General features: G+C 34.8%; 4 protein-coding genes across 4 annotated transcripts in view; 3 read left to right on the top strand and 1 right to left on the bottom strand.

Moving 5' to 3' along the window:
• The first annotated feature begins 2,939 nt into the window (after positions 1 to 2,939).
• LOC141289264 (tumor necrosis factor ligand superfamily member 10-like) lies at positions 2,940 to 16,938 on the top strand. The gene is made up of 5 exons (XM_073821358.1): positions 2,940 to 3,406; positions 10,042 to 10,191; positions 11,608 to 11,644; positions 11,837 to 11,929; positions 13,915 to 16,938. Exons 1-5 carry the CDS (start codon positions 3,152 to 3,154, stop codon positions 14,370 to 14,372), a joined length of 993 nt encoding a protein of 330 aa, XP_073677459.1. The 5' UTR covers positions 2,940 to 3,151; the 3' UTR covers positions 14,373 to 16,938.
• Positions 16,939 to 17,527: 589 nt separating this feature from the next.
• On the bottom strand, positions 17,528 to 35,169 carry LOC141289263 (H(+)/Cl(-) exchange transporter 5-like). Its single transcript, XM_073821357.1, has 11 exons — positions 34,994 to 35,169; positions 32,409 to 32,560; positions 32,203 to 32,302; positions 29,202 to 29,512; positions 28,905 to 29,111; positions 27,919 to 27,999; positions 25,315 to 25,860; positions 22,978 to 23,164; positions 22,489 to 22,887; positions 21,847 to 22,063; positions 17,528 to 19,333 (listed from the first exon to the last, which is right to left on the bottom strand). Exons 1-11 carry the CDS (start codon positions 35,136 to 35,138, stop codon positions 19,243 to 19,245), a joined length of 2,436 nt encoding a protein of 811 aa, XP_073677458.1. The 5' UTR covers positions 35,139 to 35,169; the 3' UTR covers positions 17,528 to 19,242.
• A 9,417-nt stretch (positions 35,170 to 44,586) lies between these two features.
• LOC141290117 (liver-expressed antimicrobial peptide 2-like) lies at positions 44,587 to 46,480 on the top strand. The gene is made up of 3 exons (XM_073822310.1): positions 44,587 to 44,740; positions 45,451 to 45,614; positions 45,702 to 46,480. Exons 1-3 carry the CDS (start codon positions 44,669 to 44,671, stop codon positions 45,739 to 45,741), a joined length of 276 nt encoding a protein of 91 aa, XP_073678411.1. The 5' UTR covers positions 44,587 to 44,668; the 3' UTR covers positions 45,742 to 46,480.
• Positions 46,481 to 48,785: 2,305 nt separating this feature from the next.
• The window catches only part of LOC141289378 (phosphorylase b kinase regulatory subunit alpha, skeletal muscle isoform-like), a 24,862-nt gene continuing 6,931 nt past the window's right edge, over positions 48,786 to 66,716 (top strand). Inside the window, exons 1-14 of the mRNA XM_073821484.1 lie at positions 48,786 to 48,930; positions 52,737 to 52,895; positions 53,161 to 53,208; positions 58,952 to 59,120; positions 59,238 to 59,320; positions 59,400 to 59,480; positions 59,610 to 59,708; positions 59,825 to 59,971; positions 63,436 to 63,489; positions 63,600 to 63,722; positions 63,803 to 63,898; positions 64,064 to 64,171; positions 64,464 to 64,542; positions 64,676 to 64,810. Coding sequence (XP_073677585.1) covers positions 48,853 to 48,930; positions 52,737 to 52,895; positions 53,161 to 53,208; positions 58,952 to 59,120; positions 59,238 to 59,320; positions 59,400 to 59,480; positions 59,610 to 59,708; positions 59,825 to 59,971; positions 63,436 to 63,489; positions 63,600 to 63,722; positions 63,803 to 63,898; positions 64,064 to 64,171; positions 64,464 to 64,542; positions 64,676 to 64,810 — 1,459 coding nt within the window. The 5' untranslated portion in view covers positions 48,786 to 48,852. The remainder of the gene's footprint in view (positions 48,931 to 52,736; positions 52,896 to 53,160; positions 53,209 to 58,951; positions 59,121 to 59,237; positions 59,321 to 59,399; positions 59,481 to 59,609; positions 59,709 to 59,824; positions 59,972 to 63,435; positions 63,490 to 63,599; positions 63,723 to 63,802; positions 63,899 to 64,063; positions 64,172 to 64,463; positions 64,543 to 64,675; positions 64,811 to 66,716) is intronic.

The raw sequence follows: 66,716 nt of genomic DNA on the forward strand, positions 1-66,716 counted from the left end.
CCTCGTGGTCTTTATAATCAGTAAAAATAATAACAACTTATTTATTACACAGATGCATATTATTTATCAACTACACTTACAATAGTAGTAACAAATCCCAATTTATAATCAACAATTCGTAACAATTGTTACGAACATTTTAAAACGCACATTTACATTGACAAAAAGCAGTTAAAGCATCTTGCTAAATAAAAATATCAAATAATTTATATATATATATATATATATATATATATATATATATATATATATATATATATATATAATTGTATTTTATATGGCAGATGAAAGTAACAGCTGTTATTGCAAAGCTATCTCAAATCTGCTTTTTAATAACAAATTTGCTTTTTAAACATGTGGTTAGTCTGTGTTTTGTCTTATCTGTTTTAAAAGGAACATTCTACTGTTTTAACTTCTAGGAAAAATGTATTCATATTTATTAAACGGATTATGTTTAACTAAATAAGAAATAAATCCTCAGCGCAGTCATTTGGTCTGACAGGAAAGCATAAAGACTGGAAATTATACATTCACCAACTGTTTGTTTATCAGTAGTTTCCTGCCTCAGTATCAGTGAGTTTATAGTCCTAACATCACTCTTTATAGACAATATTTCTGAATCAGAGCTACAAACAATAGAACTAAAGGGAGAATTCATGCATAGATTGTGTTTATTTGATTTCCTGTTCATGTAGGATGTTGGTATGTCTCTGAAGTTTAGAAGACGACGGGGATGGGAGACAGATGTTTTGATTATTGGAGTGGAGCCAGTGGGTTACGGCGGCCCCCTGATTCCCCACACCCACATACAACAGATTCACAGGAGGGGCCCGAGAACAGCTGGAGAAGAGAAAGTAACAATAACAACTTTTGCAAAGGGTTCGAAAATATCAATTTGATTTCCTCAGTGCAATAGTTAAATAAAGCGCAGACATTTTTCTTGTTTTCAGTTTGGTTTCACTCTGGCGATGCATGGAAGATAAGGTAAATAATAATTTTAATAGTCAGGTTATGGTTTCTTCTGCTCTAGTGTTTAAGAATTTTTAAACATGCACCAAGCACAGTATAATCCCCTCTTTAAGGGGCAGATATATGTCTGCAGCTGTCTTCAGCTTTTCCACAGGACAGCTAGGGGAATTCTGTTCGCTAGATTACAGAACAGCTGGCATTAAAGCCAGGATGATTTTCCTGGACTGGAGCAAGAACTGGAAAAATGAACTACTGTAGTGGAAAAACACATTGAATGTAATGTTATGAGTTCATACACCCTTATTATCTCTGAATATGATACAGAATATGTATAATCTTTTTTACGTTACTTTTTTGCGTTACTTTTTTAATCTGGGCAGGGCTTGCTTGTTTGTTTTTAATATAAAAACGTCTATTTTTGGTAAATGTAAAAGCCTTTTCACACCAAAAGCCTCAGGCTTAGAGAAAAGTAAATTCACGTCTGTACCGCAGAAGAAAAAATGTCAACTCTTCAGCAATAAAAAAGGAAAACAAATGTTAGATTATCTTGAGTAATTTTTTCTTATTAGTATGGATGAACTGGATCGTCGAAGGTCGGCAGCAAAGACATTGGTTAATAAAATGGGATTAAAGGAGTAGTTCACTTTCAGTAAAAAAATGTACAGATAATGTACTCACCCCCTTGTCATACAAGATGTTCATGTCTTTCTTTCATAAGTCATAAAGAAATTATGTTTTTTGAGGAAAACATTTCAGGATTTCTCTCCATATAATGACTTCTGGTGCCCCCGAGTTTCAACTTCCAAAATGCAGCTTCAAAGGGCTCTAAATGATCACAGCCGAGGAAGAAGGGTCTTATAGCAAAACAATCAGTTATTTTCTAAAAACATTTACAATTTATATACTTTTTAATCTCAACACAGAGTACACACAGAGCTAGACAAGATGAGCATTTGAGGTTAAAAAGTATATAAATTGTCTTTTTTTTTTTTTTTTAGAAAATAACCCATCGTTTTGCTAGATAAGACCCTTCTTTCCTCAGCTGTGACCGTTTAGAGCCCTTTGAAGCTGCATTTTGGAAGTTCAAACTCGGGGGCACCATAGAAGTCCATTATATGGAAAGAAATCCTGAAATGCTTTCCTCAAAAAACATAATTTCATTACGACTAAAGAAAGAAAGAAATGAACATCTTGGATGACAAGGTGGTGAGTACATTATCAGAATTTTTGGTTTTGAAAGTGAACTACTCCTTTAAATACATAAAGGATATTTGTATTTAACATTAATTATTGCAGGTTTGCGTTGAATTTCACTATTTTTATTCATTTTAAGAGAGACTCTATACTTTTTAGTGAGTGAGATTATTTTTTTGCATGTTTACATTTATTCTAGAACTAAACATCTTACGTTTTTACTTGTTTACAATTTTTCTCAACATGGGGACAGGAGAGCTTTTAATCAATAGGCTAAATGGGGGGAAAAGTAACTGGCGTTACTAATTTGAAAAAGTAACTCAGATATTTTCTTGTCAATTAAAAAGTAACACGTTTCTTTACTAGTTACTTGGAAAAAAGTATTATTACGTAACTTGCGTTACTTGTAATGCGTTACCCCCAACAGTTGACTCTAGCGCTTGACATCCATAGTATGGCAAGAAATACTATGGAGGTCAATGGCCACCATTAACTATTTGGGTACCAACTTTCTTCAAAACATCTTCTGTTGTGTATAAAAGAAGAAAGAAACAAGGTTTGAAATAAGTGGGTGACTAAATGAACCATATTTAGGTGGATTGTCTCTCACTCTGCGATGTTTTGTAATTTATGAGTGATAAAGCCTAATTATTTTATTATTTTACTACAGCCCCCACAGCAGGTGAAAATATGTATTGCACATGTTAACAGGTAACACGGGAGGCATGAGGCGGTGTCAAATGAAAACCGAGACGGCAGGATGGAGAGCGGATGATAGTGTATTGCGTCTATCGCCAAACTCTTTTCAGCTGTTATTCCGCGCAGCTGCTTGTTTTTACAGCTACATCGCTAACCTATTGTCGCTAAAACTCGAAGGACTGGAACCTCAATTTGCCATTAAGATGATATTCTTGTCATTCAAACCTATTTATCACCTCGGACTTCTTGTGTGTGGTGGTAGGTAACTTATCAAACTTATTTAGTTGAGATGGACATGGATTCTGCAGCCCCTCCTCAGTGCGTGCTGGAGTCATTCGACAGGAATGCCGCCGCATCCGAAGGCAACTCCGAATATTTACAGTCTGTTAGTAGCGAATCGAGCTCATTCATCATGGTTCAGCCTAAAAATCGTCTGGAAGTGCCATCTAGGTTGTGGGTGACAGCGGTGGTGGTCATCGTGATTGTCCTTCAAGTTGCCTCGACCACAGGACTCTTCATATACTTGAACATGTCAATGGCACAGGTAAACTTCTTGCAACGGAGTTGTAATGCTTACAGTATATTGTTGTTATTATGAACAATGATTTAAAGACATTTTATGCATTGTCTATATCACTTTAAACTTCATACTATAAAACTCTTCCACATGTATATAGCCTAATTTTCCCATAACATCCTGCAGAACTGAAGCTCTTACATTGTATAATCATAATGGAGATCATATGGAAATGGCATTAAAGCTTTTTCTAACCCTGCAGGCTGACATGCTGTCATCTTGGTATCAGTTTACAAGTTTTCATTGTGTCAGCACTGCTTTTTCTCTGAGTATAGTCTTGAGATGGTGATTTCTGCTTTTATTTAGCTGCCAGAAGAATTAGGTCATGGATCTTTGTCATAAAGTTTTGATGTGAATAAATTTTGCACATAGAATTGCGAAATTCTTAACCAAAGCTTGCTTTGTATTAATCTAATCTCTGCTAAGAGCGTTTGTATGGTTTCCTTTGTATTCTGACACCTTATTTATGTTTCGTGTGGGAAAGTTGTCAAACTCTTGAAAGAAAATATCCCATGAGGCAAGCTGCATAATGGACTGAATGGTAATGATTTTATGTGTTATTGGTTATATTGTTTCAGCAAATCTTTGTCATTTACATAAAATTCATTTATTAATCTCATAATAAAATGATTGGTTAAGGACTTTTCAGAAGGCTAAAATGGTTTTGGAAACTCCCCTCAAAGATAAACAAAGAATTAGGGCTCTCTACCAGCATAAATACAAACTTTAATTAAATCTGAGGAAGGCTGTCAGGTTTAATTAGCATATTAATTACTTTCCAATCCTCTCCTTTATGAGAGCTCTAGGTCAGTGGTTTTGAAGAGGGGGGTTTTGCAGTTTGCTTTGTGAGGAGCACAGTAGTCACAATACACAAGGGGTCCTGAAAACAATAAACTGTGCCAAAATGTTAACCGCAGAAGCCTTAGTTTCGATATCTGTACCAACATAGTCTGTTTTTTTCTAGAAGATTTAGGCATTAGGCATTTAGAAGATTTTCTTCTTCTTATATATTTTTGTGTTCTCTGTCAGAATAGTTGTCCATTGTGGGAATTTGTTTGTTTAGCCCCCAAAGGCCTTTTTTTAGTGTGTGGCTATAGTAGAACATGCAGAGCAGAGCGTGATAGTGACTGGAAAAGGCTGTTTTCTGATATTATTTTGATATTTTTAACCCTTCTAAGCTTTTCAAAAAAGGGTCACACTTTTGTTTAAATACTGTAGCTAATTCCCAGCTAAGAACGTTTTGCTAACATTACACTAACTGAAATGAAAACGTTCTGGAAGGTTTTTAATTGTTTGAACCAAGTTTTTTAATGTTTAAGGAATATTTTTTCTTGGTTATATGAATGTTACAGGAACATCCCAATCTATTATTGTCAAAATGTTATGAGAACCTTATATTTAAATGTTCTCTCTGCATTTAAACTCCCATATTTTATATTATGAGAACATTTTTTGCTGATTAGACAAACACTCCCTTTAATCTTTTATACCTGTTATTACAGTGTTATTTCTTAATGTTATGTAAACGTTTGAAACGTCCAGTTTTTTAATGTTTGAGGAACATTTTTTTGTTTTATGTGAACATTACAGGAACATCCCAAACTACCATTGTCATAATGTTATGAGCGTATAAAACCTTTTCTATCATTATTATGAGAATGTTTCTTAAACACAAATGCTGTAAGAAGGTTTTTTCTTTAACTATTATGACAACCTCAATCGTGTACAAATAGCATCAAAAGACCATTCCAAGAATGTTGTTCTAAGACCGTTTTCTCTTACCATTAGGAGAACCCAGGGGCGTAGATTTAGGGTGGACGGAGGGGATGTGTCACCAATATCCTCCGACCATTGAAATGTCCCCACCAATAATTTAATCCACTTAAAAAAAAATTGCGCTGTCAACATTAACCTAGACAAATGCAGTGGATTTTTTTTCCTGTGCAAGAAGGTGTGTTGGGTGACATATATGTGAGGATGGCGGCAGCAAAAAAAAAAAAAAAAAAAAAAGAAGCTGGACATGAGGAGCTTTTTTCAAAGAAAAGTAAGTCACTTCAAGTTCGCTAGTGAATCCATCAAAGTCCATCAAAGTAACGACAACAGTTAACGTTAATGCTAGTGGGTTTTTTTTTTTTACCGCTTTGACGCATATTCATTATAGCAGGGCAGGCTATAGTCTGCGAATACGGACTTAAAACTAACAGCAGATTAAACAGCTAAATGTAAAAGTATAAATAATGATCCCTGCCAGTACTCCTAATCTAATGACGACTATTTGTCAGAAATCAGTCTTGTGAAAGAAATTGATATGCTACATACTAATATTGCCATTGTTGTACAAATAACATTCAAAGAACATTCCGAAAATTTTGTTCTGAGACTGTTTTCTCTTACTATTACGAGACCCTCAATCGTGTAACAGCAAAAAGAACGTTCCGAAAATGTTATAAGAATGTTTTCTCTTAACATTACGAGGACCTCAATCGTGTACAAATAACAGCAAAAAGAACGTTCCGAAAATGTTGTTCTGAGACTGTTTTCTCTTACTATTACGAGACCCTCAATCGTGTAAAAATAACATCCAAAGAACGTTGCGAAAATGTTGTTCTGAGATTGTTTTCTCTTACTATTACAAGACCCTCAATCGTGTAAAAATAACATAAAAAAGAACGTTCCGAAAATGTTATAAGAATGTTTTCTCTTAACATTACGAGGACCTCAATCGTGTACAAATAACATTCAAAGAACGTTCCGAAAATGTTGTTCTGAGACTGTTTTCTCTTACTATTACGAGACCCTCAATCGTGTAAAAATAACATCCAAAGAACGTTCCGAAAATGTTGTTCTGAGACTGTTTTCTCTTACTATTACGAGACCCTCAATCGTGTAAAAATAACATCCAAAGAACGTTCCGAAAATGTTGTTCTGAGACTGTTTTCTCTTACTATTACGAGACCCTCAATCGGTAAAAATAACATCCAAAGAACGTTCCGAAAATGTTGTTCTGAGACTGTTTTCTCTTACTATTACGAGACCCTCAATCGTGTAAAAATAACATCCAAAGAACGTTCCGAAAATGTTGTTCTGAGACTGTTTTCTCTTACTATTACGAGACCCTCAATCGTGTAAAAATAACATCCAAAGAACGTTCCGAAAATGTTGTTCTGAGACCGTTTTCTCTTACTATTACAAGACCCTCAATCGTGTACAAATAACATCAAAAAGAAGGTTCCGAAAATGTTATAAGAATGTTTTCTCTTAACATTACGAAGACCTCAAACGTGTAAAAATAATATCCAAAGAACGTTCCGAAAATGTTGTTCTGAGACTGTTTTCTCTTATTATTACAAGACCCTCAATCATGTAAAAATAATATCAAAAGAACGTTCCGAAAATGTTGTTCTGAGACTGTTTTCTCTTACTATTACGAGACCCTCAATCGTGTAAAAATAACATCCAAAGAACGTTCCGAAAATGTTGTTCTGAGACTGTTTTCTCTTACTATTACGAGACCCTCAATCGTGTAAAAATAACATCCAAAGAACGTTCCGAAAATGTTGTTCTGAGACTGTTTTCTCTTACTATTACGAGACCCTCAATCGTGTAAAAATAACATCCAAAGAACGTTCCGAAAATGTTGTTCTGAGACTGTTTTCTCTTACTATTACGAGACCCTCAATCGTGTAAAAATAACATCCAAAGAACGTTCCGAAAATGTTGTTCTGAGACCGTTTTCTCTTACTATTACAAGACCCTCAATCGTGTACAAATAACATCAAAAAGAAGGTTCCGAAAATGTTATAAGAATGTTTTCTCTTAACATTACGAAGACCTCAAACGTGTAAAAATAATATCCAAAGAACGTTCCGAAAATGTTGTTCTGAGACTGTTTTCTCTTATTATTACAAGACCCTCAATCATGTAAAAATAATATCCAAAGAACGTTCCGAAAATGTTGTTCTGAGACTGTTTTCTCTTACTATTACGAGACCCTCAATCGTGTAAAAATAACATCCAAAGAACGTTCCGAAAATGTTGTTCTGAGACTGTTTTCTCTTACTATTACGAGACCCTCAATCATGTAAAAATAACATCCAAAGAACGTTCCGAAAATGTTGTTCTGAGACTGTTTTCTCTTACTATTACGAGACCCTCAATCGTGTAAAAATAACATCCAAAGAACGTTCCGAAAATGTTGTTCTGAGACTGTTTTCTCTTACTATTACAAGACCCTCAATCGTGTACAAATAACATCAAAAAGAAGGTTCCGAAAATGTTATAAGAATGTTTTCTCTTAACATTACGAAGACCTCAAACGTGTAAAAATAATATCCAAAGAACGTTCCGAAAATGTTGTTCTGAGACTGTTTTCTCTTATTATTACAAGACCCTCAATCATGTAAAAATAATATCCAAAGAACGTTCCGAAAATGTTGTTCTGAGACTGTTTTCTCTTACTATTACGAGACCCTCAATCGTGTACAAATAACATCAAAAAGAATGTTCCGAAAATGTTATAAGAAAGTTTTCTCTTAACATTACGAAAACCTGAATCGTGTACAAATAACATTCAAAGAACATTCCGAAAATGTTGTTCTGAGACTGTTTTCTCTTACTGTTACGAGGCCCTCAATCGTGTACAAATAACATCCAAAGAACATTCCGAAAATGTTGTTCTGAGACCGTTTTCCCTCAGACAATGTTGTTATAAGAATGTTTTCTCCTATAGAGAACCCAAATCACGTACAAATAACATCAAAAGAGCGCTCCATTCTGTAAATGTCGTTCTAAGACTGCTCGCTTCCAGGAACTTTGAGCTGCATCAAAACGCTAGGGAAACACCTTCAGCATGACGCTCTGAATAACGTGTAATCAGTCCAGTGAAAGTTCTAGACGTCATGGCAGGATGATGTAGTGACTAGGAAGCATAAAAGCATGTGCGTTGTCATTCAGCAAGCGCTCTGTGTTGTGTGTGGTTACTGTCCTTTTCCCGTGCCAGTTTGCACACCTTTATTTTTGAGAGTATGTCTAAAGTTGAAAGTTGAAAAGGGTGAACATAAGCAGCAGCATTTTAGATAGTGTGTTCCTCCCTACCCGCATTTTGTTATGCGAGGCAGAGCAGAGCGGCGGCTGCACTCGTGGGGTTCGTAATTAGGTCTGGTGGAGGAAATGGAGATGGGCGAATCCCTGTCTTCTTCCTCACCTGCCAGATCTACTGCCTGCTCTCGGGAATTAAAAATCGGCTCTGCAGTTTCTTTGCCTCTATCCCCTCAGTACGAGGAGCTTTTGGAGGTGGTAACTCTTGACGTCGCCAAGTTCTTTCTTTCTGTTCTTTCTGTGGTCAAGGCCACCACGTCCACGCTGTGAAGCCTGACGTTCTTTCCCAACCTTCACACTGAGGCTACAAGTGAATGCCTCGGGTGGAGCAGATGCTTGCAGGCTATCTGTCCTCTGGCACGGCATCTTCCTTGAAGGCTCTGGTGTTGCCCTCCAAGCCGCTGCGGACCACCTCAGCACTGGTGGGCAAAGGTTATAGAGCGGCAGGCTGGCACTTGCCAGAACTCAATGAAATTTGTCTCTCAGCGCCACAAAATAGACCGTCCACGCCATCGGCGTACAGACACCTGTGGTTGACCTCGTCTGAGATTAAAGAGAAAGACAGGGTCTTTCTCATGGACGCCCCGCTTGCGCCTTCTGGCCTGTTCAGTGACACCGTCAACAGTGTTGTCGACAGGAACCAGGAGGCTCATAAACAAGTGCCAGGGTTTCAGCGGTTCCTCCCTTGCCACTCTTCAGCTCGTGGTGCTGCTGGACAGGAGCAGCTAGAACAGCTAGGTCCCTAGAACAGCTAGTTTGGTCATCCTCTGCTGACTCGCTGCTTCAGGGCACCAAGCTAGCTGCTCTGGTTACACCAGGGGTCAGTCTCCAGAGACTCCCTTAGTAGACTATTTGGCAGCGTGGAAGCTTCTGCCAAATGTGTCTCAGTGTCTCTCTTACCATTACGAGAACCTCAATTGTGTACAAATAACATCAAAAGAACATTCCGAAAAAATTGTTCTGAGATTGCTGCTATCTTGTAAAAAAAAAAAAAAAAAAGGATTGTCAAAAATAACATTTTGTGATACTAAAGGCCAGTAAATGCATCTAGCATTTTATGCAGCTGCCTGCTATGAAATGGTGGGGGCTTTCGTACTTTGGACGTTTTATGTTATGGATGAATTATGTCTTAATTCATCATTTTTGTGTTTGTTCAGCATTGTGGCTGGTTTATAGATTTTATTTAACACATATTTTTGAAAATGCTTAGCCGTAGGGTCTTTTCCATTCATTTCCTATGGTCAGGCAGTTTCAACCACAGACAGCCAAGGTTTGACTTTTTTTTAAGACCACTTACACTTAGTGGGTCCAGTTTTTTTATTTTTTTGGATTTAGAGATCACAAATCTAAAAAAGTACATAAATATGCATTATACAACTATACATCTACTATTTATTTTTGAGTTATGAAATTTCTGTCATCTATTCCTAAAAAAAGAGAGATGTTTCATCACATGAGGATACGTCAAACATTTTTAAGTGGACTTGTGAATGTGTAATCGACAGGCTCGGACGCAAGGTGTTGTGGAGGAGCTGAGATGTCTTGGCCTTCTAAATGCTCTGGAGAAAGAACAGGATGTACCTGATGACCTGGTTCAGCTCTTTGGCGAGCCATGCATTAAACTGGCTGAAGGACTCAAAGCCTACATCTCCAAGGTAAAGAAATGCTGTATATTTAACAAACATGCAAGTACATCAAAAGCATGTGCTTTTAACACACAAGCCTTTACTTTAGTGATGGGAATTCAGTATGTTTATTGCATTTCTCAAGGCATTTGGACATAGAGCCCTTTAAACATGCACGTGACCAGTGGGAGACTAGCTGAAATAAACCCACTGGAAACCTTCAACACACAAAAACATTCAGCATTGATCTGTTTCTTCCTCTGGAAACTAGGTTACTTAAAGATTTCTGGTCTCTCATTAGTCATTTTTAGTCAACTATGGGTTTGCACTCAAATCAGTGAACCTTTGAACTTTATGTTATAGTTGCATATGAGTCCCTCAGTTGTCCTCAGTGTGAAAAGATGGATCTCAATATCATACAGTCATTGTTGGAAAAGGTTGAAATACACAAAAATGCAAAAAACAAAGAATTTGTGGCTTTGTTTCCAGCCAAAATATCTAAAAATTCTTAAATCAAGAAGGATTTTCTAGACGAGTAAAAATTATTGTCTTGTTTTCAGAAAAAAAGTCAAAATTAACTACATTTTTGCTTGAAACAAGCAAAATTATCTGCCAATGGGGTAAGAAAAATAATCTTGTTTTCTGTTTGAAATAAGATTTTTTTCTTACCCCATTGGCAGATTTTTTGGCTTGTTCTAAGCAAAAACTCACTTAATTTTGAGTTGTTTTTTCTGAAAACAAGAAAATATTTTTACTTGTCTACAAAATCCTTCTTGATTTAAGAATTTTTAGATACTTTGGCTGGAATCAAGACAAAAAAATCTAAGCTAGAAAAGCATTTTTTGCAGTGTGGGGAACAGCGGTCAGTTTAACTGTTCAGGACAAACATGGACTCATGAACAACTATCACTAAACAAAACAAACACCCCTTCAGATAATTCAGGTAACAACACAGAATTAAGAATCAAGGGTATGTAAAGTTTTGATCAGGGTCATTTGAATAAATGTAACTATTTTCTCTTGTGGACCATACGTTAACGTCTTTTATGTGAAATATTTTAAGTTATACAAAAACTCTTATTTTTGTATAATGATACATCCTCACCACTAGGTGTGTAAATCCAAGGAGACTGCCATATCGGCAGACTGAAGGATATAGTAAATATTTGATTTGGCCTGTTGCGCTAAAAAATGCTCCAGATAAATCAAATGTAAAATGAAGCCTATTCTTTCTCATTTGTGGCTTTAATGTTTTTGTTTCACTCTGGTGTTCCAGAAAATAGCTTGGGTTGTCTTTCTGACATGGACTTGAATGTGGAAAATGGCTTTTCCAACCATATCAGGAGGGTGCACTTCAGCAGCACCCTGTAATTTGCAGAAATTTATGTATAAACATGTCTTTTGTTTTCTGTATTTTCTCACAAAATCTTTTTTGCTCTCTTTTAGGTCACAGAAAACATAATCTCCAAACACACCTTTCAAGGTAACATGAAACCACAGGAATTCAAGTGTTTCTTCCTTTTTCGATTGAAGAAACTCTTTCTGCTGTTACCTGAACTAACCTACAGTCTCTTTTTTTATTTACTACGTCAATATTTTTAAATGACTTAAAATATATTTTCTTTTTTGCTTTGTTGATTTGTTCACCCCCTTTCTTCTTTACTGTGTTTCTCAGAAAGAGTTGCTATTCCTCCACGTACAAAAATACTCACCACTGGCAGCCCACGGCCATCAGCTCATCTTACTCTCAGAGACAGTGGACTGCAGGGTGAGTTTGCCAGCATGTTTTATGTAGTACAGAAGCCTTTACTTATGTCAGCAAAAAAAGTCCTTTGAGCTTCTACAGCTCTCTTGTCCTTCTGGAAACAATCTTAACAAACCGCTTCATTAGGAATTCAGTAACATAACAAAACATTTCTGACTTGATACAGAACTGATATCTCAAAGGAAAACAGAAACAAAATCAGTTCAACAAATGCTTTGTGATCACAAACAACTCTCAGTAGATCCCCCCGCATTCCTAAAAAGAGCCACTTGGAAGAATTATTGGGCCATGATTTGTCAAGAAAAAACGAGCTTTGCATAGTTTAGTTGAAAAAATGAAAAAAAAATTAAAGTTGAAGAACTTCACTGACATGTCGTTCCAAACGTAAGACCTTCATTCTTCTGAACACAAATTAAGATATTTTTATGAAATCCGAGAGCTTTCTGACCCTGCATAGACAGCAACATAATCAACACATTAAAGACCCAGAAAGGTTGTAAGGACATCATTAAAATAGTCCATGTGACATCAGTGGTTCAACCACTGAATGTGTCAGTTGTGTTGCTGTCAATGTCTAGATCAGAAAGCTCAAAAATACAATGTTTTGAGAAATTATTCATACCCCTCTCATTTTTTGACGTTTTTTATGTTGTTGGCTTATGTTAAACTGCTTTAAATTATTTTCCCACATCAATCTACACTCCATACACCATAACGGCAAAGCAAAAAACTTGTTTTTAACATCTTCAAATTTATTAAAAATAAAAAAAAACTTTATTGATTCCATTGCATAAGTATTCAAACCCTAATCTGGGACAGTTGAAATTTTGCTCAGGAGCATTCATATTGCTTGTAGATGTTACTACACTTCAAATGAAGTTAACCTGTCTTAACAAAAGGTCTAACAGCTAAAAACTGCATATAGAGCTCAGAAACAGGATTGCATCAAGCCATACATCTAGAGGTAAGTTCAGAACAAAGTTCTGCTGCATTGAAGGTTCACAAAGGCATGGAGTCTCTAATACCCTTAATGAATAAAGAAGTCTGAAACAATCATGACTCTTCCTAGAGCTGGCAATTTATGGACAAGGGCTTTGGTTAGATGTGTTTGGAGGTGTGGCAAGACTCAGTCCTCTCCTCAGTAAAACACACGAAAAAACACTTGGAATTTGCAAAAAAGCACCTAAAGAACTCTCAAACTATTAGAAACAAGACTCTCTTGTCTCATGAACCTCAATTCCAAGCATCATGTTTGAAGTAAACCAGGCACTGCTCTTCACTTGCAGAGTATCATCCCAAAAGTAAAGTGTGGCAGTAGCAGCCTCAAGCTGTGGAGCTGTTTTTCAGCAGCAGGGACTGAGACTTGTCAGAGTAGAAGAAAAGCTCAGTGCACCAAAATATTGAGATAGCCTAAACAAAAACCCAGTCCAGAGCATTCAGAACCTCAGACTGGGCCGAAGGTTCACCTTCCAACAGGACAATGGCCCTAAGCACACAGCAAGAGTTGCTCATAGATAACTTTGTCAATGTCACAACATGGGGTTGAACCCGATCAAACATTTCTTGACAAACCTGAAAATGCATCCGTCCCCATCCAACCTGAGCTTGAGAGGTGAAGAGTGCAAAGCTTATCACATCATAACCAAAAGACTTGAGGCTGTAAAGGTGCTTCAACTAAGTACTGAGTTAAGGGTATGAATACTTATACAATGTACTTATTTTAGTTTCTTTGATCTTTAATATATTTTCAAAGTTGAGACATTATGGTGTCAAAGCAAAAACTTTTGCAAGGCACTGTATCTTAATTTGCGTTCTGATGATGAACAAATGTCTTATAGGTCTGAAACGACATGAGGGTGAGTAATTAATGAGTGATTAATGACAGAATTTTTATTTTTAGGTGAACTGTTCTTTTAAGTAGGATTGATCAATGCTTATATACACTGAGGTGATCAAGTTTTCTTGCATCTTCTTCCTTGCTATACCAGGTACAACCTCCTTAACCCCTCAGACCGACCTTCACCAGTCTTGTCGCCATCCGGTTCGTTCCTGGGGGAACCAGAGTTTTGGTTCCCACCTGCACAACATGACCGTGTCCAACGGACGCTTGCGTATCCCTCGCACAGGCCGCTACTACCTGTACGCTCAAGTCTACTTCCGCTATCTCACCCTCTCTGTCGACGATTACCACTCAGGCTCAGTCAGCCACCAGGTGGTGCAGTGCGTCTACAAGAAGACCGCCTACGCCCGCCCTATTCAGCTCCTGAAAGGTGTGGGCACCAAATGTTGGTCTCCAGACAGCGAGAACGCCCTTCACTCTATTTACCAAGGGGGCCTGTTTGAACTTCGTGCGGGCGATGAGATCTTCATCTCCGTGTCTTCTCCCACAGCTGTGTATGCAGAAGACTCCTCCAGCTACTTCGGGGCCTTCCTGTTTGACCTCTGAGGAACGCAGTTGGGGCTTGTGGTCTCACTCTAAGGGAAAGGAAATTGTTCCTGTCGGAAACCCCATGTGGGAACCGTGAAGCACAAATAGTTTACCGTCTGATGGGTTCGAAAGACCAAACCACTCGGAAAACCAGTTCGTTATTGTGGTCTGAAGACTTAGCTGAATTTTAAGATTCAGTAGAGTGATAAACTCTGGACTCGCCTCTGAATGGGCAGATCGTGCGCATATCCGTAATGGCTTTGCGAAGACGTTTTTTGCAAAGAAGGAAAAGCTGAAAATGAGGATTATGACCATCACTATTTAAAGGATTAGTTCACCCAAAAATGAAAATTCTGTCATTAATTACTCACCCTCATGTTGTTCCAAACCTGTAAGACCCTTGATCGTCTTTGGAACACAAATTAAGGTATTTCTGAGGAAATCCGAAAGCTCTCTGACCCTCGTTCACAGGAAGGGTCCTACCAAGTTCAAGGTCCAGAGAAGGTACCAAGAACATTGGCAAAACAGTCCATGTGACATCAGTGGTTCAACCTTAATTTTATAAAGCTATGAGAACACTTTTTGCGCGTAACCAAAAAATAACTTAATTCAATAATTCTTCTCCTTTTCGGACCTTGATTGGGTAGGACCCTTGCCATCTATGGAGTGCAAAGCTCTCGGATTTCATCAAAAATATCTCAATTTGTGTTTTAAAGATGAACAGAAGTCTTACAGGTTTGGAACGACATAAGGGTGAGTAATTAATGACAGAATTTTCATTTTTATTGCTTTAACCACATGAAAAGCCTAAATATCTTGTTCAAATTAAGACTTTTACTTTCAACAAATGCACAGAACATGGTGCAAGCTGCTACTTGTGCACACAAACCATGCCATCTTTTTTTTTTTTTTAATGTTATACTGTTTATGCTGTTCATTCTTTTCTAAAGAGACGGTCTGGGGCAGTGTGAGCAATCATGGACCAGAAGTCTCCAGCTAATTAAAGGAAATTGTTTTGTGGGAAAGCGCTATGCCACACATACAGCTTTATGAGTCAAACCTATGTCATTCGCTGATGTCTGAAGTCCAATAGTTTAGAGCCAAAAACAGGATAAGATGACGAGTAAGACTCCGCATGACTCAAATTTGACCCAGATTTATCAAAACAATCCGAAGTTAAACTAACATTTTTCAGAGAATAGTTTTTCCCCCTGAAGCTTCTAATTTATGTCCCTGGAGCACAAAACCACAAAAAAGTAGCATGGATATATTTGTAGCAATAGCCAAAAATACATTGCACTGCTGAAAATTATCGAACCATTATGATATTAAGTAAAGCTCATGATCCACGAAGATATTTTGTAAATTTCCTACCGCAAATATTTCAAAACGTAATATGCATTGCTAAGAACTTCATTTGGACAACTTTAAAGGTGATTTTCTCAATATTTTTGATTGCTTTTGCACCCTCAGAATACAGATTTTCAAATAGTTGTATATTGTCCTATCCTAACAAACCATACATCAATGGAAAGCTTTATTCAGCATTCAGATGATGTATAAATCCCAATTTCCTAAAATGTACCCTTATGTTTTGTGGTCCAAGTTGTTCCACATTTAAATATCCAGGAAAGACAGACAACATGAGGAACAACATTCATCACCAAATATCGTGATCCACACCAAAAAGAAACACTGAACAGCATGTTACATGTTATTATATTTCATGTAGTGCTTACAAATAAATTACAATGATAATGTGACATTCATATTTAACACTAATGGAAGATGCTGACATAAAAAAAAAAAACAGTTTACACAATTTAAATTATAATGAAAGTATAAAAATACCCAACAATGATTGCGCACAACCATTACATATTTTCTCAACAATAATTAGTACACAATGCTCTAATAAAGTGGCCCTTTATTTATCAAAATGAGTGGCATTTTGATAAAAAATGGAAATACTCTGAAAGTTAGCTAAGGACTGGGAATCAACCAAGCTAATGTGCCACTGGAGGAGTTTTAAGTATTTTCTTTATTTAGTTGTTAGCATTCACTCTGTGTCCCACTGTGAGATTCATAAACATAGTATGGTGTGATATGCTAGCAGAGAAATGCAAATTATTTTAAAGAGGTCGAGCCAGACAGGCTTTAAATATTAAAATGGAAACATCTGGGTTGATGCGTATAATAAAATGACAATTCAGATGACTACATATTGCATGCTCAGGTTACATTTGGACATGCATGTGATAGGAATATAAATGATACAGGCAATGCATACAAGCAGCATTTGGTAATTGAGAAAACTTGCGTACCTTTCAGTCAAGCTTCAGGAAATGTTCATTATATGATGATTAGAGATTGTAATATGAGAAGGTATTTAGAATTAACAGAATAATGTAATGCCATTTTGCATCGATTGCACGTACATGCGTCCAAAAATAATGCCAACCTAACTTGCATAGGGAAATGCTACATAATGTGTGGTTTTAACAGCGGTATTACAACATTTAATAACCACATATACAACTGATCAAAGGTTTCGGGTTAAGTACGTTTTTTTTTTTTTTTTTTTTTTTTTAAGAAATTAATACTTCTATTTAGCAAGGATGCAATAAATTGATCAAAAGTTACATTAAAAACATTATCTTAGTATATTTATTAGTATAGATTTACAAATAAATGCAGCCTTGGTGAGCATAAGAGACTTGTTTTAAAAACATTTAAAAAAGCTACTGACCCCAAACTTTTGAATAAAGTCTAAATGTTTAGAGAATAAAGTCAAAATTACGAGAATAAAGTTGAAATAAATTATGAATAAAGTCGAAAATTTTCAGTCAAAATTACAAGAATAAAGTTAAAATGTTTTGAGAATAAAGTCTAAATTTCGAGAATAAAGTCAATATTTTGAGTATAAAATCAAATTATGAGAATGAAGTCAAAATGTTTTGAGAATAGTCTAAATTTCAAGAAGAAAGTCAATATTTTGAGTATAAAATCGAAATTATTAGAATAAAGTCTAAATTTCAAGAATAAAGTCAAAATTATGAGAAGTGAAAAATGTTTTGAAAACAAGGTCTAAATTTCAAGAATAAATTCGTAATATTTTGAGAAAAAAGTAGAAATTTTGAGAATAAAGTTGAAATTACGAGAAAAGTAAAAATGTTTGAGTCTAAATTTCAAGAATAAAGTCTAAATATTTTGAGAAATTATGCGAATAAAGTAAAAATTGAGAATAAAGTCTAAATGTTTTGAGAATAAAGCCTAAATTTCGAGAATGAAGTCAAAATATTTTGAGAATAAAGTCAAAATTATGAGAAGTTAAAAATGTTTCGAAAACAAAGTCTAAATTTCAAGAATAAATTCGTAATATTTTGAGAAAAAAAGTAGAAATTTTGAGAATAAAGTCGACATTAAGAGAACAAAGTTAAAATGTTTAGAGAACAGTCTAAATTTCAAGAATAAAGTCAAAATATTTTGAGAAATTATGCGAATAAAGTAAAAATTGAGAATAAAGTCTAAATGTTTTAAGAATAAATCCTAAATTTCGAGAATAAAATCAAAATATTTTGAGAATAAAGTCAAAATTATTAGAAGTTAAAAATGTTCTGAAAACAAAGTTCAAATTTCAAGAATAAAGTCAAAATATTTTGAGAAAAAATTATGTGAAAAGTCAAAATTGAGAATTAAGTCAAAATATTTTGAGAATAAAGTCGAAATTTCAAAAATATATTGGAAATTGATGAAATTAGTTGAAATGTTTTAAAAATAAAGTTGAAATATTTTGAGAATAAAGTCGATGTTTAGAAAATAAAGCTAAATTTAAAAAATAAAGTACATTTTTTGAGAATAAAGTTGAAACGTTTTAAGAATAGTCTAAATTTCAATTAAGTCCAAATATTTTGAGAATAAAGTCGAAATGTTTTGAGAAAAGTCAATATTTTGAAAATAAAGTTAAATATCAAAAATAAAGTCAATATTTTGAGAATAAAGTGTAATATTATTTCACAATATTAGTGTCTTGCTATGTTTTTGATCAAATAAATGCAGCCTTGGTGAGCATAAGAGACTTATTTCAAAAACAAAAAAAATTTACTAACCCCAAAGCTTTGAACGGTAGTATAAAAATGAAGTTGTAATTTGAATCATGACTGATTACAAAGTCTTGAAATGTGTTACAGTCTTGAAAGATGAAATTAGCACACTGTAAAACCCGCAGACTCATAAAGCATACAAAAACTAAAGTATAACATTCGTCCCGAGAGCGTTTAGATGCTGGAATACTTGCAGGTGCTCATTTAAACAGAGCACAAATCAAAAAAAGACTAGAAATGTATATGAATGTGTAAACAACAAATAATGGATTCAACTTAAGATTAACATCCATTCCGTAGTGGAAGGCAGGAGAACTCTAGGGAAATATGCAATGCACATCTGTTACCGATTGCTTGTGACTTCCTCTGGACATACACAAGAATGTCTCTTAAAATCTGAAAGCTGAGAACATGTTTTGGGTTTGAGTAATAAGAACCAACAGAGGCCGGTTAGAAGAGTGACTATATTTAGATTTATGCTACAAAGTGTTATGCTTGTGATATGTTTTGATGCATTGATATGTTATGATAGGTTGACTACCTGCAAACACCAACACTTTTGCACTCAATCCCACCTTTAAGCTAGTTGCCAGAGTGCATAGAACGCTGCTGAAGGTCCTCCATCCTGCAGTTGTAGCGCCTGCGCTGAAGAGGCTCTACAAATGGATTCACAGTGTGAATGGATGCTAACCCAGTACTGACAGTTCTGTAGTGCAAATCATTTGGCCAGACTGGTGTTTTCTGCCCAGTGGGTGGTTTCAAACTGACTGTCAGTTTGGCACTCTTCAGTTGAAGAGAATAGAGTCAGGGTCTCGGTTGGCCATCTGGGCCATATGTTTTAGAATGTCCTTTTTGGTGATGATGCCTAGTAAACGCCTATAAAAAAAACAGGAATGAGAGAAATTATATTGAGCTTACGCAAGCATGTGATGTGCACGATGGTGTTTTAGTGCCTGGCAAAAATTGCAACATTAAAGTTGTAATATTTTAAGAATAACGTTGAAATATTTTTACTTTATTCTCTGAATATTATGACTTTAATCTCATAATTCTGGGACTTCTTTTATTATTTAACTTGGCACTAAAACGCCATCATACACAGAATTGAGAATAAAGTTTGTAACATTTCGACTTAAGCCCCTAATAAATAAATATTTTATTCTGGAAACATTTTGACTTTATTCTTGTAATATCGACTTTCAAAACGTTTCGAGAATAAAAGTGTTTTGAGAATTAAGTCGAAATGTTTCGAAAATAAAGTCAAAATGTTTTAGGAATAAAGTCACAGTGTTTCTAGGATAAAGCCAAAATTTTGAGAATAAAGTCAAAATATTTCAACAATAAAGTCAAAATTATGAGAATAAAGTTGAAATATTTAGAGAGCAAAGTCAAAATATTCATAGAATAAAGTTGAATTTTTTTCAAAAATAAAGTTGAAATTTTTTGAGAATAAAGTCAAAGTGTTTAAAGAATAAATTTGAAATTGAGAATAAAGTTGAAATTTTGAGGAAGTTGAAATTTTGAGAGTAAAGTCGAAATTACGAAAATAAAGTAGAAATGAGAATAAAGTAGAAAATTTGAGAATAAAGTCGAAATTACAAGAATAAAGTTGAAATTTTGAGAATAAAGTTGAAATTGAGAATAAAGTAGGAATATTTAGAGAATAAAGTCGAAATGTTTCGAGAATAAAGTCGAAATTTTGAGAATAAAGTCGAAGTGTTTCAAGAATAAAATTGAAATTATGAGCATAAAGACAAAATAATGAGAATAAAGACAAAATATTTAAAGAACAAAGTCAAAATATTTCGAGAAGTCAAAATATTGAGAAGTTTACATTTTTCGAGAATTAAGTCTAAATGTTTTGAGAACAAAGTCGAAATGTTCAGAGAATAAAGTCAAAATGTTTAGAGAATAAAATCGAAGTGTTTCAAGAATAAAGTCTAAATTACGAGAATAAAGACAAAATTATGAGAATAAAGTTAAAATATTTAGAGAATAAAGACAAAATTCTGAGAATAAATTTGATGTGTTTCAAAACTAAAGTCTAAATTACGAGAATAAAGACAAAATATTTAGAGAATAAAGAAAATATTTAGAGAATAAAGTCAAAATATTTAGAGAATAAAGAAAATATTTAGAGAATAAAGTCAAAATTCTGAGAATAAAATCGAAGTGTTTCAAGAATAAAGTCTAAATTACGAGAATAAAGACAAAATTATGAGAATAAAGTCTAAATTACGAGAATAAAGACAAAATATTTAGAGAATAAAGACAAAATTATGAGAATAAAGTCAAAATATTTAGAGAATAAAGTCAAAATTCTGAGAATAAAGTCGAAGTGTTCCAAAAATAAAGTCTAAATCACGAGAATAAAGACAAAATTATGAGAATAAAGTTAAAATATTTCGAGAATAAAGTCAAAATTATGAGAATAAAGTCGAAGTGTTTCAAGAATAAAATTAAAATTACGAGCATAAAGACAAAATTATGAGAATAAAGTCTAAATTACGAGAATAAAGACAAAATATTTAGAGAATAAAGAAAATATTTAGAGAATAAAGAAAATATTTAGAGAATAAAGTCAAAATTCTGAGAATAAAATCGAAGTGTTTCAAGAATAAAGTCTAAATTACGAGAATAAAGACAAAATTATGACAATAAAGAAAATATTTAGAGAATAAAGAAAATATTTAGAGAATAAAATTGAAGTGTTTCAAGAATAAAGTCTAAATTACGAGAATAAAGACAATTCTGAGAATAAAGTTAAAATATTTCGAGAATAAAGTCAAAATTCTGAGAAAAAAGTCGAAGTGTTTCAAGAATAAAGTTAAAATTACGAGCATAAAGACAAAATATTTAGAGAATAAAGAAAATATTTAGAGAATTAAGACTAAATATTTAGAGAATAAAGTCAAAATATTTAGAGAATAATGATGAAGTGTTACAAGAATAAAGTCGAAATTACGAGAAAAAAAAGTTTAAATATTTAGAGAATGAAGTCGAAATATTCACATTATTATATATTATATATTAAATATTGTTTGTATTTCACTATAAAATTGACAGATTTTAAAAGCTGAGATTTGGGAATATCTCCCAGTGCTCCCAATCCACTCCATCTGTATGCGCAATAGGCTAGAATATACTCTCAGATTATTATAACTTTAATCTCATAATTGCTACGAATTAATTCTCGTAATTTTAACTTTATAGTCGAAACAATTCCACTTTATTCTCGAAATATTATGAATTTATTCTCGTAATCTTAGATATTTTTTTTTTTTACGTGGCACTAAAACGCCATTGTATGATGTGTAATATTTCTGGCACAGTGAATAATATTAGTTGAGAACTTTAAAACTGACAGGCTAAGCACACTAAGATTTTACCCGTTGTGAGTGACAAGACACTGGCGCAGGCCCAGCTTGCGGAAGATGTCCACCACGATGTCCATGGCAGTGTGGTCAGTAACTGTAAATGGGCTGAGATCCATGATACCACGAAGCTTCAAAGGAGGAGGGCTGCTGGGTGGCTGTGGAGGTGTGTATTCAGTGAAAAAGATTCGTGAGGCACTAACCACACCTTCCTGACGCTGGCGAGCATTTTCTGCAAGAGAAAAACAGAGAATAATAAGCTTTCTTATGACTATCCTACAGTATAAAACATTAAAAATCTTACTGTTCAAAAACTTTTGACTGGTAGTGTAATTGTAACATTATCATTATAAAAACTTAATTGAGTGTAATTTAAGTGTTTGTATACAAATCATTTTAACCTTCAATAGCTTATTAGTTATTGAATATATTACTTAGTAATGTAGTACCAATTGACTCATGTATATTTTACAGCATTGGCTGAGTGATTTTTTCCCCCTGAGAAAATCTGGCATGTGCTGTACTGTACCTAATACATATCCAAAATAATCGAAATCGAATCACAAGCTTGTGAATCTGAATCGATTTGTGAAATTGGTGTCAAAGCCCTAAAGAGAGATGCACATAAAAAGTCCACCTAGAATTATAATCTCTTACCAATAGAGATGACCAGATCCCTGCGCTGCACAAAGCCCACAAGTCTCTGTGACTCGTGTGAGACCACCACAGGGAAACCGCTGTATGACGTTTCAGCAATGAGCGACTCCACTTCCTCCACGCTCATGCCATCTTGTGTGATCACGGAGAGCGGTGGGTCACTACGACGGGGTCGCATCACGTCCATGGCTAGCGTCTTGTGGCTGAACTCCTCCTTAGGCTCCAGGAAGGGGTAACCGTTGAGACGGATGTGAGCCTCATAAATACCTTCTCGACCCAGAGCATCTGCTACCCATTTACTAGTCATTGTGGCAGCCATGAGAGGCACAATGTATTCCAGGCCGCCCGTTAACTCAAACATAATGACCACCAGAGAGACTGTCATACGAGTTACACCGCCTATGGAAGAAAGACAGGACTGGATAAAAGTACCTAGATAAGCCACAAATAGCACATTTTTAAGAGAAGACTGTTTGAATGGACTCTTACCCAGACAGGCGGTAGCTCCCACCATAGCATAGAGGCCTGGGGTGATGCAGTCTGCTCCAGGTGAGCACCAGCCTCTAAAGATTACCCAGTCATGGTGGTAATATGCCAGCTGCTCCATACCCACACCAAGCAGCCTGCCTGCAATCGCTCCCACAGCCATACTGGGGATGAAGAGGCCAGAGGGAACCTGGAAAACAGGATACAACAGTATAGAAAATGTCCTATGAGAACAGTAAAAAGAAATTAAACACTGATAAAGAAATTGTGTCAAGAACTTCTAAAATAGAGAGAGGAATGGAAGAAAGTAAAACAGGATAGATGTAAGAAAGGATGGATGGATGGATGGATGGATGAATGAATAAATGAAGGAAGAATGATGCATGAAGAAAGTAAGGTAGAATGGAAAAAAGAACAGAAATAAAGAAATAGTTGGATGAAAAGAAGATAAAAGATGGGACAAAAGATGGATGGATGAATAATTGAATAAAAGAGAATGACTGGAAGGAAGAAATGGATGGATGGATGGATGGATGGATGGAAGGAAAGAAGGAAGAATGAAAAAACGAAAGACAGAAAGGAATGCATGAATGGTGGAAATTTTATTTGTCAATAAAGGCGAGTAGAGTTAAAAGATGGATGGAAGAAAAGATAGCATGAGTGGATGGATGGATGGAAGAAAGGAACAAAATTAATGAGATAGAAATGGAAGAAAGGATGGATGGGAAAAGGAATATATGATAGATGGCTGGAGGGATGAATGGACGGAATCAAGTAAGATAGAAAGGATGAATGAATGATTGGACGGCTTTATGAATGGAAAGAAGAATAAATAAAGGAAGAGGAGGATGAACAGATGAATACATGTAAGAAAGGAAGGATGATCATGTAAGAAAGATAGATGAATTGCTGGAAGACAAAAAAGGAAGGAAGGATAAGTGGATAGGGGAAAGAAAGAAAGATGGGTGGATGGAGAAAAAGAATAGATGGACGAAAAAAGGAATATATGATGGATGGGTGGAGGGATGAATGGATTGCTTCATGGATGGAAAGAAGGATGGAGGTATTGATAGATAAAGGAAGGGGGCGATAGATAAACAAGTGTATGAAAGAAAGAAAGGAAAGATGGGTGGATGGATAAGAAAAAAGGATTATATGATGGATGGATGGAGGGATAAATGATGGAATAAAGTAAGACAGAATGGATTAATGGCTTTATGGATGAAAAGAAGGATGAATGTATGTATGGATAGATGAAAGAAAGGGAGAATGGGTGGATAAAAAAAATCGAAGAAAGAAAGGAAGGATGGATGGAAAAGGAATTTATGATAAATCAATGGGTGGAGGGATCATAATAAGAAAGAATGGATGAATGGATCGATGGCTTTATGGATGGAAAGAAGGATGTAAGAATGGATGAATGAATGAATGAAGGGACAAAGAAATGCTACATTTGGAAATTTTATTTGACAATAAAAGTGAGTTGAGTTGAAAGATGGATGGATGGAAGAAAAGATAGCATGACTGGATGGATGGAGGAAAGGAACATCAAATGAATGAAAAGATAGAAATGCATTAATGAATAGAAAGAAATGTATGAATGGTAGAAATTTTGTTTAGCAATAGAAGTGAGTTGAGTTGAGTTGAAAGATGGAGGGAAGAAAAGATAAAATGGATGGATGAGTGGAAGAAAGGAACATAAAATTAATGGATACAAAGATATATGGAAGAAAGGATAGGAGGATTGATAGAAAAAGGAATATATTATAGATGGATGGGTAGAAGGATGAATAGATGGAAAAAAGAAACATGATAGATGGGTGGAGGAATGAATGGATGGGATAAAGTAAGATAGAATGGATCAATGACTTTATGGATGGAAAGAAGGATGGAAGTATGGATAGATGAAAGAAGGGAAGGATGGACAGATGAAGGAAGGGGAGGATGGATGGATAAACAAATGTAAGAAAGAAAAAAGAAAAGAAGGATGGATGGATGATGTAAAAAAGGATGGATGGATTTATAAAACAGAAAAGAAGGAAGGATGAGTGGATAGAGGAAAGAGAGACTAGATCAGAGGTCTCAAACTCAATTCCTGGAGGGCCGCAGCTCTGCAGAGTTTCGCTCTTATCAACTCCAACTCAACACCTGCTTGAAAGTAATCCTGAAGACATTGATTAGCTGGATCAGGTGTGTTTGATTAGGGTTGGAGCTAAACTGTGCAGAGCTGTGGCCCTCCAGAAATTGAGTTTGAGACCAGTGGACTAGATGGATGGATAGACGGATGGTTGGTTGGATGGATGAAAAGAAAGATGGTAATATGGGGCTTTGACCCTGTACCTTCATGCCGAAGGTCACCACTGTGATGAGCATCTTGAAGACCAGGGCCAATGAGAGCTGCCACATGGCGGTGTAGACATCATGTCCTGCTGGCCTGTCAGGCAAAGAATCACTGCTGCTCTTGGTGACGCTCACATTGGCATAGTTACACAGCTGCGAGGAATCCAGCAGACCACAATCGTTGAACAGCTCAGAGATCAGCTCGCTGGTGCTCATCCGTGTGTAGCTGTTGGGGAACGCCAGCAGAGCCGTGACCGCCGTAACAACCAGTACCTCCAAAACAGGGTAGTGACCCAGCCTTGTAGTCTTACGCCGGCGACACCACGCAATGTTTGCACGGATGAAGAATGCTCCCCAGATTCCCCCGAAAATACCCAACAGGACAAAGGGTATGAGTTCCAGCAAATGCCAAGGAGAGTGGAACTCTACGTAGAAGAGCACCAGCCTGCTGTTACCAAACGGGTTGATGGACCGAAGAGTAAACGCTGCCACCAATGCAGCAAAGAAAGAGCGCCACAGCGTCTTCAGAGGGAAATAATAACTGACCTACAGGATGAAGTCAAAGTGATTTTAGTTATTAAAATGACTAGATAATGTAAAGAGTAGGCAAACATACAGTTGAGGTTCAAAAGTTTACATACACCTTGCAGAATCTGCAAAATAATTATTTTACCAAAATAAGGGGGGGGAAATCATACAAAATGCATGCTATTTTTTTATTTAGTTCTGACCTGAACACAATATTTCACATAAAAGATGTTTACATATAGTACAAAAGAGAAAATAATAGCAGAATTTATAAAAATGACCCCGTTCAAAAGTTTACATATGCTTGATTCTTAATACAGTGTTGTTACTGTTTTTTTTAGAGATGGTTTTATAGAGTCCCTTGTTTGCACTGAACAGTTAAACTGCCTGCTGTTCCTCAGGGAAATAATTCAGGTCCCCAAAAATATTTTGTTTTTCAGCATTTTTGTGTATTTGAACCCTTTTCCAACAAAGACTGTATGATTTTGAAATCCATCTTTTCTCATACTAGCTGATGCTCCAAATGGAAAAATGATGCATTAAGAGCCAACAGCGGGCAGTTTAACTATTCAGGACAAACAAGGGACTCATTAACAACCATCACTAAATAAAAAAACACAGATGTGGATCATTCAGGTAAGAACACAGTATTAAAGGTCCCATATTGTACACATTTCTGGAGGTTTATTTTAGTTGTTGATGTCCTTAAGAATATATATTTGCGGTAAAAGTGCCCAAATCCATCTCAATATATTTTTACAGCTCCTTTTTTAGGAGCTCTGTCAAGAACAGGTCGATTTTGGCCCATCTAATTAATATTCATGAGCCTCTCTTATGATTGGCCTGTTGTTTTCTGAGGGACGCATAGCCAGGCCAACCACAAGTAACTACGGTCATGTATGCTGTAGCCTAGCCTGCTGATACTCAACAGGATATTTCAGAACGATTACTAATGTTTTTTTCTTTTTCAAACACCGAATGCAGAAGATACGTAACTTTTGCTTTAGTAAAGCCCTTTTCACAATGCGTGCTGATTCCGGAAAATTACGGGAATGAGCGCTATGTGCAAAAGCCAGAACCAAATGCCATAAAGGCAGTGTTGTAGTGATGATGCACATTAACCTGCGACTCTTCACGACGGAAAAAATACGTGCAAATTGGAATGAAGAAGCGATCAGGGAGCTCCTCACTATCAGCGCTGAAGCACAGATCGTTTATCAAGTTAGTTTAAGTTTAGTGAAATGTATGCGTCGCATTACATCTCACATCCAAACGTCACATGTCTTTATGGGTTGTGTGTAAAGCACGCACAGATTCCAGAAAACAACCGTGAATTAACCAAATTAAACAATTACGGAACAAATCATGGGACACATTATCCGTGTATTTTCCGGAATGGCTGTGTGGAAGAGGCTGAAGTTGACGTGCCACTGGTCTTTTATATTAACGTTGTTTAGAAGCCTGTGCAATGATGTAGTTTCCTGACATCCAACGACTGAACAGCGTTTTCTCGACTTGTTTTTGTGTTGTTGTTGCTTAGCAATAAAATGGATGCAATGTTCTCTGGGGGTTTGACAAAAGGATGGTGGGACGGTGGTTGGTGCTCGGGGTGGTGACTGAAGGCGGTGACTGAGTAGATCGGACGTCACATTTTTCCGGAAGTCACAGCGGCTCGTGAAAAGGAACAGCTACTTTAAGCAGGCTGTGTGCAGTTTACTGTGGATTGACTGTTTTGAAACTTATATGGTAGTTACGTAGCCCCTAGACCTTGGTTATCATGAAAAAAGCCAGGAAATTAGATTTTTTGATTTTGACAATTTGGGACCTTTAAGAATCAAGTGTATGTAAACTTTTGAACAGGGTCATTTTTATAAATTCAACTATTATTTTCTCTTGTAGACTATGTAAACATATGTGAAATATCTTATTCAGGTCAGTACTAAATAAAAAAAATACCATGCATTTTGTATGATCCCTTTTATTGTGGTAAAATAATTAACATTTTGCAGATTCTGCCAGATGTATGTAATCTTTTGACCTCAAATGTAAGTAATGTATGTTTAAGAGCATTCTTGCCTCTTCCAGACTGAACAGAACTCCACCAATTGGTGCACCAAAAGCTACTGACACACCAACAGCTGCGGCGGCAGACAACACCTAATCAACATACAAACAGAAGAAAGACAGAACTGAAACAACAGACCAAGCTTATCACACAAAAGGCTTGGATCAACAAATGTTAAAAAAAAAACAAAAAAAAACCATGATCTTATGTTTGGTCTCGTCTGCATGATGTCAATAAAAAACACTCTCCCAATGAGTAGGTTTTAAACATAAAACCACAAAAACAGGCTTGTCCTTAAGGAAAGCCGCAAAAATGTAACAATAAACGCTGCTGTATTTTTAGAAAGAGAGAGAGAGATGGGAGATAGAATTTAGTGCCTTGCTCCTTGCTCTTTTATATTCACCAAGGCTACATTTATTGAAAAAAACAAACAAACAGGAAAAACAGCAATAACATGAATATTATTATGATTTAAAGGGATAGTTCACCCTAAAATGAAAATTCTGTCATTAATGACTCACCCTCACGTCGTTCCAAACCTGTAAGACCTTCGTTCATCTTTAAAACAGAAATTAAGATATTTTGATGAAATCTGTGAGCTTTCTGAACCTGCATAGATAGTAACTCAACTGATGTTCAAGGTCCAGAAAAGTAGTACTCTTGTAATTGACACAGAAGAAAAGAAACTGTTGAATAAAGTCGTTGTTTTAGTTTTTTTTGCGCAGAAAATTATTCTCGGTGCTTTATAAAATTAAGGTTGAACCACTGATGTCACTTTATCGATGTCTTCTTTACTATCTTTCTGGGCCTTGAACGTGTTGCTGTCTACGCAGGGTTAGAAAGCTCTCAGATTTCATAAGAAATATCTTAATATGTGTTCCGAAGATGAACGAAGCTTACAGGTTTGGAATGACATGAGTTTGAGTAACTAATGACAAAAAAAGTTAATTTTTGGGTGAACTCCTTTAAATTAACTAAAATAATTTACTTATCATACCTCTCGTCTCTTTGCCTCATTCCTGCGGTACTTGGTGAACAGGTGGCACAAGATGTTGGCACAACAACAGGCCACATGGACCAGAGGCCCTTCTTTGCCCAGACTGAGTCCAGATGACACAGCCAGCACCAGGGTAATAGTTTTAATCATAAGAGTCCATTTACCCAGGTAGCCCCTGATGATAAACCCACTCAGGATGGTCTTGATCTAGAATGTCAAACAGGAATTGGGACATCTTAACATGTGTGTCAAAGCCTAGATTAAATATTATACTAGCAATAAAATTATTTTGCTTACCTCAGGTATTCCTGAGCCACAGGCATACGGGGCAAAGGCCCTGACTAAAGACACAGCCAGGAAGGAAAAAAGCAGTGCCCAGCACACATACATCAGGTAATTCATGATGTAGGCGAAAGGACCGTCATTAGTACCGACAATGAGCTCTGCCCAGCTTTTCCAGTTGGGGCATTTGTCTCTCTCCTGGAAGGTTGTCTCGTTGGAGTTCCAGCAGCAGTGCTCATGATTAAACCAGAAGCCATTCAAACACACTCCTTCCTTCAGATCTGTCATCCAATGGGCAGAGATGTCAATGCCACCAGCCAGGGCACCTGAAAATCATGGAGAAGCCAATGATATTTCATAGGAAATTCTAAGATCTTTTTAACTTGGTTCTTTATAATCACTATTCATGATACTCATGCTTTAAAGGAGAAGTTCTCTTTCAGAACAAAAATTTACAGGTAATTTACTCGTAACTTAAATTATGTTTTTTTGAGGTAAACATTTCAGGATTTCTCTTTATATAGTGGACTTCTATGGTGCCTGTGTGTTTAAACTTTCAAATGCAGTTTCAAAGGGCTCTACACGATCCCAGCCGAGGAATAAGGGTCTTCTCTGCCAAAACGATTGGTTGTTTTCAAAAACAATTTGACAATTTATATACTTTCAACTTATAACTTCAAATGCTCTGTGTGTACTCTGTGTATTCCGGTTCAAGAAAGTTAGGGTATGTTGAAAAAACAACCTATAGAATCTACTCAGTAAAATGAAGGTAACAATTTGCACTCAGTTTGTTTGGGTAGATTATATATGAGTAAAGAATACCTACATTTAACATCTATGACAAACTAAAAAATGTAGTTAAAGTCAGCAAAAAGCCCACTGTTAAATGAACTCTTCCGGGAGTTTATTCGAGTCCATACTTTAATAGTGTTAAAATGAACACTGAAGAATTGCTAAAGTTAATAAGGTAATTACGTGATTCATTGAGTGATGATTGACCATTATTGAAGACACCTAATGTTAATAAGCAGAATCACCAAAAAGAGAAAATCTAATTGTTCAAGTCACCATTATAGTGGTCAGTGTTTGCATTAGTTGAGCTTTTTAAAGGTTGTATCAGCGATTTCTAGCCTAAAACATAAAGTGTCAATTTCAGCTGACCTTTCTTCACGATCCGCTCGCTGCCTGCCCCATAAATTGTCTGTGAAAAAACCGTGTCTCTCTGGTCAGCCTAGGGTCCGAGATATGCCAAAAAAACAATCGGCACTACCAACCTTGTGGACTTTCGCTCCGCCTCCCTCACATCCCAGCACCAGTAGGAAAGTCCACAACACCAAACCCCTGACGCTGATTGGTTGGAACACTGTTTGTTTATTTGTGGAAAGGTTGGTAGTGCCGATTGTTTTTTTGGCATATCTCGGACCCTAGGCTGACCAGAGAGGCGCGGTTTTTTCACAGACAATTTATGGGGCAGGCAGCGAGCGGATCGTGAAGAAAGGTCAGCTGAAATTGACACTTTATGTTTTAGACTAGAAATCGCTGATACAACCTTTAATATTAGATTTAGTTTGGATGTTGTAATTGAGTTATAACAGCCAGACAAACCAGAGGAAAGGTGATTATGTGGTGTTAATTATTCTTTGACGTAATCATTATTTAGTGACCTGAATAACTGAGTTAGGTTTTCTTTATTGATTATGTCAACCCTGTGAACAATATAACATTTTGCATTATCAGTATAATCAGATGTTTTTAAGTAAAAAAAACAAAAACTTTAGTTTAGACACACAGACATCAAAAAACAGCGTGAGAATCACAACAGTGACCATCAAAAACGTATGTTGTAGCCATTCAAAATTCATCCATGACTCTCATCATGCATTGCAGCATGAATAAATTATGACCTGAATTGTCTTTGTAATTTATTTTAATTTTTACTGTTTTATCTGACTTTTTAGATGATTTTCCATGATTTTTAGAGTTGATCTGTTTTTGAATATGCTGTTTGTCACCATTATTGACATTAATATGCTGATTCCTGACTGTCTGTGTGTGCCTAAAAGAATAACTTTTGAAAGTCTTTTGATCAGAGGAGCTTGTAAGAAATCCATTCAAAAATGTATAGATAATACAGGCTTTTTTGCTGTGAAACCACAAGGCAGTTGTAATCAATAAATGGAATGTAACTCAGAGACTAGACTCTAAATGTTTTCAGTGGCTCAAATTATGTTTAATCACCACCGGATGATTTTGGCTCTTTTGCTTATCAGGCTGTTTTAAGTTCCAGCAGCTAAACAAAAATGTATACTAAAAAATTAAGGGTCAAGAGCCCAACTAATGCAAACACTGACCACTATAATGGTGACGTAAAAAATTTGATTTCTCCTTTAGGTGATTCTGCTTATTAACATCAGGTGTCTTCAATAATAGTCAACCATCACCCATTGAATCGCTTTATTACCTCATTAACTTTAACAATGCTTCAGTGTTCATTTTAACACTCTCGAGTATGGGCTCAAATTAACTCCAGAAGAGTTCATTTAACACTGGGCTTTTAGCTGTGTAGACGTTACCTACATTTTTAGTTTGTCATAGCAGTTAAATTTAGGTATTCTTTACTCAAAAGTATACCATAGAATTTACCCAAACAAACTGAGTGCAAATTGTGATGTTACACAGTACACACAGAGCTAGACAAGATGAGCATTTGAGGTTAAAAAGTATATAAATTGCTTTTTTTTTAGAAAATAACCAATCACTTTGCTAGATAAGACCCTTCTTCTTCATCTGGGATTGTTAAGAGCCCTTTGAAGCTACATTTGAAAGTTCAAAATCGCAGGCACTATAGAAGTCCACTATATGGAGAGAAATCCTGACGTGTTTTCCTCAAAAAACAATTTCATTACGACTGAAGAAAGAAAGACATGATCTTGGATGACAAGGGGGTGTGTAAATTATTTGTACATTTTTGTTCTGGAAGTGAACTTCTCCTTCAATGCTATAGAAACAAACCAACCTGACATCAGTCCCACAAGCAGCATGAGAAGCCAGCCAGAGAAGGCATCACTGATACTCTTCATCAGAGCCCAGGCTGACTCTTTACTTTTGGTAGCAATCTAACATGAAAGATCACAAAGCTGAAGTGAATTTTACCACATGCATGATTCATTTCTTTCTGAGAATAGAAGATGTTTAAAACTCAACAAGATTAAATCTTATCACCTCTCGGTGACGATCTCTGTCTTTAGACTTTTCCCGGACCCAGTCGATGGTGTTGAAGTCTTCATATGTGCCGACCCCAGGCACTGGCTCATCTAGTAAATCCATCAGTTTAGGAACCCCATTAGGCCCATCACCAACTCCATATGAACCACCTGCAGAGATAAGAAAAAGAGATATATAGGTCAAAATTACTAAATAAATAACCGGATGTGACAGTTAAAGGCCTTAGGAGGAATCCCAAAATGATCACAAGAGCCGTTTTTTTCACTGACAGGATGTCGGGGGCCAATCTGGTACCGTTTCCACGAAAAAGGCCAGAGGGGCCAGAAGACCTGAATTTGAACTAGTCTTTTAAACTTGCTTTACTTGAAGTAGGAACAACTAATGTCCGAAGTCAAAGGTGGGATAACGTCATCAGAATCTACCAAAAATCAACTACCGTTCAGAAGATTGAAGTCAGTAACTGTTTTCTTATGTTCAGCAAGGCTGCAATTATTTTTAATTTTCATTACCAGTCAAAAGTTTTTGAACAGTCTGTTCTGCTCACTAAACCTGCATTTATTTAATCCAAAGTCCAATAAATCCAATAAATAAAATAAAATACAAATTAAAAAAGTTAAATTTGGAACCATTTAAAACAGTAGTAGAATTTTTCAGGTTTCTTTGTTGAATAGAAAGTTGAGAAGAACAGTATTTATCTAAAATAGAAATCTTATGTAACATTTTAAATGTCTTTATCAAAACTTAAAAAAAAAAAAAATTGAAATCATCCTTGCTAAATAAAAGTATAATAATAACAACAATACATAAACTATACTAACTCCAAGCTTTTAAATGGTGTAGTATATAATGTTACAAAAGCTTTTTATTTCAGATAAATGCTGATCTTTGGATCTTTCTATTTATCAAAGAATCCTGAAAAAATTTACTCAACTGTTTGAAATATTGATAATAACAATAAAAAATGTTTCTTGAACAGCAAATCAGCATATTAGATTGACTTCTGAAGGATCATGTGACATTGAAGAATGGAATAATGATGCTGAAAATTCAGCTTTGATCACAGGAATAAATTACATTTTAAAATATGAGAAAACAGTTATTTTAAATAGTAAAAATATTTCAATTGTACTGTTTTTGCTGTACTTTGGATCAAATAAATGCAGGCTTGGTGAGCAGAAGAGGCTTCTTTAAAAAAAAATCTTACTGTTAAAAACTTTTGACTGGTAGTGTACAGTAAAAACATAATATTATAAAATATAATTTCAATTTAAAATAACCGTTTTATATTTTAATATATTCTAAAATGTTATTTATTGCTGTGATGGTTTATATTCCAATGAATTCCAAAGCTGAATTTATGTCATCATTAAGTCTTTAGTGTCACATTAGTGTCAGAATATACTCATTTGGTGCTTAAAAAACATTATTATTATCGATTTTTAAAACAGCTGAGCTGCTTTTTGTGGAAACTGGAAACTATAATATATTTGTTTTCAGAATTCTTTGATAAACAGAACGTTCAAAAGAATCATTTATTTGAAATGCTAAATGTCTTTGCTGTCACTTTCGATGAATTTTGCTGAATTATTTATTTATATAAAATTGAACAATAGTGTTTTAATATGTATGTACACTCCATTCACTTTATTTTAGCTGTATATATTAATAAATAAGGTTATTTATTTTCTATTAATTATTAATATTACTACTATTAAATATATTAAATATGAAGCATTATATAATCACATTTTAATTCAGCATATATACTTGTCTGCTTATAGTGAAAAGGGGATAAAGGTTGTCACATTACATTTATTGTAGCGCACATTCCTGTTCCAGTGTTCACAGTTCTTCACATGACTTTCATAGAATGAGTTTACTAGTACAAAGAACAGGAAACACATTACACCACAAAAAACAGCAATAAAACTAGCTGTGGTTAATAATTATCAATCTTCTAGAAACCAGTCTTAATTACATATTAATTACTATGCCGTATAGTGTTCCTATGATTCAAAGCATACAACGTAAAAGTTGTTCATGGAAAAAAATACCACGAAATGTTTGTACTTAAGCAAAAAATAACTCACATACTGTATGCACACAGTAAACATCCTACAAAGCAACTGATATCAAACACTAAGGAAGTTCAAGGGAAACAGATGGATGTGAAAACCTGACACCGCTCAAAATATGAAACTAGCTACAATGGAAATAACTAGAGGGGATACTTTGATCTCATTGATAAAAGCATTTCGGCGAATACCAAAGTTGTGACCTCAGCGAATTCTCACCGCTATTTTCTCACAGACACACAAACACCAGAGAGCTATACATTACACATTTGCCCCCAAACCTATATCATATGATGAGAGAAAAGAAAAATACTATGGGAACCTTATGAATGACAATAAAAGAACACAAATGAATAAGGATAAAACTGGGTGGCAGCTACACTGGGGAAATAACACGACTTATATTGTCACCTCTCCACGTCACCATTGGGGCCATTTTCAATCCTCTTTGTTTCATCTCTCTATCTATAAATGCACCACATAGGTATGGAGAGTTTTAGTACTCACCTGAGCTATAGTCCCGGTCCAGAGGAGGCACGTCATCAGTGCTGGAGAAGTCCAGCGTGGCTCCTGCGATCTCCACCATGTCCTCATCGCTGGTCCCGCTCTGCAGGCTGTTGAAGCTCTCGCTGCAATAGCCTGTGTTGTCCATTTTTCCTCCAGAACGTGGAGGACATGGAAATGTCCTTTGACCAGAGCGTGAGAGACTCCATTTGAGTTAAAGCTTGACAGGATCCACCCAACTATTAATGTTTACCATGCACTTCTAGACTGAATAGTAACCTAGCTGTGATTTACAACATGGCTTCTTAATTGCATATATTATGATTCTTGATTACAAGTAATAAACACAACCAGTCAAAAGCTTTTGAACAGTAAGATTTTTTTTTTTTAATTCTCTTCTGCTTACTAAGCCTGCATTATTTTCATCCAAAATACAGCAAAAGCATTAACATTGTAAAATATTTTTACTATTTAAAATAACTGTTTTCTATTTTTATATATTTTAAAATGTCATTTATTCCGGTGATAAAAGCTAAATGTAAATAAAGTCTTCAGTGTCACATAATCCTTCAAAAACCATTCTAATATGTTGATCTGCTGTTCAAGACACATTTATTATTATTAATAAAAACCTTTTGTAACATTATACACTATACCAAAAGCAAAAGCTCAAAAGCTTGGAGTTATATATACACACACAGTCAAGCCCAAAATTATTCATACCCCTGGCAAATTCTGACTTAAAGTTACTTTTATTCAACCAGCAATTTTTTTTTTGACTGGAAATGACACAGGCTTCTCCCAAAAGACAATGAGATGATGTACAAGAGGCATCATTGTGGAAAAAAATAGTGCCATGTCCAAAATTATTCATACCCTTCTCAATAATCAATAGAAAAGCTTTATTGGCTATTACACCAATCAAATGCTTCCTATAATTGCTGACCAGCTTTTTGGACTCTGGCTGGGCCACTGCAAAACGTTAATGTTTTTGTCTGCAACCATTTCTTCACCACTTTTGTTGTGCTGAAATGTCCACTGGTGCCCAAGGCCAAGTTTCTCTGCAGACTGCCTGATGTTGATGTTGAGAATTTTGATGTATTGCTCCTTTTTCATGGTGCCTTTTACTGTGATTAGGTTCCCTGGTCCACCGGCTGAAAAACACCCCTGAAACATTAGGTTCCCATCACCATGTTTGACAGTGGGGATGGTGTTCTTAGGGTTGAAGCCTTCTCCTTTTTTTACGGCAAATGAAGGCTATATCATTGTGGCCAAACAATTCAATTTTTGTTTCATCTGACCATAAAACAGAAGACCAGAAGTCTTCTTCTTTGTCCAGATGAGCATTTGCAAAGGCCAAGATCATCTTATTATCTTTTGGGAGAAGCCTGTGTGATTTCCGGTCAAAAAAAAAAAAAACTTGATGGTTAAATAAAAGTGACTTTAAGTCAGAATTTGGCAGGGGTATGAATAATTTTGGGCTTGACTGTATATGTGGAAAGAAATTATAGAAATGAATACTAAATAAATGAAATTAAGACATTTATAATGTTACAAAAGATTTCTATTTCAGGAAAAATGCTGTTCTTCTGAACTTTCTATTCATTAAAGAAACCTGTAAAAATTCCACTCAGCTGTTTTCAACATAATAATAATACATGTTTTTGAGCAGCATTTTTTTTTGATGGATCATGTGACTGGAGTAATGATGCTAAAAATTCAGCTTTGAAGTCACATGAATAAATTACTTACTAAATATAGTCCAATAGAAAGCAGTTATTTTAAATAGTACAAATATTTCAAAATATTACTGTTTTTGAAGACTTTTTACTGTTTTTTTTTTTTTTTTTTTAGAAGAGACTTCTTTAAAAAAAACATTAAAAATCATACTGTTCAAAAACTTTTGACTGGTGATGTAAAGTAGATAAACTTTAAATACAGCATTTACAACAGTGATAATCTGAATTTATTATTCATAGTAAGAATGTAATATTAACAGCAGAAAAATAATTTTAAATCATCACTACAAACTTTCCTTAGTGTTCTAAGGTTTTTTTTAAATCATTGTTTTTAAAGATTTACAAATACAGCTAAAAAAGGAAAATTAGGATTATAAAATAATATTAAAAATAAACAAATAAATAAACAAAAACTAAATAAATGCAATTAAATGAACACACTGGAATGTTTACATACAAAATATTTTAGAAATCTCTTTTTTTTATTTAAATTAAATTGTTTAGTCTATAGGTATTGCTAAAGACAAAAAACAAAAACTTATTTCCCCTCATATTTAGATTTATTTAGTCTACTATTTTTAACTAATAAAAAGAAGCAGACTGGATTAAAGGTTTACCATCTGAGTTACTAAACCAAAGCTAATGACATCAGCAAACTTCAGATATGGGTCATTTTAGCTTAGCCAATTAGCAAAAATTATGAGATATATATCATTGACTGCGGTAAAATTGCGTAGAAAATCGCCTATAACACTTTTCCTAATCTGCTTCAAACTGTCAGCGATAAAGAACTATTATGACAAATTCACAAAAATACTCATGGGGCTGGTTAGCAGGATAGCTAAAGGGTTGCTGGCTAACCAGCTGTAATTTTCATAAACTTAAGAGCCGTTGCTGAATGGCATCAAGTGGAACTGTTTTAAAACATATCTATAATATACCTTGCCATACATAGACTTGAATTGCTCAGATTAAAGTGAAACTAGTCAACACTTACCTTGTTTGCTATGTTGTGTCACTCAAACGCCGACGCCAATGACGTATAATCTCTGGAAGACATGTATAGTCGAGTGCCGATACACAAGACTTCAGTATTCGATTGAGAATGTCTCTTAATCACAGTTGGTATGTGTGGTATTGTATTTAACTGCCTTAACCTCCTAAGACCCGAGCTTTGGTTTGGCTTGCATTTTAGATTTCTTCTAGCTATTTAGGGTTAGGAGGAATTAATAAATATAATAACCAGATATTATCTTTGAACATGATGCTCTTTTTGAAAAAAAAAATGAGGTCCACATATGGACACTCAGCCTGTATCCACAGAAAAAAAATCAAGACACCATTGTGTAACAAAGTGCTAATCTCTTTTATTTACAGCCTGAGAAATCTGATTTACAGCCTGAATATTTTTATTGTTACTGTTGCATATATAGCTCAACTTCTTCAAATTCTTCCCAAACTACGTTTTCACTGTTAATTTTTTTTGCTAACATTTTCACATTTTCAACAAATAAAAATAAATTTGTTTATCACACATGCAATGTCAATTCATACTGTTGTAAACTACTGTAAATTGATGTTTTCAAACAAATTCTTCCCAAACCAGGCTTTTACATTTTTTTTCATTTTCATTACATTTTTAACAAATAAAAATCAATGTAAAGTTATTTATCATGCATGCAAAGGGAGATTATACTGCTGTAATCTATTGTAAATTGATGTTTTCTATCTATCCATCTATCTATTACTAACGTTTTTACATTTTCAACAAATTAAAATCAATGCAAAGTTATTTTTCACACATGCAATATCAATTTACACTGTTGTAAACAAATGAAAATTTAGTTTTTTTTAACATATTCTTCCCAAACTACATTTTTTAACTTTTTACTTATTAAAGTAATACAAATTATTGTAAAGTAATTTATCACACATGCAATGTCAATTTATACTGTTAAAAACTATTGTACATTGATGTTTTCTAACAATTTCTTCCCAAACCACATTTTTTGCAAACATTTTTTACATTTTCAACAAATAAAAATCAATGTTAAGTTATCACACATGCAATGTCAATTTACACTGTTGTAAACTACTGTAAATTGATGTTTTCTAAAAAATTCTTTTCAAATTACGTTTTTACAGTTATATTTTTTGTTAACATTTTTACATTTTCAACTAAGTCCACATGTGTACATCAAGTTTAGCGGCATAATAAATCTTTACTGTTACAAAAAATTGTCAAATTAGCATGCCATATTAATCATACAACACTATTATGCGCAACTTAACAAGAATCAACAATTACACTTCTGATACCTTTACATTCAACCATAAACTTATATATTACATATAAAGATATGCTTTGATATTTTTATGTTTTTCATGTTTTTGTATGTTTTTTTTTTTAAATAAGTCTGCATTTATTCGATCCAAAGTCCAGCAAAAACAGTACAATTCTAAAATATTTTTACTATTTAAAATACTGTTTTATATTTGAATGCATTTCAAAATTTAATTTATTCTTGTGATTTCAAAGCTGAATTTTCAGCATCATTCAAGTCACATGATCTTTCAGAATAAGATCTTTTCTCATAATAACGAGATCTTTTCTCATAACAACGAGATCTTTTTTCGTAATAACGAGATCTTTTCTCGTAAAAATTAGATCTTTTCTCGTAAAAAACCTAAAAAATCTTTTCTCCTTAAAACATTGTCTTTGTAATTGTAATAATGAGATCTTTTTTCGTTAAAACGACATCTTTTCTCGTAATGAGATATTTTCTCGTTAAAACGAGATCTTTTCTCATTAAAACGAGATCTTTTCTCATAATAACAAGATAACGAGATCTTTTCTCATTATAACGACATCTTTTCTCGTAATAACGACATCTTTTCTTGAAATAACGACATCTTTTCTCATTATAACAACATCTTTTCTTGTAATAATAAGATCTTTTCTCGTTAAAACTACATAATTATCTCGTAATAACGACATCTTTTCTCGTAATATCGAGATCTTTATCATAATGAGATCTTTTCTCATTAAAACGAGATCTTTTCTCGTAATAACATATTTTCTCATTAAAACAACATCTTTTCTCTTAATAACAACATCTTTTCTCAATAAAACAACATCTTTTCTCGTAATAACGACATCTTTTCTCGTAATAACGAGATCTTTTCTCATTAAAACGATATCTTTTCTCGTAATAACGACATCTTTTCTTGTAATAACGAGATCTTTTCTCATAATGAGTTCTTTTCTCATTAAAACGAGATCTTTTCTCGTAATAACAACATCTTTTCTCATCAAAACAACATCTTTTCTCGTAATAACGACATCTTTTCTTGTAATAACGAGATCTTTTCTTGTTAAAACGAGATCTTTTCTCGTTAAAACAACATCTTTTCTCATTAAAACGAGATCTTTTCTCGTAATAACAACATCTTTTCTCATTAAAACAACATCTTTTCTCGTAATAACGACATCTTTTCTTGTAATAACGAGATCTTTTCTCATTAAAACGAGATCTTTTCTCATAATAACGAGATCTTTTCTCGTTAAAACAACATCTTTTCTCATTAAAACGAGATCTTTTCTCATAATAACGAGATCTTTTCTCATAATAACAAGATCTTTTCTCATAATAACGAGATTTTTTCTCATTAAAACGACATCTTTCCTCATAATAACGAGATCTTTTCTCGTTAAAACATCTTTTTTCATAATGAGATCTTTTCTCATAATAACGAGATCTTTTCTCATAATAACGAGATCTTTTCTCATTAAAACATCTTTTTTCATAATAACGAGATCTTTTCTCATAATAACGAGATATTTTCTCATTAAAACGAGATCTTTTCTCATAATAACGAGATCTTTCCTCATTAAAACGAGATCTCTTCTCATTAAAACGAAATCTTTTCTCATTAAAACGAGATCTTTTCTCATAATAACGAGATCTTTTCTCATTAAAACGAGATCTTTTCTCATAATAACCAGATCTTTTCTCATTAAAACGAGATCTTTTCTCATAATAACCAGATCTTTTCTCATAATAACGAGATCTTTTCTCATTAAAACGACATCTTTTCTCGTAATTAATGACATCTTTTCTTGTAATAACGAGATCCTTTCTCGTAATAACGACATCTTTTCTTGTAATAACGAGATCTTTTCTCGTTAAAACTACATAATTATCTCGTAATAACGACATCTTTTCTCGTAATAACGACATCTTTTCTCATAAAAACTACATCTTTTCTCATTAAAACGACATCATTATCCCGATAAAACAGCATCTTTTCTCGTAAAAACTACATCTTTTCTCGTAAAAACTACTTCTTTTCTCGTAATAACGAGATGTTTACTTATTAAAACGACAAAAGCTTGGACTCAGTATATTTATTTTAAAGGAAAAAAATGATAAAAATTCATACTTTTAATTAGCAAGGACGCTCTAAATTAATCAAAAGTGTTGATAAAGACATCTATAATGTTACAAAGATTTCTATTTCAGACAAATACTGCTCTTTTGAATTTTCTGTTAATCAAAGAAACTTAAAAAAATCTACTCAGCTGTTTTCAACAAAATAATAATAAAAAAAATTTTGTTTGTTTTTTAACAGCAAATCGGAATACTAGAATGATTTCTGAAGTCATTTGACTGCAGTAATGACGCTAAAAATTCAGCTTTGAAATATATCCAAATAGAACAGTTATTTAAAATAGTAAAAATATTTCAAAATGTTACTGGTTTTGCTGTACTTTGGATCAAATAAATGCAAGCTTGGTAAGCAGAAAAGACTTAAGACATTAAAAATCTTACTGTTCAAAAACTTTTGACTGGTAGTGTACATTTTCATTTAACTGTAAATAACATGCAATTCTTATATTCATATATTCTTTGATTTGTTTAATAAGTACTCTCTTTATGCTAAAGTATGCTGCACTTCTTCTTTTTTTTTACAAGGGATGAAATTAAGAAAATTACACAAATCAAGAATTTAACCAACTGTGTTTAACAACATTTCACTAGGTCTTACAAAAGAGCATTAGAAAACAAAATAAGATCAAATAAACAGCTTTTATCGGTAGCAGCACGTCCTTTTACCAAACATTTACCCAAAAAGAAAAAAGCAGACTGAATGTTAGTTTGAAAGGATATTTTGTACCCACACTCATGCTATCAATGAGTGGCTCAATGCTGCCATCTATAGGTTTCAGTGCAGACAATTTGAGCCTACAGTACATGCTCGTGATCACGAAGTGTGATCACATTTGTTACCACAATTACGTGTTACTGAACTTTACGGACTTTGTGTTGTCCTGAACCCTATGGACTTTGTGTTGTCATGAACCGTATGGACTTTGTTTTGTCTCTTTAAATAGCATCAAAACTATTCCCTCAGAAAACATGAAATCATAAGTGTACATCGCAAGTGATAGCCCACAGATTTCCAAAACAAATATGTTTAGAACTTCCCAGTTTGTGCTGATTAAATACATAGATTGTGGGACTGGATCACACTGTTCTGTCATTTGGAGCACATGCTGAACTTTCACCGTTCGCCAGTGTGTGGACGCTCAGCTTGATGCATTTTAAACAAGTTTCAAAAATTCAGAAATTAATTTAGAGATAAATTTAAATTGTAGCTTATATGAACGTCCTATTGCTGTTCACGACCTATTTCAGTTCATTTTAAGTGGTTCTGCGTTGTGACATAAAAATTGCACAAGAACTACATGCATAATAATTAATTACAGATTCAAGACTAAGCGAAATACTGTTGCAGTCTCTGGTAAATTATTCTGACAGTGCAATGTTTTATATTCATACATTCCTTACATTAATTTTAATCATACTTGAAATTACTGATGCAACGGCATGCAAGATTCCTAGTATGAACAGGCCATATGTTATCTGGGTGAACTTGATGACCTATTGATTTAGAGAGATGAGAACATACTTTTTCATTTTAAAGTTATTTTAAAATTCTGAAAAAGAGATCAACATCTGTATTACCTGTTGACAAATAAGTTCCCCTGCAAAATCTCAGTATTAACTATTAAAATGATTGTCATTTTAACTTTGGAATATTAAAATAATATCAGTTAATGAAATATATGGGGTTATTTTTACAGTAAATTTAAGGTAAATCCATAAACTTAAAACATTTTTATCATATTTTTAATATGCCATTTTTACAGTTAATTTCTGATTTTTACAGATTTTAGAGGTTTAAGTAGTACGTTATTATTTTTTAACATTGTTCTGCATGTAATGTTTTCATTTTTATACTACAGTACCACCCACATTATGTATACTGTAAACTGTAATTTGTTACTCAGCTTTCATAATTTTTAAATTATTAATATTTACACTACCAGTCAAAGGTTTTTGAACAGTGAGATGTTTAATGTTTTTAAAGAAGTCTCTTCTGCTCACGAAGCCTGAATTTATTTGATCCAAAGTACAGTAAAAACAGCTACATTTTGTAATATTTTTACTATTTAAAATAACAGGTTTGTATTTGAGTATATTTTAAAATGTAATTTATTCCTGTGATTTCGAAGCTAATTTTTTAGCATCATTACAACATTAGACAACATGATCCTTCAGAAATCATTCTAATACTCTGATTTGCTGCTCAAAAAAATTAATAATTATTATTATGATAAAAACAGCTGAGTATATAGTATACTAACAGTTTTTTTGTTAAATAGAACAAGAGAAGATAAGAAGAATAGCATTAACAGTATCTGAAATAGAAACCTTTTGTAACATTAAAAAAATGTATTTAGAATCACTTTTTAACCCTTTAACTATTATTCCCATTTTTGAACAAAGACACACTTTCATAAACAAAAAAATGCACACTTTCATAAACAAAAACATTTTTTAATATGATTTTGATGTATAATATCCATGGTAATGCAATGTCTGATTTTAAAATGGCTTTCAAAGGATGAATTTTGAGATTTTTAGTTTTCAACTGATAACTAAAGCGCAAAAAAGTACTTTTGTGTCAAAGGTCAGAACTCCTGTTATGAGGTGCACTCTTGACATAAATTAATTACTTTTCCTACATAATTTGTAACACAAAATATGTTAAAACATATATTTAGGAGTCTTAGACCATTCCAACGATATATAATTTGTCATGATTAGATTAGGATTTATTAGTAATATGGTGAAGTAAACTTAGGCCACCCACTGAGGGGACAGGTGGCAGTTAAGGGGTTAAAGCATCCTTGCTAGAAAAAAAAAAAAAAAAAAAAAAACTTTTTGTTTCAGATAAATGCTGATCTTTGGATCTTTTTTACTTAACTGTTTTAAATATTGGTAATAATAATAATAATAATAAAAACTTTCTTGAACAGCAAATCAGCATATTTGAATGATTTCTGAAGGATCATGTGACATTTTAAAATATATTTAAACAGAAAACAGTTATTTTAAATTGTAAAAATATTACTGTTTTTGCTGTATTTTGGATCAAATAAATGCAGAGATTTCCTCAAACATTACAAAAACTTTTGACTGGCAGTGTATCTCTTTTTTAAATCAATTTATTAATTTATTTATCCAAAGGAGTCTATTCCCGATATAAAAATAGGCTACTGTAAATTTCTAAGAAATTTAGGGCAGCACTTCTGAGACTCTGTAATTTTCTACTCCCATCGATCCTAGAAACTAGACGACTACACATTAATGCCAGTCTAAGCTTACATAAACTCTCAAATATTTACTAAACACGTGATTTTATCTTGGCCATGACCTTGAGCAGAGTAAAAGAGCAGAAGAGAATGATAGACAGCGAGGGTGGGGAGGTAAGATCAATGCTGGAGGGTTATAAATACACATGGTCACTGCAAAGTAATCTTTGGGACACACCAACACACCGGAGTTTTGTGGGAAATAACATCACCAAAATGCATCTGCAACACATTAACCTGGCAAAATTTGGATTTTGCACATTGTTCTTAGTAGTGCTGATATACCAGGTGAGTTCTCATCTCTTTCCAACTTTTTAAACAGGTATCATAATTACTAGGTCACACGTTACAGGTCTCATTTGTTAACATTAAGAGTTTAGAGATGTCAGCTTATGCTAATTTGAACACATTTCTTAATATCAAAAGTTGTTAACAATACAAATAAGTTAATGTTACTTAACACACTGTGAAGTAAAGATTAATGATTTTTTTGAGCTAACATTAACAAGGATTGATAAATGATGTCGAAGTATACCACTCATTGTTCATGCTTGCTAATATATGTGACCATGGACCACAAAACCAGACATAAGGGTCCATTTTACGAAACTGAGATTTATACATAATCTGAAAGCTAATTTGTTAGGATACAACTATTTGAAAATCTGTAATCAGAGGGTGCAAAACAATCTGAAAATTGAGAAAATCGCCTTTAAAAGTTGTCCAAATGAAGTTCTTGCATGCATATTACAAATCAAAAATTAAGTTTTGATATATTTACGGTAGGAAATGTAATCATCATGGAACATGATCTTTGCTTAATATCCTAATGATTTTTGGCATATAAGAAAAATTTGTATGCAAATTTACCCATGCTACTTAAAACTGGTTTTGTGGTTCAAGGGTCACATATTAACTAGTGTTAACAAATGATACATAGAAAATACATATGTTAACAACATGCATGTGTTCCCTACTGACTGAGAAATGTGTGTTAGGTATCTACTGTGCCAGTAGTGACTCCTGAGGTGCAACCAGACCTTCAGTCATCACATATACTTCACCGCAAAATACGAATGTCCCCTTTGTGGCGAATTATGGGCTTTAAACCACATGGAGCCTATTGCCATGACAACATAGAGTGTACTACAGGTTTATGCAGGTAAGTCACCTCTGCCATTATTTCCTTTGATTTAAAGTCCTAAACCTGCCCTGAAATCTCAAAACTGATTATATTTTCTATCCCTAGGAACGGTCATTGTTCGTTTAATGAGCCTGTTCATTCTTAGCGGAGTGGAAGCCTTTTGTGAAAATCTTTCATTCATTAGTCAACCCATTATATATATTTTATGGCCGTAGGCTGTGTTTCAAGCACTTTAATTTCTGAACTGTAAATAGCGCAGTACATGTACTGTGCAGAGAGCATGTGGAGATAACTGACTTGAAAAGTTACATTGGTTTCACTGTGTGTTTTATGTTCAAGCCATTTAAAAACATGAATTATTGGTCAGTAAATGAGTATTGGCATTGTAAATATACTTATAGAACTGTATTAATCTGTACGAGTTTCAAAATGCATTATTAACAATCACAGTGCCACAAAAGTCCATTTGTTACTGTTTGCTGGAAGTATTGAGGCTGCCATTTTAATTTTAAGATCTGTTTATGTATACAATGATTATATTCATGTGATATTTGATATTTGATATAAAGTACTGTATAAGCTGTGAGGGCATAAGGCCTCAGGTGTGTCAGTTAAAATCTATACTAGGCACAGGGCCAGTGAAAGAACGTGCATGGCTGCACATATCTTTCTCAGGATGTTCTGAGAAACCCAGTATGGCAAAGGGCCCTGAAGTCCCTCAGTTTCCACATGTTAGTGAGAGGAGTATTTGCACAAGAATGTACTGTAACAGACTGATGTCATTGTACTGTGAACGACCTCCGCATGTACCCAGATTGCATGTTCCTTTCCTGACAGGAGAGCAAAGTTTAAGTTGGTCAAATAAATCACTGAAAATACCTGCATTTCTGTAGCAGTGTGATTCTTTGGTTATGTATTATTTTGTATTTTGTATGCAATTAAGATATGTTCATACTTAAATAAAATTTTGGATACAATAACCCTTTATTTTTATTATAAAATGTTGTGTTTATAATACATGTTACATTAGGTGCCAGTGTCTGTGTGTTTGTTTGAGAGAATCATTGAATCATCATTTAATTCGTTCAAACAAACTGATTCAAACACAGTGTTTTATAAACTGAGAACTTTGGCTTTTTTTTTTCTTCAGCAAAGTCGAAGTAGCAGACTTACTCACTGTTAACTTGTTTCAGGGGCGCCGCTCGCAATTTTGGGCCCTATGACAAAATATGAGGTTGGGCCCCCCCTACCACACAAAAGCAGATCTCTGGGGGCCCCTAAAAGGCGTGGGCCCTTAGAATTGTCCTAACTTACCCCCCTTAGCGGTGCCCCTGACTTGTTTATTAAAGTATTGCATAAATATCAGACTCACAATTTGTGGTGTTAGTGTGAATGTCAGCATATCTAATTAGGCCAATTCATTTTGTAACCAACAGAACGTCATCAAATCACTGGGACAGGTGCAGATGTGTCTTTTTCCACACATTTTGTATGTATGCGAATTGTATTATATCCAAGGTACACATTTCTAGTAATAGTGCAGTTCATTCTCATATTGTATGTTCAGAAAGTTTTGGAATATTTGTCCTCTCCCCAAATTTGTCACTACAAAACATAGTAATATAATTTAATAAGAAGGGTTATATTGACCTATTAAGATTTTGCTTACATCTTTCTTGTAAATGTATTTTTTTCTATTTTATTAAAAAGTTTTCAGAGGCGTAATTCCAAGTGTGATTTATGAGCTTTGGTGATATTTTGAATCCAATTCTTCTTTGTAAAAAAGCAAAAAGTTGATCATACTGATTTCAAACTTTAGTTTGAATATACTGTACATTGAACCTAACACTATCATAAAATCGCAGTTGTTCATTCAGTATACTTTATTTTTGACAAAACATCCTATGTTTCGGTTGTGACAGCACATTTTTCAAATTACAGAATTTTAACCAACATCCCTGGTGAAAAAAAGCCTTGGCTGGTTGACAGGTTTTATGGTCAGAGGGGTTTAGAGGGGTTTTGGCCACTTTCCCAACCTGGCCAGAATGTTCAGGCTTGTCTTAGGTAGTCAGGCTGGGAAACCACCAACTAAAACCAGCATGACCAGCCTGGCCAGGCTGGGAGACCAGCTAAAACCAGCTACTTCCAGCCTAAACCAGCTAAGACCAGCCAGCCAGCCTAGGCCTTGTTCAGCTGTTTTTTCGGCAGGGATACCAAAACACTATTAAAATATACTAAAATACTAAGAAATTTGCATAACTGTACTATAATTTAGTTTATTTCCTCAAAAAAAATGATTATGTGTTTCCTTTTGTCACTACCGAAACAATCATAAAACGTTACGATATTGACAAATTTATGAAATAACACCCCAAAAAAACAAAGATGTCTACCGAATCATCATTAAATGTTTTGGTCATGACTGTTTCGGTAGTTAAATTTTAGATACAGTTGAACATAGCTAAGATGCTAATCAGCACATGGTTAGCTAGCACAGTTCTAAACACTTGTACACATACACAAATAATTATACACCTCATAATTATGGTGCCTATCTACTCAACATGTATAGCTATGAGAGTGGGGGACACAGGAATATTTCCTGATCTAAAATTTAGGAGTGTGGTTAAAATCAGTCTCAGCCAATGGACTAAAACATGCACTATTTCGATAGTGACATGAAACATTTTTAAAAACAACAACGGAATAAATGCCAAAAAAAAAAAAAAAAAAAAATGTTTATATCAATTTCATAAATTGAAATCTAGGGGTGAGGGTTCAAGACAGCCACCTCCCAATTGCTAGTACACACTAAATGATGTTTTTATATATATTAAATGTACTGATATTGCAAATATTATTGTGGGTTTCAAAAGATAAAACAAATATCTTAGTAAACAACTAAGATTTGAATAGTTAAAAATTCGCTTTTTGCTTGTGGGACAGCAGTTTGCACCAATTCTGTATAATGGCCTATATATGTTATGTTATTTTAAAAATATATTCTATTTAATTAATATTATTGATTTTATTTTGTTAAAGGATGAACACTGCACCTGTGTATAAGATAGAGTGCGCCTTAACACCAGTTACATCATCTGATGTAATAGATATATTACCGAACAACTCGTTCTTAAAGCTTTGACATTTGCCTACCTCGCCTGTACGGTACTTGATACTTGACCACAGACAGCTAATCTAAACACACGGTGCTAGTGAGGTTGTAGAGCTAAACTGCATTTAGAAAGCAGCCATAATGAGAAGCCGCAGTAATTCCGGAGTAAAACTCGACAACTATGCCAGAATGTTGCAACAGACAATCCTCTGTCACCAGGTGAGCCCAAACATCTCACTTTGACTGTTTATAAAGGAACAGCAGCACGTGTTGTGTTGTGTTGTGTTGTGTTGCGTTTTTTGGCTTGGTTTACAAACACACACACACACACACACACACACACACACACACACACACACACACACACACACACACACACACACACACACACACACACACACACACACACACACACACACACGCACGCTTGCTGTGTTGTTGACATTTATTGAAATGGCAGCCCTGTGAAAAACAACACGTTAGCATACTTTAAGTACGCAAATAATACACATACACTTCAGACGCTAACTGAATGTAATGTGCCAGTTTTTGCAATTAGATGCAAATTTTGCCACTTAAGTAGGACTTAAATGGCTCTTTATATTCAGTTTTATAATTACTTCTGATATCCTTGAAATGTTATTAAAGTGTAAAGCTGAAGTTACTGACAATCATTTATGGAAAACTAAAATATACTTTCATGTAACTTTGTAAATGTCATGCAGTTTTGTACTTTCAAAATATAAAAAAGTGATATTAAATAACACTTTATATATATATTTATATAAATAACACAGTTTTACATGTATTTTAGTGAGTGTACTTCTTCAAAGCATGACAAAAGATTATTAAAACAGTGATTTAAAATGTACTTGAAAGTCAAACTTGTAATTCAAAGTTTATTAAGTGCACTTAAAGGGACAGTTTACTAAAAATTTTGTCAAACTTTTTGTCAAACCTGTATGCTTTTATTTCCTCTGCTGAGCACAAAAGACAATATTTTGTAGAATGGGTTGCAATTTCCATTGTTGTTGTTTTTTTTTTTGCCCATAAAAACATGAACATGATGGTGAGTAAATGATGACAGTAATTTCATATTTGAGAGGACTGTCCTTTTAAATGTGTCACAAAAAATAGTAATAAAAGTGTACTTTTTTAAGTACATATAGGTGACCTTTTATTTCAGTAGTAAATTATCTGCCACTACAAGTGCACATTCAATACAATTAAGCACACTTATTTTTCTCAAGGGAGTTTACAGTTTGACTTTTTGAGCATTTGAGAATATTTTATGGAATTAATTATTTGTGCATTATTTATATGTGACCCTGGACCACAATCAGTCATACATTTTTAGGGGCCAAGCATCGAAGGTGCAATGGCACCTGTTGTATCCGTTGGCGTTCTTCTTCTTCTTCTTCTTCTCTTGTTTCTTCTGCTTTTGAGTCTATGGCAGCCCATAGAACTGCTTGCAGGAAAGTTGTAAAATTTGGCACACTGATAGAGGACAGTGTCAACATTAACCATAGCAAGTTTTGGAGTCTCTGAGTCTCAGAGTCAAACTCTGTAGCGCCACCACTTGTCCAAAATTTCACTTTCTTTATGCTAATAACTTTTGAACCATAAGGCACAAAATCTAAATTCTTTTTCTCTGAATCCTTGGGTCATGCCGAGTCAAATGAAAAAAAAAAATCGTAAGATTAAATTTTTTTTCTGTTTTAAATAGTTAGTAAAACCTTCTTTTTCAAACTCGTCCTAGATGGTTTGTCTGATTTTTTGTCTGAAAATTGGCTCAGATCATCTTCAGACCATGCTGGTAAAAAGTTATGGAATTCAAGTTGATTAGTCAAACTGTTCTTGAATAACACGCAAATGAATTCTACGAAAAGCACGCAAAAATGGATGTGAGGCTATATCTCCACAACGGTTTGGTGTTTTGAGACCAAACTTGGTGTGTGTTATAACAAGCATGACCTGAGTCTACCTGCAGAGTTTTGGTGCAGTGCCACCTAGTGGTCAGGAGATATGAAAAATTACTTTTTTTGCTTATAACTTCTCAATGGTTTTGCCAAAATTCACAAAACTGGTCTCTTTGGTGCATCATGCCGAGTCGAAAGATACCCCAATTTAAGATAACCCCATGTCAGCCATTTTGGCCGTCGGCCATTTTGAATTTTGTAGTAAAATGTTATATTTTATTTTAACGCATTGATGTATCATTACAAAACTCAGTATGGGTCATTAGCCTGAGAAGTTTTGAACCAGCGCCACCTAATGGTAAAATCAAATATGTACATGTAGTGATACCAAAAATGTTTTTTTTTTTCCCAGGTTTTGCCTTATGGTTTGTGCAACATTGCATTTTAGCGCTTAAAAAACATTTGCCAATATCTTAGAAACCGTTACTCCGATCGTCATGAAACCACCGTAGGAAATTCTGCTATATGCTAATGCCCAATTGCCAAAATTTTAGTAAGTGGCAAAAAAATGTGAACAAAGTCAGTCATCTGTCATTTTTTTTCTCTTCCCATATATAAAAATGTCTATAACTGCAAAACAAAATGATATATTTTCACCAAATTTGACACACATATGTATGAGCACACTCTAAGGACGCATAAAAAATTTGGTGGGATTGTGCCTCTTGGTGGTGTTATAATTAACCAAAACATGAAATTGCCACTGACTTTAATAATTATGATAGAAATGCTACATTTTACGAATGCATTGATGTACCATTACAAAACTTTGTATATACCATCGAGACCATGACCTGAATGTACTCAAAACATTTTAATACAGTGTCACCTTGTGGTCGAAAGTGATAACCGATTAAATCGTATTACTAGTGTTTTTTTTTTTTTGTTTTTTGTTTTTTGTTTTTTTTTTAACCCATTTTGACTAAAATAAAAAAACTTTAATTCCCCTTTGCTGCAGTTGTTCTGATGCTTTCCTTGCCTAGTGCTTGGCCCCGTAATTGCTATATTTTTTAATTAAGATTATACATGAATAAATAAGCTTTCCATTGATGTGTGGTTTGTTAGGATAGGACAATATTTGGCCGTGAAACAACTATTTGAAAATGTGGAATCTAAGGGTGCAAAAAAAAAAAATCAAAATATTGAGAAAATCGCCTTTAAAGTTGTTCAAATAGAGTTCTTAGCAGTGCATATTACTAATTAAAAATTAAGTTTTGATATATTTACTGTAGGAAATGTACAAAATATCTTCATGGAACATGATCTTTACTATAGATTTTTGGCATTAAAAAAAATCGGTAATTTTGACCCATACAATGTATTGTTGGCTATTGCTCCAAATATACCAGTGCTACTTATACTGGTTTTGTGGTCCAGCGTCACATATATAAGGCAGCAGGATTGTATTAGTGTACAATTACAAATTAAAACCACTTTAAAACACAGGCATAGATTTTAAAGTGTTAGGTGCTTTAAATGTAATGGGCCAGGCCATTGGTGACACTTTAAAGAAACACTCCACTTTTTTTGGAAATAGGCTAATTCTCCAACTCCCCCCGAGTTAATAAGTTGATTTTTACTGTTTTGGAATCCATTCAGCCGTTCTCCTGTTCTGGCGATATCACTTTTAGCATAGCTTAGCATAGATCATTGAATGTTATTAGACCAATAGCATCGCGTTCAATAATGACCAACGAGTTTGGGTATTTGTCCTATTTAAAACTTGACTCTTCTGCAGTTATATCGTGTACTAAGACCGGCGGAAAATGTAAAGATGTGATTTTCTAGGCCGATAAGATTAGGAACTACACTCCCATTCCGGCGTAATAGTCAAGGAAGTTTGCTGCCGTAATATGGACGCAGCAGGCGCAGTAATATCACGCAGCACAACTTGTTAACTCGGGGGGAGTTGGAGAATGAGCCTATTTCCAAAAAAAGTGGAGTGTTCCTTTAAATGGTCACTTAAACAGTAATATAGTTTTGAGTATGGTTGACCCTGAAGATAATGACATATATATATATATGTTTCCTAATGATATTTTGCAGGATCCGGTGACAGGGTTACTCCGAGGAGATGAGACCTTACCTCACGCCTGGGTTAGAGACAATGTGTACTGCATCCTGTCTGTTTGGGCTCTGAGTCTGGCCTACAGGAAGAATGCAGACAGAGATGAAGACAAAGCCAAAGCCTATGAACTGGAGCAGGTCGGTTCATGCATATGTAGCGAGATGAGATACAAACAAAACCATACCATTTTGTCAAAGGGCACCATGTCTGAGTGTGTCCCAGACATTTAGTATTTTCTGCTCATTAGTGTTTGTGTCTGGGAGACCATGTAAAATGCCAGAGGGCAAATCATCTGGCTCATGTTTCTTTCATGGTCATAGCAGATGGAGAGGATAAGGTCACGGTCAAGGCTCACTGCTCGCTTTCTCCCTCTCTTGTTCTCTGTCTCTTCTCATTCTGTAGAGTGTGGTCAAACTCATGCGAGGATTACTGCAGTGTATGATGAGACAGGTATGGGTAAACATCATATATCATTATTATCTCAGTACTTTCCCTCACTTCTTAGTGATGATTGTCCAAACTTGTAAGAACACATTCTGATTAAATCTGACCAATCCTGCTCATTTTGCTTAGTAAATCTAAAGCACACAGTAGATAATGTTTTGCTGTAAATACTAAGTCAGCATTATGGTGATCAGTGTTGCTTCGAAGAAGAACATACACTACTAATCAAAAGTTTGGAGTCAGTAATTTTTTTTTTACATTTTTTAAAATTTATTATTTTAATACATTTTATTTTTATTTTTTCCAGCAATGACAAAGCTCAATTTTCAGCAGCCATTGCATTCAGCATTCCTTGCACACTGAGTCTGAAATGTTTGAATGTGTTTTTCGTATTTGTCAAAATTAGTTACGCACAGAATTGTGCGGCTCAGAATTGTCAAAACACCTCTCAAAATGCTTGCTACGGATGCAAAAAAAAAAGCTGAAAATGTAACCCAATTAGATTTTTTTTTGACAAACAAATGTTTCAGAGGCAGTGTGGAAATGTGATTGATGCAACATGTGAAAATTTCGGATGAGATTTTCAGAATCAAGATCCAAATTTTATCAACAAAGTTAGCAAGAACAGCATTTATTTAAAATGTTGTGACATTATAAATGTCATTATGATCAACTTAATGTGTCTTTGCCAAATAAAAGTATACATTAGTATACAAGTATACAATAGTGATCCCAAACAATTTAACAATATTGTGTGCTTTTTTATTTAAAATATCAAATCAGGTCATATTACTATGTATTGCGAAAGTATTCATACCCCTTCATTTTCATTTTTCACATTTTGTTATGTTGCAGCCTTATGTTAAACTGCTTTAACTTACTTTTTTCCCCAAATCAATCTGCACTCCATACACCATAATAACAAATGGATTTGTAGCAACTGTCATTTTTTAAAAATAAAACACTGAAATAAATACATTGCATAAGTATTCATACCCTTGACACTGTACTTACTTGAAGCACCTTTACAGCCTCAAGTCTTTTTTGGTATGATGCGACAAGCTTTGCTAATCTGCATTTTGCAATTATCTGCTATTCTTCACCTCATCTCTTCTCCTCTCAAGCTCTGTCAGCTTGGATGGGGGCTGGCAATCTGAGAGTTCTTTAGGTGCTTTGTTGCAAATTATAAGTGGGTTTTCATGTGTCTTCACTGAGTAGAAGAGTTTGGCCACACCGCCATAAAGACCGGATTGGTGGAGTGTTGCATGTGTTTGTCCTTCTGTAAGTTTCTCCCATCTGCATATATGATCATGGAGCTCAACTAGAGTGACCATCAGCTTCTTGGTCACCAGTCTAACCAAGGCTCTTCTCCATCAGTTGCTCAGTTTGGCCAGGAGGCCAGCTCTAGGAAGAGTCCTAGTTGTTCCAATCATCTTCCATTATGGATAATGAAGGCTACATGCTTCTGTGAACCTTCAATGCAGCTGATTTTTTTTTTCTGAACTCTTTCCCAGATGTGTGGCTTGACGCAGTCCTGTTTCTGAGCTTTACAGGCAGTTTTTTGACCTCAGGGCTTGATTTTTGCTCTGATATGCATTTTAAGCCGTTGGACTTTTTATTAAGAAGTGTGTGCCATTCCAAATCATACCTATTCAATTGAATTTGCCACATGTTAACTCCAGTCGAAGTGTAGTAACATCTACAAGCAATATGAATGCTCCTGAGCTAAATTTCAAGTGTCTCAGAAAAGGGTATGAATACTTATGCAATGTAAAGTGTTTTATTTCTAATGAATTTGAAATGCCTTTTGCTTTGTCATTATGGTGTATGGAGTGTAGATTGATGTGGAAAAACTGTTACACTGTAACATAACAAAACATAAAAAAAAATGAAGGGGTATGAATACTTTCGCAATGCACTGTATACAATAATAAAATGCCATAATGAATACAGCCATATTTTTCTTTTTCCAACTTTTTTTTCTAATAAATATAATTTGTTTCTGAATCACAGTCTGCACTCATCACTGAAATGGCAACCCCATTATCGCTGTGAGACATTACTTAATTACTTGGAGACAATTAATTTTCTCTCAGAGTGTATTAGCTTATTAAGGTTTAGAGTGCATGACAGTGGTTAGCGATTGTACAGAAGACTGTTTTGAAATCTTATTTGTGTGTTTCTTTAAAATCAGAAACTAATATAAAAATAAAACTACACTGCCCTCCAAACGTTTGGAAACGCCCTAGAAAAGTGGGGTTTTGGACAATATTGGCATGAATCCTTTTTAATTTGTGATAATTTTGCACTGATAAGGGACAACACGAAAACAACAAAAACAAATTTTATTACATAAACAGTTTATACATAGAAAAAAACTTACATTTTCAATTCATCAAAATATCCACCATTAGCAACTATTACAGCTCTGCATAATCTGGGCATCCGAGCTGTCAGTTTATTCAAACATTGACTTGATATATTACTCCAAGCCTCCTGAAGGATTGCCCAAAGATGATTCACAATATGCTGATATCGTCCAAAACCACACTTTGCCAGGGGTGTTTCCAAACTTTTGGAGGGCAGTATAAACTATATAGATTTAAACAGATTATAGTGAACTGGAAATAGATTAATGTATACATACACATATAGATGAATTATATTAAATAATAATATGTAGGCTCCATGTGACACTATTATTTGCAATGTGTAGCATGAAACAAACTGAAAATGCCACTCATATCCCAATATATACAGTCAAGCCCGAAATTATTCATACCCCTGGCAAATTCTGACTTAAAGTTACTTTTATTTAACCAGCAAGTTTTTTTTGACCGGAAATGACACAGGCTTCTCCTAAAAGATAATAAGACAATGTACAAGAGGCATCATTGTGGAAAAAAATATTTCTCAGCTTTTATTTACATTTGAACAAAAAGTGTCCAAAATTATTCATACCATTTGCAAACTGTCACAGTCTATGGGAAAATCCAAAGTTCTATACCATTCCAAATAGTCCAAGCTGTTCTAAAGCACCCTAATTGCCCTGATTCATTGGGAACAGCTGTTTTAATCAACTCAACAGGTGAAAAACAGAAGCTCTCTGCTGTTGGTTTGTGGACAGTCATGGTTAAAGGGATAGTTCACCCAAAAATTATAATTTGATGTTTATCTGCTTACCCCCAGGGCATCCAAGATGTAGGCGACTTTGTTTCCTCAGCAGAACACAAACGAAGATTTTTAACAAAAATCGGTGCAGTCTGTCAGTCAAATAATGGCAGTCAATGGTTACCAAATCTTTAGAGGAAAGAAAAACATACACAGACAAATCCAAATTACACCCTTCGGCTCGTGACGATACACTGATGTCCTAAGACACGAAACGATCGGTTTTTATGAGAAACTGAACAGTATTTATATAATTTTTTACCTTTGATACACAGCCACGTCCATCTCTCCTGAGCACGAGTTTAGCTTTTCGGCTCGTTAAACGCGCTCTGTCGTAGTACGCAAACGGCGGAAGTGATCTGTCGCGTGTATACGACACTCATTGTTTACACAGTGCACACAGACTGTGGGTATAGCGGCTATTCAAAATGGTAATTACTTGCGCTTATCCTGTGTCACACCCCCGGACTTTCATGTTGGTTTCTCCCATTTACCCCCGCAGTTCAGAGTGTTTTTGGTCTCTCCCTCATTGTTGTCACCTGGATGTGTAATCAGTCTGTCTATTTAATGTGTGTGTTTTCCCCTGCATTCTGTCGGTCTTTAATGTTACCACTCTGTGTTCCTGTGTCTGCCTGTCTCCCGTTGGATTTATTAAATACTTTATTTTTACTACGTCGTTGTTCGTCTGTTCCTGCCTGCAACGTGACAGAAAGACCGACCTAAACAGTTTTTTTTTTTTTTGCGTGTTCACCACCGTTTTGTTTCCCGTTCGTTTTTCCCAGTCTTTTGTTTCCGTCGTGTGTTTTCTATGGGGTCCTTCCTCCGTCCAGAATTCATCCTCCTCCGGCTGAAGCAGGGGGATTTACCGCTCGAGGGTTACACTTTGATGTTCCAGCTCGTAGCTCATACCACCCGCTATCCGGACGACGCGCTCTGTATGTTCTATGATGCAAGCCTCAACGCGTCATGCAGAGCGCCGTCGTCCGAGGACGGCCCTCGAGCGGACTTCGCCGCATTTGTGCAGTGGACACTGGCGAGAAACAAACCCTCGTTTCCCACCCGTTTCCAGGAGAACCTCGTCAGTGCCACTCCGGACCCAGAGCCCAGCCAACCACCCCGACCTGCGGATTATGAGCCCATCGTAGACGGGAAGCCCGAGCCCGGAGCGACAGAGTTATGGAGCGCCGATGGGGTCAAAACTTCCGACCAGGTGCGAGAGCCGGCTACTACATCAGCGACGGTGGAGTGCTTCGTGGAGCAAGAGAGGGCTGTAGAGAGCCCCGTCCACTGCACCGCCACTGGGGGTGAGCAAGAGCACAACTCTGGGGACTTAATTGACTGTTTCACAGAAATACCCATCTGCCTGGATTTGTCTGTGCATGTTTTTGTTTACTTTTAAAGGTTTGGTGCCCATCCACCTCTATTATTTGACTGGCAGACTGCACTGGTTTCCGTTAAAAATCTTTGTTTGTGTTCTGCTGAGGAAACAAAGTCACCTACATCTTGGATGCCCAGGGGGTAAGCAGATAAACATCAAATTTTCATTTTTGGGTGAACTATCCCTTTAAGACAAAGGATCTCACTGATGACCTGCGGCTACGCATTGTGGCTGCTCACAAGTCAGGAAAGGGCTATAAGACCATATCTAAATCTTTTGAAGTTCCAGTGGCTACAGTGCAAAGTATTATTAGAAAATACAAGACGTTCCGCACTGTGACGTGGTCATCTGGACAAAGAAGAAGACTTCTGGTCCTCTGTTTTATGGTCAGATGAAACAAAAATTGAATTGTTTGGCCACAGTGATGTAGCCTTCATTTGGCGTAAAAAAGAGAAGGCTTCAACCCTAAGAACACCATCCCCACTGTCAAACATGGTGGTGGGAACCTAATCCTTTGGGGGTGTTTTTTCAGCCGGTGGACCAGGGAACCTAATCATAGTAAACGGCACCATGAAAAAGGAGCAATACATCAAAATTCTCAACAACAACATCAGGCAGTCTGCAGAGAAACTGGCTTCGGGCACCAGTGGACATTTCAGCACGACAACGACCCAAACACACAGCAAAAGTGGTGAAGAAATGGTTAGCAGACAAAAACATTAACGTTTTGCAGTGGCCCAGCCAGAGTCCTGACTTAAATCCAATTGAGAATCTGTGGAGGGATCTAAAGATCAGGGTGATGGCAAGGAGACCCTCCAACCTGAAAGAGTTGAGCTCATCGCTAAAGATGAATGGGCAAAAATACCAGTGGAGACACGCAAAAAGCTGGTCAGCAATTATACAAAGTGTGTGATTGCTGTAATAGCCTCTTGTACACAATGATGCCTCTTGTACATTGTCTTATTATCTTTTGGGAGAAGCCTGAAATTTTGAAGGCATCTGAATAAATTTTGGTTTGACTTTATTCATTTGTGATTATCAAGAAGAATTTGTTCTGAGTTTTTGTCATATTTTATTACCGTTTTCTACAGCGAATAAACTGTGATAATGTGAATACATTTTGGTTTGACTCTGAACCAGCCTTGTCATATAAACAAAGACTTTTTGTACAGTAACTCTGAGCCTATGTTTCATTTTCAGCTTGACAAGGTGGAGAAGTTCAAGTACAGCAAAAGTACCAAAGACTGCCTTCATGCTAAGTACCATTCAGGAACTTGTGCCACTGTAGTTGGTGATCATGAATGGGGTCATCTACAGGTGGATGCCACCTCCATCTTCCTGCTCTTTCTGGCCCAAATGACAGCATCAGGTTGAATTTAACTTATCACTTTTAGAGTAAAATAACACTTATATTTGCAACATGCAGCATAATGCTTTGTTATAACAATGTAATAACACATATAATCCATTTTTCTTTTTGAAACAGGGTTAAAAATGGTTTATACACGTGATGAGGTTGACGTTGTTCAGAATCTAATCTTTTACATTGAATCTGCGTACAAAGTGGCGGTAAGCACTATGATGCTGTTCTGATACAGAAAGATTTAACATGTTTTCCATGAATGTTAAGACTGTGAATAATTCTCAGGATTTTGGAATGTGGGAACGAGGAGACAAGACAAACAAAGGGATCCCTGAGATAAACGCCAGCTCTATTGGAATGGCAAAGGTAAAATATTTACATTTTTAGTAATAAACTGCATAATCAGCTAAGAATTGGTTTCACATGTCGAATAAGTGTCAAAGAATGATCTCCATGTGATAAAATAATGTGACCTCTTACTGCATGTTTGTTCAGGCAGCTCTGGAGGCCTTGGATGGACTGAACCTTTTCGGTGCCAAGGGCGGCCCAGAGTCTGTTGTACACTCTTTAGCCGATGACATTCAGCACTGCCAAGTAATAAACTGATTTATGATGTCACACATAGGAAGACAGTATCCATCTTGTTTAGACGTCTTAATGCCTCCTGAAAGTAACAAAATGTTTTTCTCTTTTTGAAATTTTTACAATAGTCTATTCTCAGCTCCATGCTGCCAAGGGCATCGACATCTAAGGAAGTGGACGCTGGGGTTCTGTCCATCATCTCTTATCCAGCATTTGCAGTCGAGGACATTGACATTGTTAATATCACCAAAGGAGAAATAATTTCAAAACTTCAGGTGAGTAACAATGTCTTCAGATAAAGATATCAATAAATCTTCTGTGATCAGTTAGTTAATTTTAACCTTGTTGTGCTAAATGGAGGAGGTCTTATAGAAGCCTGTTTACGCCACTGAATAAACAAACAAAAGAAGGTAATTGTGACTTTTTATCTCACAATCCTGAATTTTTTCTCACAATTACCAGTTCACATCTTGCAATTCGGACTTTTTTCACAAAATTGTGACATATAAACTCAAAATTGTGAAAAAAACTTTCTCACTTTTTTCTTGCAATTGCGAGTTTACATGAGTTTTTTTCTCAGAACTGCTTGATGCAAACTCGCAATTCTGAAATTTTTCTCTGAATTGTGACATATGAAGTTATTATTGCATGATAAAAACTTGTAATTGTGAGAAAAAAATTCAGAATTGCGAGATATAAACTCACAGTTCTAACTTTTTCCTCAGAATTGCGAGTTTATCGCAACTGTCACTTTTCTCGCAATTCAGACATTTCATGATAGAAACTTGCAATTCTGATTTATTTTTTCCTAGAATTTGACATATAAACTCGCAATTGGGAGTTAAAAATTCTGTATTGCATGATATAAACTTGTAATTGCAAGATATAAACGCAATTCTGACTTTTCTCGCAGTTGCGAGTTTACATCTTGGAATTCAGACTTTATTCACAGAATTACATGATACAAACTCGCAATTCTGACTTCTTTCCTCAGAATTGCGAGTTTATATCTTGCAATTATGACCTTTTTTCTCAGAATTGCTTGATATTAACTTGTAATTCTTTTTTGTCAGAATTGCGAGTTTATGTCGCAGTTGTGACTTTCTTCTCAGAATTGCAAGATACAAACTCACAATTCTGACTTTTTTCTCAGAATTTGACATATAAACTTGCAATTGTGAGTTATAAGTTCAGTATTCAGTAAAATAGTCACGATTGACACTGTTTTTCTCGCAATTGCGAGTTTACATGTCACAATTCTGACTTTTTTCTCAGAACTGCATAATACAAACTTGCAATTACTTTTTTCCTAGAATTGACATAAAGTCAGTTTTGCGTGATGTAAACTCATAATGGTGAGATAAAAAACTCAGAATTGCATGATACAAACTCACAATTCTGACATTTTTCTCGCAACTGCGAATTTACATCTCGCATTTCTGACTTTGTTCTCAGAATTGTGACATATAAACTCACAATTGTTCTCAAAAACAACTCAAAATTGCAATTATATATAAACTGCAAAAAAAGTCAATTTTTTTCTCGCAATTCAAGACTTTTCTTTAGAATTACAAAATATTAACTCACAATTGTGACTTTTTTCCGCAATTGCAAATTTACATCTCACAATTCGGACTTTTATCAGAAATGCATGATACAAATTCAGATTTTTTAAATCAAAATTTGACATATAAACTCGCAATTGTGATTTATAAACTCAGTATTGCGTGATATAAACTCGGAATTGCAAGATTTAAACTCACAATTCTGACTTTTTTCGCAATTATGAGTTTACATGTCTTTTTTTTTCAGAATTGTGAGTTTATATCTCACAATTATTACTTTTTTTTCTCAGAATTGGGTGATACTAACTTGTGATTCTGTCTTTTTTTTTGTCAGAATTGCGAGTTTATATTGCAGTTGTGACTTTTTACTTGCATTTTAATTAGTGGTGGGCCGTTATCGGCGTTAACGTGCTGCGTTAACGTGAAACTCTTATCGCGCGATAAAAAAAATATCGCCGTTAATCTATTCTCAAATTTGGGTTGGGAGCTGGGTCTAAACTACGCAAGCTATGATGACTTTCACCTTGATAGTTTAACGCGGCGCGTTTACGTCTCCTCCGCCAAAACACAGACGGGATCGCGTCGTCCTCCATTCATAAAAACCGAATCTACTATAGCGAAATGCCACGTAAATTCGTCGTTTTTTGGATTCATAAATCAAATGTTGGTCAGTCACTTAATTCAAATCGCGATATGGACTAGTGCATGTGAAAACTGAAATGCAAAAAGACCGTTTTAATATGAATCCGATATGTTCCGTTTGCCTAGCTGTATGTATGCATTGCGGAGACGAGCTTTTACTACACGCATACTGAAACACACGTGACGCCCCGGTAATTTTTGGCATTTGCATCTCACATGAACAGATAAACTCAATCTCCCAAACTGCTGTGAGTGTCACTTTTACCGTTTCATTTGAGAAAACTAGCATCATATCATACTGTATGACACAGAAACTTCACAGCAACCTGTCAAAATAAAAGTACGGTGTAACATGTAATGGGCTGGGTAGGTGTTGACGTTAAAAAAACACAATCTAATAGGTAGAAAAAATAATTTCATTGTTAGTTAGTTAGTAAACACAAGTACATCTAATTGAACAATTTATTTTCATCAACAAATTATCATAGAACAGCTTTATGAGCTTTATGATCCATTCTCAAAGACTTTAAGTCATTATTTGGGTAGCACACATATTCTGAATGCCTTCAGCAGAATTCAAATTAGCCATTTTAATCTAGATTAATCTAGATTAATTCCAAGATTTAATCTAGATTAATCTAGATTAAAAAAATTAATCTATGCCCACCCCTAATTTTAATACATTTTTTCTCAGAATTACGTGATATTAACTCACAGTTGTGACTTTTTTTCCGCAATTGCGAATTTACATCTTGCAATTCAAACTTCTATCAGAATTGCATTATATAAATTTAGTTAATAGATTTTTTTCTCAGAATTTGACATATAAACTTGCAATTGTGAGTTATCAATTCAGTATTGTGTGATATAAACTCATAATTGCAATATATAGATCCACAATTCTGACTTTGCTCGCAGTTGCGAGTTTACATCAGACTTTTTTCTCAGAATTTCGTGATATTAACTCGTGACATACAAACTTGCAATTGTGAGTTATACAGTCAATACTGCATGATATAAACTCGTAATTGTGAGAAAAACTTATTAAAACTCGCAATTCTGAGAAATAAATTCATAATTCTGACTTTTTTTCAGAATTGCAACTTTGTTTCTCAGAATTGTGTTTATATCTTGCAATTCTGACATTATAACACGCAGTTGTAAGTTATAAAATCAGAACTGTGAGATATGAACTCGCAATTCTGAGAACATATCAGTATTTTTTTTTCCTCTCAGAATTGGACTTTATAACTCGCAATTGTGAGTTTATATCACGCAATACAAAAAAAAGTCAGTGAGTTTAAATCTCACAATTCTAAGAAAACAATCAGAATGTAAAGTTGTGAGAAAAAAAGTCGCAATTATCTTTTTTACTTTTTATTCAGTGGTGGAAACTGTGTGGAGCATTTTAAGATATTTCTTGTGTTTCTTTTGTCTCATTATTGTCTTCCTGACAACTATTCCTTGTACATTTGTTATGTTTCACAAACACCTTATCTTCCTGTTTTATGTACCCCTGTACATACTCATAGGGCAGATATGGATGCTGCCGCTTTCTTAGAGATGGACACAAAACTCCACGAGAGGTAAAACAAAGCTTGAACAATTTGTCAGACAAATATGTCAAATTTATGTGTGTGGTTGTCTTTTGTATGGCCTTTTGAAGCTTATTCCCACACAATCATTCTTTCCTAAGGACCCTAATCGATTGTACTACGAGTCATCAGAGCTGAAGCTCTTTGAGAACATAGAGTGTGAATGGCCACTGTTCTGGACATACCTCATCCTGGATGGCATTTTTATCAACAGTCCAGAACAGGTACAGACAATTCACTATAGACAATAAATACAGGATTATTCTTCAGAAAACAGTACTTTGCTTGTTCCTCTTTTATTTAGGTTCAGGAGTACAGAGATGCTTTAGATGGCATCCTCATCAGAGGAAAGAATGGATTACGATTGGTTCCTGAGCTTTATAGTGTTCCACCAGATAAGGTACAATCTGGACACATTTATTTGTTTTGCTCCTAACACTAAAGCACTGGAGTTTGTACTGTTATGATGAAACGCTGTTACGATAAAGCTAGATTCCTAGTTGAGTGATGTGGGTTATTCCAAAGGAAAAATGGATTTTAACCCCATATGTGTAATTTCAACTAGGTTGATGAAGAGTATGTTAATCCTCACACTGTGGAGAGAGTGCCAGTAGGCAAGTGTCCACTGAAATGGGGCCAGTCTCTGTACATATTGGGTAACCTGCTGGCAGAGGTACAGTAAATTCCACAAAAATCGCTCTATATGGTAATGCTGTATACTGCAGTGTTTCTCAATCTGTTCCTGGAGGCCATGCTGCACATTATGTCTCCCTTATGGAGCACACCTGTTTCAACACATTCATCCTGCTCATCTCATTAATACAGTTCAATGCAGTTATTTATATCAGGGGATGCTCTGCAACAAAACCATATATACGCTGAAAAAATGTGGCTATGAAGCTGAGAACAACATATCACGAACATGTAAAGAATATGTAAATTAACATTCCTTTTTGACTTCATAGGGTTTTTTAGCAGCTGGAGAAATCGATCCTCTCAATAGACGGCTCTCTACTGTTCCCAAGCCTGATGTTGTGGTTCAAGGTTAGATCTGTGTTTGACAGGAGCTTAATCTGGGTTAATCAATTTAGAAACCTGTGTTTAATGTTAAATCTATTACATAAATATTTCAGCTCACCCTATTTACACTGGCTCTTTTCCATTCCTGTGTTTTCAGTGTCTATCCTGGCAGAAAACGATGAAATTAAACAGCTGCTGCAGGGCCATGGCATTGAATCAGAAACCCTGGAGGACGTTCACCCAATCCGAGTTCAGCCCTCCAGAGTCCTCAGTCACATCTATGCCAGACTAGGTGAGCTCAGGGTAGATGTCAAGTCACCTTAGTTTATATAGTACTTTATACATTGCAGATTGTTTTAAAGCAGCTTATAATCAGAAATAAAAAAATCTATGATGCAAAATTCTTCAAATATGAGACAAATTTAGCTAATTCTACACTTAAAGACCAGTATTGCTGTTTTATATAGGCCTTGAAAATGGCAATCAAAATCCTTGTCTTTGCAAGTCTCCTCGTAAACACAATAATTTAGGTCAAACAGCTGAGAAAGAAAACACATGCGTAACAGTATATTGGATCCGGGCAGCTCTTAAAGTGACAGCCGTCTAAAATTCCTGCTGTCTGTCAATCATGTTTATCAAACAACAAAAGAGAGAAAATATCTCATTGTTCTTGACTAAATCACTTTTGTAACTTTTTGTAAAGAAGAAATATTTAATTTACACAATGAAGAAAATGCAGTGTTTTATGATGTACAGTTGAAGTCAAAAGCTTACATACACCTCGCAGAATCTGCAAAGTGTTAATTATTTGACCAAATATCCATGTAATTTTTTAATTAAAAACTGACCTGAATACAATATTTCACATAAAAGACAATTATATATAGTCCACCAGAGAAAGTAATAGTTGAATTTATAAAAATTACCCTTTTTTTGTTTAGTGCTAGTTGTTCATGAGTGCCGTGTTTGTCCTGAACAGTTAAATTGACTGCGGTTCCTCAGAAAATTCCTGCAGGGCCTTCAGGTTTTTCAGCATTTTTGTGTATTTGAACCCTTTCCAACAATGACTGATTTTGAAATCCATCTTTTTTACACTGAGGACAACTGAGGGACTCAATTGCAACTATTACAGAAGGTTCAGACACTCACTGATGCTCCAAAAGGAACAAAACGCATTAAGATGCAGGCGGTAAAAAACTTTTTAAATTTGAAGATCAGGGTAAATTTACCTTATTTTGTCTTCTGTAGCTTCTGAAAGGCAGTACTAAATGAAAAAATATGATATTTAGACAAGATAAGAAAAATGTACACATTTATTATGTTCAAAGGTTTACCCCCTGGCTCTTAATGCATTGTTTCCTTTTGGAGCATCAGTGAGTGTCTGAACCTTCTGTAATAGTTGCATATGAGTCCCTCAGTTGTCCTCAGTGTGAAAAGATGGATCTCAAAATCACACAGTCATTGCTGGAAAGGTTCAAACACACAAAAATGCTGAAAAACCAAAGAATTTGTGGGACCTGGTAGATTTTTCTGAAGAACAGCGGGCAGTTTAACTGTTCAGGACAAACAAGGGACTCATGAACAACTATCACTAAACAAAAAACTGTGGATGATTCAGGTAACAACACAGTATTAAGAATTTTTATAAATTCAACTATTATTTTTTCTTGTGGACTATACGTAAATGTCTGTACATTTAGGGTCTGTACTAAATTTAAAAAATGCAAAATTTGTATGATTCCTCTTGTTTTAATAAAATAATTAACATTTTGCAGATTTTGTACGGTATGTAGCATTTTTTATTTGGTCTGTAGTTTTTTTCCTATTGCTTGTAATTAGTAATTAGCAAGAATTATGAAATTTCCATGGCATCAAAAATTTAATTTTATAAAGATTTAAAGCAAAAATAACTACATTTTGATATATATATATATATATATATATATATATATATATATATATATATATATATATATATATATATATATATATATATATATATAGTTTAGGTGAAACAAAATGATTCATATCATGATATAAGATTTTGGTCATATCGCCCTCCACTATTTACGTATAAAGAAGGAAATAGTGTCATTATTTAGTTCAAGTCCACTTTAAGGTTGATTCACTATAGTTCAATAACAGTATAGATGTTGCTAAATTAAAAAAAACAAATCATTCAGCTATAAAGACAATAA

The sequence above is a fragment of the Garra rufa genome, chromosome 17 (genome assembly GCF_049309525.1).
Source record: "Garra rufa chromosome 17, GarRuf1.0, whole genome shotgun sequence".
Taxonomy (NCBI): Eukaryota; Metazoa; Chordata; class Actinopteri; order Cypriniformes; family Cyprinidae; genus Garra; species Garra rufa.

Bases quoted from the DNA above. Each gene is read 5' to 3' on its own strand.
- LOC141289264 (XM_073821358.1), top strand. From the start codon at position 3,152: ATGGACATGGATTCTGCAGCCCCTCCTCAGTGCGTGCTGGAGTCATTC. The intron at 3,407-10,041 runs GTAAACTTCTTG...TGTAATCGACAG, and splicing joins TGAACATGTCAATGGCACAG to GCTCGGACGCAAGGTGTTGT. The intron at 11,645-11,836 runs GTAACATGAAAC...TGTGTTTCTCAG, and splicing joins CTCCAAACACACCTTTCAAG to AAAGAGTTGCTATTCCTCCA.
- LOC141289263 (XM_073821357.1), bottom strand. From the start codon at position 35,138: ATGGACAACACAGGCTATTGCAGCGAGAGCTTCAACAGCCTGCAGAGC. The intron at 29,112-29,201 runs GTAAGCAAAATA...TTGACATTCTAG, and splicing joins GTGGCTCAGGAATACCTGAG to ATCAAGACCATCCTGAGTGG. The intron at 19,334-21,846 runs GTAAAATCTTAG...TTTTTTTTATAG, and splicing joins TGTCTTGTCACTCACAACGG to GCGTTTACTAGGCATCATCA.
- LOC141290117 (XM_073822310.1), top strand. From the start codon at position 44,669: ATGCATCTGCAACACATTAACCTGGCAAAATTTGGATTTTGCACATTG. The intron at 44,741-45,450 runs GTGAGTTCTCAT...AATGTGTGTTAG, and splicing joins TAGTAGTGCTGATATACCAG to GTATCTACTGTGCCAGTAGT. The intron at 45,615-45,701 runs GTAAGTCACCTC...TTCTATCCCTAG, and splicing joins TGTACTACAGGTTTATGCAG to GAACGGTCATTGTTCGTTTA.